Raw genomic sequence first — 72,089 nt, 5'->3', positions numbered from 1 at the left:
CTAAAGTCAGTCATTGGTCATACGTTGTTGAAATAGCACAAGTGTATGACTAAGTCGGTGGGTCATCATAGGCCTTTGTGTCTTGAGAGGTATAAGGAAGCAAACCCAAATGCTTCAACACAAGGCAGACGATTGTTTCAGTAACTGTGAGCTATTTTTGGAACTTTCCTCCACATGCTCCACAGACATTAACTGTAAAGTTGAATCATTTCTCAGGAGGCGCACTGGCAACGCCAAGATCATCCTGCTGTGCTCATTCAGTGACCTAATGGAATGACATCGCGGGCCGAAGGGTGACTCCGTATTTCTTCAGGTTCAAGAAACAAAGAGACCGACAGAGCGAAGTCACTTGGGAGGAGGCATCTTTTGTGCGTGATGATGATGATCATGATGTCGTGTTACTGGAATTTACCACTGGCAGAATGTCTCTGCAAACCACGTGGAGTTCATCATCCTGGTGCCACTTGCCAAGGCAGCAGTGTTATTGAATTTCCCTTTGAATTTATTTTAAAACCATGGAATTTGGAGCTATTGCCACATCAATTTTTTCCATTATCAAATCAATTTAAAAAGTCGCAGTGTCCCATTACCAGGTCCGAGTCATTGTTGACCTCCCACAAAGTGGTACTTGTTGTTTTATCAACCCTAAAGGGATGATGACCTCCAGGCTTACATATATTACTACGGTTCAGTGTTAGCGTCCGAGGTTCAGCGAGCCAGTTGCAAGAGCAACAGAGCCACAGTGGACAATATCATGACATGAAAAATATTAAAAGTCCATATTCACGTCACAGCAAAATGGGGGAGCCCCAGTCCTGAGCCCTCGGCTCCAAAACCCAGCAGGTCGTCATTTTTGTAATGTATCTCGTGGTGGCCTGCCATGCACACATGTAGGTTTTAATTGTGGCAGGGCCAACTGACTCAGCCAAGGGGTTTATTTAGAGTTTTCTCTGGAAAAGGCCACCAGATGCTAACAAAAAAAATACACGGCAAGGTGGGAATAAATTATTCTGTTGACAACCTCTGATTTAGTCTCGTGTTTGACTTAATATTAAAAGGTGCGTTTGTATTAAATTAATCAGAATGTTAAGGTATACTGTATTTCTTAAACAGTTGGTGGTCTGCTTCCACAAATAATTTCCTCCACCTCGGTGCGTCTTTATAAACCGCAGCAAGGGTTCTTTATTTGCCTAAAAAAGCCTCTCTTGAGTCTCGGTGCTCGTTTTCATGGTGGCCTTGCTTCGAGACATTTGGCGAAATTTTACTTTTTGAATACACACGTATGTGGCAGGAAACTGGAGTATGGGGAGAAAACCTACACATACGAAGGGTTAACGCAAATGGCAAACGCACGGCTCAGCAACCCACTTGCTGTTCTACCTCATGCAGGAAACAGGAGGGATGTCATGCACAAGATCTACTGTATTTGTGAACCACCAACTCCGCCCCCTGAGCGAAGCCTATGAATGTGTGTGGTGTTTTTCGCTAAACAAACTGGCCCCAGCCTAATAATGTGGACAGCACCATTGAATGAAGGAGATGCGCGTCATTTATTAATGGAAATGAGCATCAAACGATGCTCGTTTGAAGCAGGGTGACACCCTGACATGACCTGACTCTGACCGTGAGCTGATGATGACTCAACTTTGCAGCTATTAGAGTGTCGGCACTTTACAGCTGGCACGCTTCAGCAGTTCCCCATAAAAGTTCACGAATCCTACCGCAAATATTTATGACGGTGGCACGGAACCCGCGATTCACGTCACGTGGGCCGAAGCTCTTTGTGATTGTCCACTCGTAGCGGCCCCGCTGCGCCGGTGGCGTGCGTCGGGAAGTGTGGGGGAGGGGCGGTGATGCGCTTCCATGATCGGTAACGAGCCGTGTGTCATCCGTGAGTCGCTTTCTTCGAATGACGTCCATTTCAGCTGGAAGCGATGTTTATTGCCCACAGAGGGAAATCTGAATTCTCCACTGACGTGCCTGCCCCTGCCGCGCTCAAACAAGAAATAATGGAGCGAATGAACTTTAAAGGTGTCTCTAAAATTTTATTTTTAACGTCTCAGTTTTAAAACAAGCTCCTGGCAAGTGCGGTGGTGGTTCTTAGCAATTGAAGAAAATGCCACTTTACTTTATCTGTGGTTTTTTCAAATATTTTTATTATTATTATTTTTTCTATCAACGTGACTTACAGAAATAACCAAAATAATTTGATAATCCACCTTACCGTCGAGAGCTGATTTCCTGCAAAGGAGCTCTCACAAAGTGGTATGAATTTTATCCACCATAGAGGGATGATAATGAGCTGAATCTGTCGCTGCGTGGGATTTGTACGCTGTGACTTGACTGTCGGTGAAGCACTCTAACCACGGTGCCAGCTGGCTGGATATAAAAAAAAGTACTCTTTCTAAAACATTTCAGTGAGCGTAAATATTTCAAAGTTATCCACTAAATGTGTTTACATGGCTTTTTCATGGATGTATTCTTCATTGACGTTGAGCGGCCGAGTCGTGTGGTTGTCAACGTGATCGCCGCTTGAACAGTTTGCGAGGATTTGACGGTTTGATTCCTGCTCCTTCCCTAGGATTCGTGTGGGGAGTCCGTGATGCCGTGCCCTCAGCTGGAAGGCAGATGTTATTTTTTAACAAGCTCATGACATCATTCACAGGAGCAGGCCTCTTTGTATTGCCAATGCCACGCCCCGTAATTTACCATGCTTCGAAAAATAGAATACACTCGCTTGATACGATGTAGATTATCCAGGGCTCCAATAAAAACAAAACTGTCATTGGGCTTTAACCTGGATGAATGATAGTGAGTCTCAGTTATGATTGGGGCATTTGGATAAATCTCATTGAGTGTATCTGTATGTTGCAAGTTGACTCGGGTGTTTCTTGAGGAAACCCATGCAAATGAGGGGATAACCCCTTTAAAAACTATATGCGCAGAATGGAACAACGTACTTGCTGTACTGCCTTACTTCTCGAGTTGCCACCTTGCTTCCTTGGTGAGTGTCTCATACTCACAATGAACCTTGCGCGAATTCATGGACCTCATCTCTAACAGAATAACCCACAGGCTTTTCAATGGCAGTGTTAGTAGCAATCTACGCCTACATTTTCTGAAATGAACCTTAGGGCTCCGTGGCTGAGAAAACTGGGGAAAGGTTGCGTCTGCAGATTTGTCTGAACCTCAGCAATATAATCCGCAAAACATTTACCTTTAAAACGCCTTCAGCTTTCCCCCAGTTTCCCATGTTTAAGTCAAATTTCTAAAATAAATAATGAAAAAACGATTAAATTAAAACTCTGCCCTACATGGAAACATTGCATGGTTTTTTTATGTGACCATTCAACATTTTCATTGGTTTGGGTCCCAGTAAAACACTGCGTGCATGCAGGGAGCTATTGCTGGTGGCAAGTTGATGTCTTACTCCTGAATGAACAGCCAAATTGTTTTACTGCAGCCTGGTGCTAAAACAAGGCACTCACAGGTCCAATTGCGTGCGCACAAGCAATTTCTCACTGCGTGACCAATACCCGCTCAATGGATCGCAATCTGATTATTCACCCTGATTTTTCACCCTGCCGTCTTTAATGATGATGGTCTCTCCATTGAAAGGTTTTCGGTGTGGAGGGGGGTGGCGGAGCAGTGGATAGCGCACTTTGCTATGAGTCCGGCGACACGAGTTCGATTCTCAGCCGCAAATAACATCAGTGGCGAGTGACATGTTGACGAGTGCGGGAAAGTATGGTCAAACAACCCCCATGCCTGACAAAGCATGGAGGGGGGGAGGCTTTATCCTGCAAAAATAGCGAAAGAAAGTTTTCATTATATTGTCATTGTATACGAATGCATGTTGAACTTCTTTCGTACCGTACATAGCCAACCGTGCTAATCGGGGGTCCCAATCTCGGAACGCGAAGCAGGTTTGGAGCCTGTTGAGTACTTATTTAACCACAAGGGCTTGCCAGGTGTTGTAGGTGTGTGTTATTCTCTGTAGGTTCGCCAGCTTCCTCTCGCATGCCAAACGCTCACGAATGAAATTAGTCTCACACGACAGTGTATCAGAACCCTGCTAAAACGATGATGATTACATCACTACTAGCCATTCTCCACCCATTGCCGGATGAGACCATGAACACAGCATGCTTCCTTATGCAAGCCTCTTCAGCAAAAACCACAACGTTGTTTTAAAAGGATTTGCAAGGAGCCTACTCAAACTCACTCAACCTCAGCCCTTCTTAGACATAATCCACACTTTGCACCAACCACGCAGTGTGCATTAGCGTCACACCACTTAAGCGGTCTATTTTTTTTTTCTTCAACAGTTTACATCTAATGTGCAATCGGCACCATAAATTAAACTGTAGTGTAAATCTGCATTAGTACCGGAAACGAAAATGAACATAAAGTGCTGCAAATGTCACAATAATAACATCAATAACAATGCACGGTCCTTTTTCCATCCACTGCTGGATGAAAGTCGTCCCACACCATGCCGGTCATGGTTTTTTTGTTTAACCATACTTCACCACGCTGGCCAGTGTGAGTTGGTGAAGCAGGGGCGTAGAGGGACCGGTTCAAATATTGCCGCCGATGTTAAGCACGGCGAAGAGTTCAATTGAGGTTCTCAGTGTTCATAGCGTAGTGCGCTTACCAATGTGTCAACGTGAATGAATATTACCTTAAAATCCCAACGTCACGCCCACCATCCAGGCTCGGTGTAAACATTTTGAGCCCCCCCCCCCAACATGAGCGGATGAAGGGGGTGAACTATGTTATCGCTGCCAACAGCATAGCCAATTTGACCTCTCAGAAGCAGAGCTTCGGGAGGTATTCGGACATTGCCTGCCAATGCCTTTTACAAATTAAACATTTTCCCACGACAAGCGGAGTGAAAACCTGGCTATGCCTTCCGCTATCACAAACCACCGCCAAGTAACATGTCAAAATAAGAAGGCCCTGTGACGCACAGGCAAAGTCCCTATTGGCACATGTGACCGCCGAGCAGCGTGGTAAATGTTCAACCGCCGTGGTGAACACTTAAACGTCCTCATATTAGGAGACACTTAGCGGATGGAATGGCTTGTGAAGGAACGGTTCGTAATTTTTTGAGAGAATGCAGACCCGAATGCTTTTGACCAATGGTGGCTGTGAACGAAAGTTATTGCAAAACATTGCCAGAGAGATCTGGGAAATTATGCTTATTTCAAGGAGAGTAATACATTTCGCCGAGTATTAGTTTTGAGGGAAGGGAGGCATAACGCATACCGCGTTATGAACCCGGTAACCTGAATTGGATTCCCCGGGGCATGACTAACATCAGTGGCGAGTGATATTCAAACCAGTTCTGGGCCTCTCTTTCACCAACCCGCACTGACCTGCATGAGTAGGTATGGTCAAACTAGCCTTATGACTGAATGGTGTGGGGAGGCCTATATCCAACAGTGGATTGGCAAAGGCCGCAAGCTATTAAGTGCCTAAGTGTGAGAGATTTGGACTAGGACACTGACACAATGGAATGATTTTATAAATTATATCACAAGGTCTTTTAACATTCACTTTTGGGCTTTGGTAAATTCCTGAAAAAATAGCATAACAATGTGTTGACCAATTTTAACAATGTAAATTAATGCTTTTAAATATTCCATTGTGAATGTTAAGGTGTTATGGGAACTATAAATATTTATAACTGGTAGAGACAGCTGTCATTTTCCTACACGTCTCGCAATCCTGTACTCCAGGGGACTCAAATTAATCTGCTTTTTTTATGTACTAATAAAATGCTAAAATATTGTATCTTTAGCATTAAAATAATAGTTTGGTGAAAACATGCATTAATAGCAGCACAAATTGGAAAGTTAGAGTTGTTTGTAATTACCCGTGTCGCTATTGTCTTATGAAGTTCTTTGGGCGTTTCAATTCAACTTTTATTTGTTACATCGAAAATCCCTTTTAGCCACTTACCCAGCTAGTTTAGGTGGCAACAGCCCGCAGCCACTAACAACGGAGCTATCGTTAGGGTGGAGAGGCGCCCAGCCAGCAGCCAGCAAGGAGGCTTGAGGTATATATTATTTTAATAGTACAGGGACTCCTCTACTTACCAACGACTCAGGTTCCAGAGGTCTGTTCATAAGTCGATTTGTTCGTAAGTCCAACCTTTACTCCTGTCGATTCCAAACATGTTATATAGCATGTACACTAAACACGGGGAATCGCTTTAAAAGTTTTATAATCTCCTGTAGATGGAAATGCCACTGGTTCTTCATGTTCTGCAGATGTCGACGTCACTGGTTCTTCATGTTCTGCAGATGTAGATGTTACTGGTTCTTTACGTTCTGCAGATGTAGATGCCACTGGTTCTTCATGTTTTGCAGATGTAGATGCCACTGGTTCTTCACGTTCTGCAGATGTAGATGCCACTGGCTCTTCATGTTCTGCAGATGTAGATGCCACTGGTTTTTCATGTTCTGCAGATGTAGATGCCACTGGTTTTTTACGTTCTGCAGATGTAGATGTCACTGGTTCTTCATGTTCTGCAGATGTAGATGCCACTGGTTCTTCACGTTCTGCAGATGTAGTTGCCACTGGTTCTTCATGTTCTGCAGATGTAGATGCCACTGGTTCTTCATGTTCTGCAGATGTAGATGCCACTGGTTCTTCATGTTCTGCAAATGTAGATGCCACTGGTTCTTCATGTTCTGCAGATGTAGATGCCACTGGTTCTTCATGTTTTACAGATGTAGATGCCACTGGTTCTTCATGTTCTGCAAATGTAGATGCCACTGGTTCTTCATGTTCTGCAGATGTAGATGCCACTGGTTCTTTATGTTCTGCAGATGTAGATGCCACTGGTTCTTCATGTTCTGCAGATGTAGATGCCACTGGTTCTTCATGTTCTGCAGATGTAGATGCCACTGGTTCTTCATGTTCTGCAAATGTAGATGCCACTGGTTCTTCATGTTCTGTAGATGTAGATGCCACTGGTTCGTCATGTTCTGCAGATGTAGATGTCACTGGTTCTTCATGTTCTGCAGATGTCACTGGTTCTTCATGTTCTGCAGATGTAGATGCCACTGGTTCTTCATGTTCTGCAGATGTAGATGTCACTAGTTCTTCATGTTCTGTAGATGTAGATGCCACTGGTTTGTCATGTTCTGCAGATGTAGATGTCACTGGTTCTTAATGTTCTGCAGATGTAGATGCCACTGGTTCTTCATGTCCTGCAGATGTAGATGTCACTGGTTCTTCACGTTCTGCAGATGTAGATGCCACTGCTTCTTCACGTTCTGCAGATGTAGATGCCACTGGTTCTTCACGTTCTGCAGATGTAGATGCCACCACCGCCATCTATTGCACAGCGGTTGAACTTACGACTATCAGTCCGAACAGACGACTGAACATAGAGACAGGTTTGTTCGTATTTCCGAAAGTTCGTAAATTCGAATGTTCGTAAATAGAGGAGTCCCTGTAGTACATATATGTAAACCCATTCTACCTGAAAAAAATCTCAACAATGACATTCTATAGGGTTGTGCAATTTGATTGAGTAGCATATGGTCGGAACCAGAGCATCTGGAGAAAACTCATACAAGTCAAGGGGGTAAATCATTAAAGCTGCGCACAGGGTCAGGAAGTCATTACGATAATTCCATATTCTGGCCACCTTGCAGTAAACTTTTTTCTCTCACAAAACCTGATCGGGTGGAGCTGTAGTAAGAGGACCCGGCTCACAATCACAACGTCGCGACTTCAAATCCCGAGGAGAGTTCCGCCCAGCTCGTCTTCCTCCCGAATCAATTAAATAAGCATCACTTCGTGCTAAGTCAGCAGCTGGTGACTGCCACAGCAATGTGGGAGTCCCATCGCTGGCTCAGCTCAGGATCGCCTAGGAAGATAAAGCGTCTCGTCGCACTGCTGACCTTCGGGACACTTTGACTTGGCTTGAGCAGTGGATACCACATTGATTCAGAACTTTCCATTTCGAATGTTGTGTTTGTGATTATATTTGGTTATTATTGCTTTTGCACATGAGAGCGGTTCTATGAGAGAATATTTTCCAAATTGCTCGCTTCTACACCCTGCATTGTATCCAGGTGATGGGCTGAGCAGGAATCCTTCATTGTCTGCGAGCTAATGAAGTGCATGCCACGATGTTTTGTCAAGGATAATAGTAAATTCCCTTCCACCCCATGTTGATAACACAGCCGAGGAATCCTTTATTATTAAGCCAAGACACACATTAGTCACCCACCCACTCTTCTAAGCCTCAGTGGCAGTCTCCAACACAGTGCACTGTTTTGATGCGTGATCATTAGGGCTGTAAGAATTCGTCGGTTCTACGCTTCCCCTTGGTCAACTCAGCCTTAAATAAGTACCTGGTGCGGTGTGTGTAACTGTTGCGACTGCGTCGTACACACTGAAATGAAGAGGATGTAATGAGGTTGGAGATCACAATGACGATGATGATGATGTGAAAAGGTTGTCGGTGGTCATGAAGGGGAGATGACTGTGAACAAGGGGAATGATGTGCGGCTGTAACCACGTGGTGCTTCGTGGTGGGTTTCGTGGTCTCGCGGGGTTGGTCAGGGAGCCCTCCCGCAGGCAATGAGCGAGGGGAAAAAGTTGACCGCAGTGGGGAGCACAGGAGCAGGTAAAACACCAAGATATCACGGGACATTTTCTGCCAGTATCAAAGTGTGAAAAGAAGAATAGGTTTTTACCCTTGCTGACAATTAAACAGGAGACGTTAAAATGTTCAAAGATCAAATAGATACCTTTTGCAAGGAACAAAGTCCGCATTAACCACACACACAGTTAACAAAACGTGCTCTATACTCCCATTGTCATTGGAACTGATTGGCCTACACCTAGGATCTGCATCGGTGATTGTTGGCTCTATTTTCGGTGTGAAAGAATTTCTACATACAGTACATACGACTGGCTGAGAATGGGGGATCTCGGGGAACCGATCGACATCAATTTGTAATCTGTTGCAATCCCCAAAAATGCCATACGAAAGAAGGCGAAGAAGGGGAACCGATGGCTGGAGAGTGAAGCGAGTTGGCGGGCATCGAGAGGCGCGAGCGATGAGGGATGAGTGTTGTTGATGCTCCTCAAGAGTTGCGACCATCACGGGACTGAGGACCGCAAGCATCTCGAGGAAGAAGGGCCGAGACAATTTGTGGAGGGGCAGTAGCGCCCCCCCCCCTCCTCCTCTCCCCCGAGACGCAAGAGCGCAATGGGAAAAAAGTGGAATGGCCCGAGTGGACATTGAGGTGGGGGCCAGTGTCGCAGAGGCCGAAGTGAGGTGGCAAGCGGTGGCAGTGGCACTGGGGCGACTGCGAACTTTGTGGTGGGCAATGCACCGTGCGTGTTTTGAGTACGCTTGTCGCGATTGCCGATTAGTAATCGATAATAATCGAGCAGTCATCGATAGTGATCGATTAATCATCGATAATCGGTTACTGTTTACGGCGGTACGAGGGTGACCTTAGTGAGTTCGGAAAGGAGTGTATGTGTAGCGACTGACTTGGAGACGTAACTTCGTGGAGGCAATTCTTTAATTAAACATCGAGCACACTTTGTACACTCAATACACACCCTACACCATTACACACTCTCTGTATCTCGCTTATACGCAACTCTCCACTGGTTGCTAGCCTACACACAACGCTAGCCGTCTGACACTGACGGCGCCGAACCGAGACAGCCAACTACGTCTAGCAGCGCAATTATCAAGTGGAGATGACAGCGACGAAGGCACGAGACGACAGCGGCGATGGCGACGATCTTCAGCAGCAACGACGACAACGGGGATCCCACTCCAAACAACAGCCCCGAGCTCCCGCTCGGGGTCCCCTTTTATCCTCCCAGCGTGGCCCCGCTCCGCCCTGGCCACGCCCCCTTTCTAGAACCTACTAGCGGCTTCCCGACCTGTCCCTTCTGTAACCTTTACCCTAGATCCCTCTCGGGTCTATCACGTGGCCTGCTGTCAGTCAGGGCTGCTTCAAGCTGCAGATCCCCTTCCCTGCCAGCAGCCAGCGCTATGCTACTTAGTGACCAATTCTATTTCACTACACATGTATGTTGAACTTGTTCGCACCATACGCACACAACCTTGCTAAACGGAGGTGGATGGAAGTTTGTTGAAGGGTATGTCTATAACCCTAACCAAACTCTCACCAAATTTAATAAATATTTGAGATGCTTTTATTGCATGTGTGTGTGTGTGCCATGTCAGTGGTTGAGGTGGGTTCACCATACTTCACCAGCACGGTCAATGTGGGTTACTGAAGGAAGGGGCAGGCCCAGGGCTTGTTCAGGAACCGCTCGCCACTTGTCGTTAGTCGTGGCCTGGACTCGGACTGAGGACACCGCACCCCCGATTAGCGTGGTTGGCTACGTACGGTGAGAAAAGAGTTTTACGTGCTGGACATGCATATGCCGGATTCGTGCTTCACGACAGGAACCGCTGTCAGTTTAACACGTAGTCGTAGGCTTTTGCGACCAATATTATCCATAATACAGGTTTTTGGGTCAGATCGCGAAAATACAAAACGTGTCGTTAAACCCGTCACCAACCGACACAGCCAATTAGTAAGGTTTGTCATGTGGCTATGTCGTGTGGTAGCGGGTTTAACAACACATTTACACGATCTATAAACCCAAAAATCTACTATAGTAACCACTGTGCCCCACTCTGCAACTGTTCATACACAGTGCGTATATACGCAGCGTATATGAAGAGGTACATGTGAGTCACTGGCGATTGAAAGTGTTTTCTTAAAAGGACACACTGCCCCCCCATTAGCACACACTAAGCACCCGTGATGAATCGCGCGCGCACAGCACGGCAACAGAGTCAACAAACAGCGAGGGTCCTTCACGAGTCTCCGCACATTTCCCATCGTTTTGCTGAACGAGTGCGGGCAGGCTCTATCCCCACGCCAAGTGTCGCCGCACCGTAAGTCGAATTCTCAGAATGACAACAACCGCCACAGCAGGAACTAGACCGAGCGGTCTTTGACCAGGAGTCTCGCTCAAGGTAGCCATTCATTAGATCGTGTCCCGTTCCTAGAAGCGAAACAGCCGCTGACCGTGAAGCCTGCGCTCTTACTCACACACTTGAGCCCTGTTATCGCTCTCCTAGACACAACATCAGCCCCTTCGTCAGACGGTTCAAGTTTATCTCGACGCACTCTTGAAACAGTTACGCATCGACACACTGTGACATGATCTGAATTCCTGGGAGCACATTATTCAGCGGGGCGGTGAGTAATGTGCGCTCGCCTGTAATCCAGCACTGTGGAGGCAAAGGTTGGTGGATCGCACAAATGTTGTGGAACTCCCTTCCGTTAGTTATCGAGGTGACATACCATGGTGCCGTACAGCAAGTGGACTAATCGCCACCGGTTTCCATCTGTACGGGAATAGTGTTGCCCCCTCGCACACATGGCTTTTCTCCAGGTGCTCTGGTTTCCTGCCACACATATAAACACAACTCATCATTAATTGGATGAAAATATTTTAACCCTTTCACGTTCCGAGAAGTCTGCCAGTTGCAGGGTGGGTCCCGTTCACCGCTGAATCTCGAAATGCGCAAGAGGCTCAGCGTCAATTTTATTTTGAGAGGCATAGTGCCGCTGTTTTTAAAGACAATGTACTCACCAAAGATAACTGTAGCGACACAACCACACTATTTTAGCTGGTGCCAAATTGTGCCACACGCCGTACCACATGGCCTTGTGAGAGCCTCGGCACTTATAAAGCTATTTTACTTTCTTACGATTCCGTTCCGATGATGTACGTGTACTGATGACGTACACATACATGCACGTACATCATTGGAATGGGGAATTATTAAAAATAAAAAATAAACAACGCAGGACCCTCCTGAAAAAGAGTCCCACGATTGAGTGTGGCTCTCCGGGATCAATAAGTAAAAAACATGATTTGAAGCTTTCGTGACTGCAGGAATCCATACTCTTTGGTTCTTTCGGTAAAGTCACGTAGGTATAAAAATAAAATAAAACAGTCTGCATCAGCAGCAGGCCACGCTTTCCCACCTGATGACGGACGTTTGTGTTGCGCCTGAAACGTCGTGATTTATTTTATTTTTTATACCTACGTGACTTTACCGAAAGAACCAAAGAGTAAGTAAACATGTTTTAATTATTACATGACAACACGTTATTGAGTGTAGCTCTCCGATGTGTTTTAGGGTGTTTTTCAGCGTGCTATCCGACATTTCACTCCGCATGCTGGGAGCTCCTTCAGACACTGAATCGGTTCAACCTGAAAAAACGCTGGAGAGCTATACAGCACAGCTGTAAACATTCTACGCAGTCTTATTCAGTTTGCACAAATTCCCAAGAATCAGGCACACACACTTCATGTTTTATCTCCACGCTTGTTGCACAATGTTGGTAGCGGTGCACACTTGTTGTAGCCTAGCAATTGAGAAGCAAGGTCCAGGGAAACAAGCAACGGGCCAGTGGCCCGGAGATGACTGTACAACAGATGGATTCTTGAAACCATGTCTTTCAGTGTCATCCCCTCTTCGGCACTGACTTTTCTTCCATAGGCATAAAACACAATGGAATGATTGATCAAACATTCTAAACTAGGACCGTCCTTCAGAAAAGTCTTAAGACCCAGTGAGGCTTTCCTGACTAATATTATTTTGCAAGTACAGTCGCAAATATCAAATTGTGAGTAACTCTCATATCGACACAATATACTACTATTGCGTGTCAATATAAGAGGACATCACTCTGCGGTCGTGATTACATGACGTCTCACACTGAGCTATGCCTATGAGTTTATAAGGGTCAACCCAGGCCATCACACCTCCCGGGGCCGCCAAAATTATGACCACTTTTTGGGCAGTCAACGGTGGTGGGTCTAATAGAGACACTCGGTGCCTGACGTGGGAATGTGAAATCTGAACTGCTGGGCTTAGAGTCATCGGGAGAGTTGAGCACGAGAAATGCAGCGAGGCACTTTGATTTTAAAGTAAACCTTGGTGCAAAACTACAATCAGAAATGAATAAGTCTATCAGACACGCTTTCATCTTAATGACACCTTTCTTGCCAGTATTAAAGTATGAAAAATAAGAATATGTGTGTGCATTGTCAGAGCATGTTTGTTAGCATGTTCACCACAAGTGCTGTGTATGTGGTTCATGCGGACTTGATTCCTTGCAAAATGTATCTATTTGGTGTTTGAACATCTTAACATCAGTTTCATCGCCGGAGAGGATAAAACCTATCCTTATTTATTAAAAGCTTTAATCTTATTTGCCTATTATATACCACAAATGGGGGGGTTTGTAATTTTAACAGATGGCCTAGTTTTACAAATGATAAACAAACGCCATTGAACCATGAAGAGCCTAACTGCGTCTGAGGATTCTCAGGCGGTGCCTGCATTGGAATGCCAGTTCTATTTGTGAATGCTGGGACATAGCAGGAAAACGGAGTACCCGGAAAAAACACCACGAATCCAAGGGGTAACACTCAAATCTTCGCAAGGGGCGGGCTTTTTAAGCATCCATTGCTGTACTGCCATCTCCTGGACACCTCGTAACCCTAGCCGACAACACGTGACATTCCCCGACTCCCAGCCTCACTGCCTCGTTTCTGAGAACAGACGTGATCGGCAACATTCAGGATGATTTGGTGGAATGCAAATTGTCGTCGGTATAAACGGCCGTCACTGCTGCGACTGCTGCTGCTGCTGTTGTTGTTATTGCCACTGCCTCTACTGCTGCTGTTGCTAACAGTAGCAGAAGAGAATCACACTTAAGCTCCTCCTGGATTACCGCTGTCAAATATGCAGGACGCATTGCCCAGCGCGTGAGTGTCGCAAGTGTGAAATAAACCTGCCCAGGCAGAACAACGTGAAGCAATTTGGGCTGCCTTTGCCACCATATGTACATGCACAGTTCTTTTGAAAATCCACTGCTGGAGGAAGGCATCATCCAGCAGGGGTCCCCGTGGGAATTATTTGGCCATACTTCACCGCACTCGTCAGTGTGGATAGACAATGCAGCATGAAGCACACTACGGCACGTTGCTGCCCTCTGCTACCCACAAGGTGGCCCCGCAGCAGCCTATAGCACCTGCATGCATGGTCATCGCCCGTGCAAGCACCACGCAGATAAAATCCCGCTTAGTTTCCAGTATCCGATGACAATGGGCACCTTCTGGGTGCTTTGGTCACAAGTATCACCTTACGAGGTTTCTGTAAATACATTCTTATCTCCCCTTAGCTAAACTACCGAGTTCCGGCCTGCTGTGCCTATGCACAGGAGTCCAATTGATTCAAGCTGTTGCCAGGTTCGGCCCCTTTCTTAGAAAGAAAAGGGCCCAAGAACTTTACAAGGCACGCACCCATTTTTTTTTGTTTAATGCTCTATGGTATTGGGCCAGTGATGGGGAAGCTCTGTGCTGCTGCACTTTAACGTCCCTCTTAGGAGAAGGAAGGCCAGATCGCGGATGAATGGAATGTTTCCATAAATCTCTCGCGGAATGCAACGCTGTTGCCATCAGCAGAGCGAGGCTGTGGGCCGTGAGCAGTGCAGTCTATGCGTGAATAGCGGTCTGCAGACATACGATATACGTCTGTCTTCAATTATCACGCATGTCTTGAAGGGGTGATATGCACATCAAGAGCCATTGTTGAACCGGTTCCCTGCCATGGGAACTTGGAATTTACACCACTGGCAGGTCAAGACGTCCAATGCAGGAAACCGTTGCCAAAGGCTTGGCGGAGCAGTGAGACGCATCGGCGGTTTTCTTGCGGTCGCGTTTGCACCGATCGGTGTCCATGTGGGCAAGAAGGATTTGGCAAAATGATGCCGCTCGATGCCATTCCTAATTAGCGCCGTTGGATCGCAGCGCACGGCTGGCTCCTGCTGCGCTGGCACACGCACACGCGTCGCTGCTGCAGCTGCGTCGCGACATCGGTCTGAGGAGGCCACGCAGGGCTCCGGGTGCCACCTGGTTGGGCCAGGTCAAGCTGGACACTGCGATGGACTTGTGTCTCAGACCGGTATATGTGGGGCAAGGACGCTACGGCAAAGGCTGTACGCGGTTTAGTGCGCGAGTGACAGGGCTAAAGTCAACTGATGTCATGCCGCTCGAACTTTCTGACGGTCAATCTTCCTTCCATGGAGCGTTGTCATATTTTGCAATCCTCGCGCTACCTCTAGGAGTTAGATCTCACACATTGACATACTTTATAAGTGTATATGTTCAACAAGTAATATTTTGGGAAAAATGTCACAGGCACTTTGTTTTTCATCTATCCGCGGCACTTAGCGTGTGGTTGCGTATGCCAAGCCATACGGTATGTGTTTACATGCGAGTTGTGTGTTTACCGTACACTATATATATAGGGCAGTCTGTGTGTTTGTTCAAATGTGAAGACTGTGTCGGCTTCAGAGAGAAGCCGATTAGAAATCCCGGGACTGCCCCGTGCCTCGCGCACACAGCACGGGGATTCATGGCCCTTGACAATTGTGCAAGCCTCGTCGCCCGGCGGGTCTCACCCACACACACAGCGCAGGCAGCCTCTCCCACAAGCGGGTGGCACCCACACACACAGCGCAGGCAGCCTCTCCCACAAGCGGGTGGCACCCACACACACAGCGCAGGCAGCCTCTCCCACAAGCGGGTCTCACCCACACACACAGCGCAGGCAGCCTCACCCACAAGCGGGTCTCACCCACACACACAGCGCAGGCAGCCTCACCCACAAGCGAGACTCACCCACACACACAGCGCAGGCAGCCTCTCCCACAAGCGGGTCTCACCCACACACACAGCGCAGGCAGCCTCACCCACAAGCGGGTCTCACCCACACACACAGCGCAGGCAGCCTCTCACACAAGCGGGTCTCACCCACACACACAGCGCAGGCAGCCTCTCCCACAAGCGGGTCGCACCCACACACACAGCGCAGGCAGCCTCTCCCACAAGCGGGTCTCACCCACACACACAGCGCAGGCAGCCTCTCACACAAGCGGGTCTCACCCACACACACAGCGCAGGCAGCCTCTCCCACAAGCGGGTCGCACCCACACACACAGCGCAGGGAGCCTCTCCCACAAGCGGGTCGCACCCACACACACAGCGCAGGCAGCCTCTCCCACAAGCGGGTCTCACCCACACACACAGCGCAGGCAGCCTCTCCCACAAGAGGGTCGCACCCACACACACGGCGCAGGCAGCCTCTCCCACAAGCGGGTCTCACCCACACACACAGCGCAGGCAGCCTCACCCACAAGCGGGTCTCACCCACACACACAGCGCAGGGAACCTCTCCCACAAGCGAGACTCACCCACACACACAGCGCAGGCAGCCTCTCCCACAAGCGGGTCTCACCCACACACACAGCGCAGGCAGCCTCACCCACAAGCGGGTCTCACCCACACACACAGCGCAGGCAGCCTCTCCCACAAGCGGGTCTCACCCACACACACAGCGCAAGGCAGCCTCTCCCACAAGCGGGTCGCACCCACACACACAGCGCAGGCAGCCTCACCCACAAGCGGGTCTCACCCACACACACAGCGCACGCAGCCTCTTCCACAAGCGGGTGGCACCCACACACACAGCGCAGGGAGCCTCACCCAGAAGCGGGTGGCACCCACACACACAGCGCAGGCAGCCTCTCCCACAAGCGGGTCTCACCCACACACACAGCGCAGGCAGCCTCTCCCACAAGCGGGTCTCACCCACACACAGCGCAGGCAGCCTCTCCCACAAGCGGGTCTCACCCACACACACAGCGCAGGCAGCCTCTCCCACAAGCGGGTCTCACCCACACACACAGCGCAGGCAGCCTCTCCCACAAGCGGGTCTCACCCACACACACAGCACAGGCAGCCTCTCCCACAAGCGGGTCTCACCCACACACACAGCGCAGGCAGCCTCTCCCACAAGCGGGTGGCACCCACACACACAGCGCAGGCAGCCTCTCCCACAAGCGGGTCTCACCCACACACACAGCGCAGGCAGCCTCTCCCACAAGCGGGTCTCACCCACACACACAGCACAGGCAGCCTCTCCCACAAGCGGGTCTCACCCACACACACAGCACAGACAGCCTCTCCCACAAGCGGGTCTCACCCACACACACAGCGCAGGCAGCCTCTCCCACAAGCGGGTCTCACCCACACACACAGCGCAGGCAGCCTCTCCCACAAGCGGGTCTCACCCACACACACAGCGCAGGCAGCCTCTCCCACAAGCGGGTCTCACCCACACACACAGCGCAGGCAGCCTCTCCCACAAGCGGGTCTCACCCACACACACAGCACAGGCAGCCTCTCCCACAAGCGGGTCTCACCCACACACACAGCGCAGGCAGCCTCACCCACAAGCGGGTCTCACCCACACACACAGCGCAGGCAGCCTCTCCCACAAGCGGGTGGCACCCACACACACAGCGCAGGCAGCCTCTCCCACAAGCGGGTCTCACCCACACACACAGCGCAGGCAGCCTCTCCCACAAGCGGGTCTCACCCACACACAGCGCAGGCAGCCTCTCCCACAAGCGGGTGGCACCCACACACACAGCGGAGGGAGCCTCTCCCACAAGCGGGTGGCACCCACACACACAGCGCAGGCAGCCTCTCCCACAAGCGGGTCTCACCCACACACACAGCGCAGGCAGCCTCTCCCACAAGCGGGTCGCATCCACACACACAGCGCAGGGAGCCTCTCCCACAAGCGGGTCTCACCCACACACACAGCGCAGGCAGCCTCACCCACAAGCGGGTGGCACCCACACACACAGCGCAGGCAGCCTCTCCCACAAGCGGGTCGCACCCACACACACAGCGCAGGCAGCCTCTCCCACAAGCGGGTCGCACCCACACACACAGCGCAGGGAGCCTCTCCCACAAGCGGGTCGCACCCACACACACAGCGCAGGCAGCCTCTCCCACAAGCGGGTCTCACCCACACACACAGCGCAGGCAGCCTCTCCCACAAGCGGGTCTCACCCACACACACAGCGCAGGGAGCCTCTCCCACAAGCGGGTGGCACCCACACACACAGCACAGGCAGCCTCACCCACAAGCGGGTCGCACCCACACACACAGCACAGGCAGCCTCTCCCACAAGCGGGTCTCACCCACACACACAGCGCAGGGAGCCCTTCCCACAAGCGGGTGGCACCCACACACACAGCGCAGGCAGCCTCTCCCACAAGCGGGTCTCACCCACACACACAGCGCAAGGCAGCCTCTCCCACAAGCGGGTCGCACCCACACACACAGCGCAGGAGCCTCTCCCACAAGCGGGTCGCACCCACACACACAGCGCAGGCAGCCTCTCGCACAAGCGCAACATTGGATCTCAACAGCCGAGGCTCTCCTTACCCACAACATTTACATTCCAGCTTCTTGTGCTGGCCACGTCCAACCCGTGTGTCTGTGTGTGTTTGTGTTTATCCAGTGGCGTAGCGTACGGTACCAGTGACCTGAGTTCAAATATCAACAATACACAGCATTCGATGTAAGATGTAATGGATCTGTCCTGGGCCTCCCCTAGGTCAGCTGGACCTTAAGAACGTACTTGGTGTGGTGTGTCAACGTATATTTAAAAAAACTCAAAGACGGTTAGCCACGGCGATAGCCACACCACCTGTCCGTGTGTTGCGCAAGTCTTAATAGGTGCTCGCTGACAGTATTTACCCCATGGTGTTATAAGGCTAGAGGCTGGGGAGCTCTCTCCTTGTCTTGATCCTTGTGTTTTGAGTTTATTGCGGCAGTAAAAGTGCATCTGCAATTTCGAAGAAGGGTTGGTGGTCCACGCAAAGATCATGCCTGCAAGACACCCATTCGCTCAGGTACAGGAAGGAGGTTCCCGTGTTAAGTTTGAGAGTTATCTGCTCACGTGCAGGAGTTTTGTAATGCTCCCAATAAGAAGCAAATACACTCAATGAGGAATTGATCAAATATCTCAGGCAGGCTGAAGAGGGACTTTTGGACTCTTGCGAAGCTTTCCTGCAGGAAAAACATGATCATTTATCTTTACATGGGGATACCGTCGGTGGTGTAATTTATAACAAACTGGACTTGCAATCCAGAAGTCGCTGCTTTTTGTCTCCCGGCTCGGCAACTGAAATGACGGTGCAAGTCTCCGTAACCATACTCTTAGTTCTTTCGGTGAAGTCACGTAGGTAAAAAATTAAATTAAAATTAATAAAAAATAAAATCACGACGTTTCGGAGGCAACACAAGTCTCCGTCATCAGGTGGGACCGTCACAGCCAGATTTGCTGCATCAAGTGTGGCAGGGATTCCAAGATGCAAGCTCTTAAATACACGTTAAGGGGGGAGGAGAGGGGGGTGGAGCTTATCAGAATGTGGTAGCCAATGATTGGAACGTATCGGGAGGGGGGGGCGGGGCTAACCACCCTGCTCTTTGGGGTAAATTGTGGGCGCCCCTCCGCACCGCCGATTAGCACGGTTGGCTACGTACGGTGCGAAAGAAGTTCAACGTACGAACTCACAGGCCTGGAAGAGTTGCAGCCAAAATTCCCTCTGGAGGAGGACTCTTCCCTCTAGTGGAGGCCCTTCCACCAGCAATGTTGTGAGCAAGCTATTTCAGGGCTGCACCTTTACCAACCTTTCATATTTGTGTCTGTTAAAAAAAAACACGTACTCTCATATTCTTGATTATTTCGGTAAAGTCACGTAGAAGGGAAATAATAAAATAATACCAATATACAATTATTTTATTATTTCCCTTCTACGTCACTTTACCGAGAGAACCAAGAATATGAATCCCTGCAGTCACGAAAGCTTTAAATCGAAATTTACATACTATCATGTTTAGTTGCTGTGTGTTACATTCCATCTGCTTCGCACACACACTGAGCTAAAAGCTTAACCCTATAAATACGTCTTTAACCTGTTGGGTGTCACCGGCAAAGCGCAGATGTCTCCTGACAAAACAAAACAAGAACCCCAATCGCTCAATAAATCAACGTCCTTTATTTAAACCATGCGAGAGCCCAATGGGGATTGACGATCACTCTTCGGATAAGTGACCTTGAAATGTGACGCCTTGCTATGAAGTGGATGCAAGTTACAAATAATGCTGCTCACAATTACACAATTACAGACATTACAAGACAAACGGTACATTTTGAATATATTTGGTCTGGGTTCAGGTCAAGTGTCGTTTTTGTCACTGATGAATACTATCAAAGGAGGCAACATTCAATTCATTTTGTTTAGAAACCCAATGCAACGCCGTTTAAAATTAACACGAATAATCCACTTATCACCGTTATTCACTGTCACCGTGTTATTGATGACTTGTGCTCTGGCTCACGAGTCTGCTATTTAGTTTGGCTGAAACACCTTCCATGCGCGCTTCGCTCTCCGTACGAGCTCATTGGAAAAGCCATACCCAGATATAGACACCGCCAAAGGTGACATCCATCGGTTGCTTTGTTAACATCGGCGACGACTTAAGAAGCTGTAGATTAACGATGTCACCGTACACCGTCGGAGGCAGGACGCACCAAAGGCTTTGCTACAAATGCAGCGCAGAACGCGCCCCTTGCTTGTACACGCAGCGCGCCCTCTCGGCCCGTCCGCGTTGCTGGCTCATGCCAAATGGCTCCGGCAGGAACACTCGCAAGGAATGGACGCTGTGAGTTAAGACACTGCCCTCCCTAACGAATAACAGCCACCTCCAGCCTCAAAACACCACGACTCCACCTCCACTCAACATGCCCTCCTCTCCCCCTCCCCACACCCACTCCCCTACATCTCCCCAACGCCTCCCCCCCCCATTGGAAGAGCAACATCCAAGAAAAAATAACCAATTCCCTCCCCCTCCACTGATTCACGGCTGTGACATCACCCGCGCCGCAACGTTTATAAGTTGCCGGTGGCCGCACGCTCAAGACATTCGCTCGCCGCAGCAACAGCAGCAGCAGCTTCATCGCGAGAGGAAACGACAGCAGCTGTGCCACGTGAGTGGGAGAGCGATGGTTGTTCACGCGCGCGCGTGTTGCGGGCGTGCGTGGCAGCGCGGGCACGAGGCACGCGCCGCACGAGTCGTCGAGATGTCTCTGTGTGTCACCCTACGTGACACGCTCACAGCGCAACGACATTTGTGCATATGACGTTGAATGATAACGCCGAAACCTATGCATTGTTTGCGTATATGCTGCAGTACATATTGTTAAATAGGTGTTTGCGAACTGAACATGCCTCCAAAAGTATATATCGAGTTTATTCGTGGATATTTGTCTTATATTTGTGTTGTTGCAGTGGTTGGTACGTATCACTACAAATCTCGTTTAGCTGGGTTCAATTCCTGGCCATGGCCGCTGTTGATAATTAATGTATGAATCTGGCCAAAGCCTTCACCTGGGCTAACTCAGCCTAAGCTGATTATTCCTACTGCAATGCTGTGGTGATGAACTTCAGCAATGGGGAAAAAAAGGTGGCGAGGTGTGCGTGGTTCTGGCTACACCACCTCTCGGCGTGTGTCACACAGACCTTCACAGTTGCTCTTGAACAGAAGTAGTACAACACTGTAGGGAATATGCACAAATAATGTTCTCAAATAATGTTCTCTTTGTATAGGCGAGGGGGCTAAGCACAATGCACAAGTCACGTCACCTTGTACATTCATGAGTTGAGCTGGTTTTGACGTGCGTGATACATTAGATGTGGCATGCGCTTGTGTGCGAGTTGAGTTCGTGTGTGAATGATTCTGTCACGTGAATAACATGGACCCCCCCAAAAAAGTTTCGAAGGTTAAAACGCTCAGATTTTCTCTTTTGGAAGAGTGGAAAACAATAATAATGATAAGTTAAAAGTATTTCTGAAACAAAACTGCACAACTATAGAAAACGTTCGAACTTACTGGGGGGGGGGGGGGAAATATTTGGTCTGTAATTGGAATTACAAATGTCACCAATATATTTCAGTAGCACGTGTATTTTGACTAGAAAGGTCTGAATAAGGGGTCTCATTCTAAAAATAAAAACGTAATTCTGTATGTACAGTTAATGGGCAGTCAAATAAATATCCTGCAGGATGGCGCTGCAGTTAAGAGCACGCAATGGACTCGCAATCACAAGGTGGTGAGTTCAAATCCCAGGGTAGGGCTCGACTCAGCCCAGGATGTATATGGGATGATAAAATAGATACCACTTTGTAGGAAGTCAACAGCGGTCATCCCATGGAGACACTGCTCCCCACCACGGGAATGTGGAATTTCCACAACTGTCTCAGGGCCATCAATCGAGGTGGGTGCTGCCTAAGTGTTCATTTAAAAAGAAACACTCAAGGCTTGTTGATATTTTTTTTACTTTGAAAAAAGTAAAAACATATTTCAAGGATAACTAAAATTACAGGAAACATGTAAAACAAAACACACAATGAAATGCATCAACATCGTGTTATGCATACCTGCCGACTTTACAAAAAAATGTAGAACGGGTTGGTGGATAACATAGAGGTGAGACGCATGATGATATTATGTGAGACACCAACTCAAAAGGCAAATTATTTGTATTTGCATGAGACAGGGCAGTAAGTAGGTTCATGACAAGTCTATCCGTATATGACATTTCAAATGTCATGCTCTCATATTGTGCGTGTGTAGGCTTTGTCCAATCACTCAGTTTCCGAGTTCACACAAACAGTATTCACAAATAAGTTGTACAAACATTCCAAGCAGCATCCGCTCTTGAAAATTATCACTGAGACGAATTGAGGCTTTCCTGGATAGAGCTGTAATGCGAAAACAATGGCAATACGTGCAACGGGTTAGTTTGACCCTTAGAATGCGAGCGATCCGCTCATTAAACAAATAAATAACACATGTTATTCAACACATACCCCGTAGATTATTTATGGATGTAATATTTCAAAATGAAGCGAGAAGCATGGGATATCTGTTTGGTGATATTGGCTCTATGTTTCAAATCTCAATCTGGCATTATTTTAATTTTAGTTTGTTGGACATTGCCCCCAGCGACGTAAAAGAAAATCAAGTTAATACTTTAGTTTTTTTGGAATGCGTCAAACGCGTGCGGAAAGTTGGGCGCCCAGTGTAGCACTTTGCAGGCAAGCACCGTAGAAGGAAAATAATGGCAATACTGTATTAAAAAAATAAATCAGAGGTCTGGGCCTAATGCTGTTTGACACACGCACACACACATAAGTGCGAAGAAGAAAAAAATCCGCCATATGGCCATACAAGGCGACGGGGCAAATACTGTTACGTGAGACTGACACCCACACCATTCGCAGCCACCTTTGTCTCCCCAGTGCTGATACTCACATGCTGATCGAGGTACTAATCAAAGGCCGAGTCAACCTAGAGGGAGGGTCTGGGCGCATTCATATTCCCTGGCATTATGGCAAGAGTTTGAACTCAGATTTGCAGACTTGTAGTGCAGCCTCTGAATAATTAAGACACCACTGTCGACACACGCAAAGACAACGATCACGCGTATACCCTTAACATACTGTAGTAGGGGCTGTTCGTGAGAACGTAGGATGACCGGCATGGCACACGAGGTGGGTGACCAGCACCGCGCCCGGCCGCCTTTGTCTCCCGAGTGAGGACGTTTTGTTGAGACGCACACAAAGACAAATATCCCTGTGTAGCCTTAACAAACTTTTGGGGTCTAAGTGATCTTAGCCAGTGGCACCTATGAAGGCGGGACACGAGGGGGGTGGGTGGCCAGCACCACGCTCACGCGCACACACACTCACACACGCACACACACTCACACATATGCACACACACACGCACACACACTCACACGCGCACACACACTTACACACATGCACACACACACGCACACTCACTCACACACGCACACACACTCGCACACACTCACACACATGCACGCACACACTCACATACACTCACACACGCACACACACTCACACACGCACACACGGACACACACTCACACACGCACACACACACTCACACACGCACACACACGCACACACACTCACACACACTCTCACACACGCACACACACACTCACACACACACACTCACACACGCACACACACTCACACACACACTCACACACGCACACACACTCACACTCACACACGCACTCACGCACATACTCACACACACTCACACACACGCACACACTCACACATGCACACACACAACAACCGCCATTCGCCACTAAGTGGCGGTGACGTCACCACGACGCTTGTGCCAGGCCATGTGCACCTTGAGGCCACGTGAAGTGTCGAACGCCCGCTGGCAGGAGGTCACGGGGCAGACCCAGGTGCCACGGGTCGACTGACCGAGATGACCGAGATGACTGGCTGATGCACCACCTGTGCCCCCTACTGTGCCAACTTGCTGTGCTTTAGCCACCCGGCGCTCCGCTCGTTGTTGTGAGCGTCGCTCCTCCGCCCTCCGTTGTTGTTGGAGGGCGACTGCCTCCAACTGCCCAGTAGCGTCCTTCACGAGCCTCCTCCACTGAGGCCGATCTTGACACCGCTGGTACCAGTCATCGGCAAGTCCACTCAGCTCCACGTCCTCCTGTACCACATCACTCCATCTCTTCTCTAGCCCGTGCCGCGCCCGTTTAGCCCCCTCGATCCGGCCGAACAAAAGCTGTTTAGGCATGCGGTGGCTGGGCATGCGGGCTACATGACCCAGCCAACGCAGCCTTGCCTGCCGGAGGAGCTCACTGATGGGACTTTGCCCAGATCTTTCAAGGACTTGTGAGCTCCTCACACAATCCAGCCTGGTTAAACCCAGGATGGATCGTAGGCAGGCCAGCCTAAATGTTTCCAACCGGCGAAGATGCTCCACTAGGGGGGTCCACGTTTCGCAAGCATAGAGAAGGGAGGGAATGACCGTGGCCGAGAAGACCTGAAGCTTCGTGCGGAGCGACAGACCAGGTAGCTTCCACACAGCGTTACGCAACCGATGAAAAGATATTGCCGCTCGACTGATTCGGAGTGAGACCTCTGCTGATAAACTGGAGCCGGTCATGAGCACACTGCCCAGGTATGGGAAACTCTCTACTCTCTCCACAACTGCCCCATCACCGATTGGGAGTTGTGGGGGCGGAGTGCCCGATGGTACAAAATACCCAGGCAGGTGCTTAGTTTTGGTGGGGCTGATGGTAAGGCCCCACCTCTTAGTGGCACGCTCCAGTCTCAGCAGCAGCGTCTCCAACTCCTCTTCTGAATGAGCAGCTATTACCAAATCATCGGCATACATAACGTGGTTGACCAATAGGGAGCCATCCCTTGATCGCACCCGGGCGTCGATCAGCCTCCCATTGTATCTGTACCAAATGGTAATTCCCCCGGTACAGCTATTGAAGGCTTCACGAACTACGCAGTCGAAATAGATGTTAAATAATGTGGGAGCCAGAGGACATCCCTGTCGCACCCCAAGGTGTACAGGGAAAGGCTCCGACTCCCGGCCACGTAGTTTTACCCGGGCCCGCTCACCATCATGAAGGTCCTTAATGATCGTGAGCAGAGGGTCAGGGACTCCGAAAGCACGAAGAACAACCCAGAGCCCAGTCCTACTGATGGTATCATAGGCCTTGACCAGGTCAATAAAGCAGAGATGTAGGTCTTTTTGGAATTCCCTACACCTCTGCTGTAGCAGACGGACAGAAAATATGGCATCTGTGCAGGACCGCCCTTTCCTGAAACCACATTGGGGCTCCGCAAGCCTCTCCTCAGCATGCCTAGCAAGGCGATGTTGAATAATCCTTGCCAGGACCTTACCCGGCACACTGAGGAGTGAGATGCCCCTGTAGTTGTTACAGTCGGTACGGTCCCCCTTCTTAAAGAGGGGGACCACCAGGGCATCCTTCCAGTCCTGCGGAACCCGTCCAGTGGTCCAGACTGTTGTTATGATGTCATATAGGGCAGTCTGTGCACAAACGCACACACACACACACGCATACACACTCACACACACTCACACACGCACACACACACACGTACACACACTCACACGCGCACACACACTTACACACATGCACACACACACGCACACTCACTCACACACGCACACACACACGCACACACTCACACACATGCACGCACACACTCACACACACTCACACACACTCTCACACACGCACACACACACTCACACACACTCTCACACACGCACACACACACTCACACACACTCACACACGCACACACACTCACACACACACTCACACACGCACACACACTCACACACGCACTCACGCACATACTCACACACACTCACACACACGCACACACTCACACATGCACACACACACACGCATACACACTCACACACACTCACACACGCACACACACACACGTACACACACTCACACACGCACACCCTTTGCCGTCAGTGTCACAAAGAAACAACTTGCCCACCATCGGCATGGCGTGTGAACGGTGCCCAAAAAGCGTCCCCTTACAGGCGCGCGGCTGTTTAATGCGTAAAAATAAAAAGTCAAAAGTCAACACGCGCGAACACACGCGCACGGGCACGCGGAAAACAATGCGCACATGCATGAAACTCAAGTGCAAAAAAAGGGAGAGTTGAAGCCACTCCGTCTCCTTTCGAGTCTGTCGGATGAGCCGCGTGAAAGGAGTCGGCGCAAACGCTCCGGCTGCTGGCAATGCAAAGGGCACACGTTGCTTAACTTAGCGGTGATTAATTGCGTATTATTCTGTCTCTCGCTCTCCTCGGCTCCCCGCTCGCCCTCGTGGAAAACTCGTGACTTTTGAAGACAGTTGTCGGTATCTCGTGCCAAGTGCAAGGCGGCGCCCGGAGTCCGTTTGGCACGAGATTTGTATTTTTTTTCCGGTTTAAAACAACCCACTGCTATGTATACAATTGTTCCAGAATATTGACATATGTACTTTATTATGTAATACAATATATATTATTACCTACACATTAATAATTGCATCCGACCAGGTGGCGGTGTGGTTAAAGGGCTCACAGTTGGAGAATCGCCAGTTCAACCCCCAACAGGGGAGGGGGAGGGGGGGGTTAGAATCAGCCCAGCATTGCAAAGGCAGCAGTGGTCATCCAGTGGAGAGACAGTGAGCCCTCCATGGGAATGTGCAATTTCCACCTCTGTCTTGGTGCCACCAATGGATATGAGAAGTGTTTGCCCCATTGTTGTTTTTTTATTTGAGCAAAGAGACTTAAACGCACGTGCATATGTACACCACGTGAATACGCACGGTGCTGTACGCACACACAGGCACACACACACATGAACGTTTTCGCTTTACAATTGCAAGAGAAACCACCCGACCAACCTTCCCTTTCTCACAAGCTGGCCGGTCCTGCTTAAGATCAATAAACGTTTGTGTACGTCAATCACGGTCAGGGATATGAAAGGGATTTATGCACGCGAAGTGAGAAAGAAAAAAGGCCTCACCTCATTGGCAGATCTGGCACAAATAAACAAAAGCTTGGCGAGTACTCATCAAAGAGTCCATGTGTGTGATCGAATGCATCAAAGCTGCCAATGACTTTCAAATCCAAGCCCTTTGGCTCCTCTCCAGGGTCTCTTCCCTAGACCTTTGTCTCACCGCCCTCACCCGTTTCCTTCTCACTCCTGACCCGTTGCCTGTGCAGTCATTTGAAAAGCATTCCTCGCCCAAGTGGCAGTCGTTCGGTCGTAAAGTGTGGCTATTGATTTATTGTTATGATTATGATTATTCATGCAGGTCTCTTCCTGCCCGGCCAAGTTGCGGCGGGAGTGGTGGTGGTAGTAGTGGCGTTGTGGGGAGCGGTAGTGTAGCGGTTAGCGCGCTGCGCTATGAACCTGTGACGATTATCTGAACCGGTCCTGGGCCTCCCCTAGGTCGACTCAGCCTGAAATGAGTACCTGGTGCTGTGTGTAAACATCGCCACTGGGGATACAAAGGCGGTCGGGCGTGGTGCTGGCCACCCACCCCCTCGTGTTCCGTTCCGGCCTTCATAGGTGCTCGCTAACAGCACTTGCCCCTACAGTCTGTTAAGGCTACACGGGGGATCTTTGTCTTTGTTATTCAGACGCTCAACAATCAGTGAGAGGGAAGGTCGCAAGTTGAAATCCCGGTTGGGAGGTTGATGAAGCCAATCATCCCTCCAGGGCTGGTAAAATGAGTACTACCTTGCGGGAAGTAATTAGCGGTTGTCTCTTAGACAGGAATGTGGAATTACCTGGCTTGGCGCCACTAATGGAGAAGAGCACTGCCCCATTGCTGTTGGAGCAGCCAGACGCCTTGACATGGTTGTAAGCCAACACCAGCCACAATGAAAATATTTCCTCCCATATAGTTATGATAAGTTTTCGAAATCTGTTTTTCAAATTCTCACTATATTACAAGACCTCAGATTCATCACGTTGTTTTCAACATCTTGAATCTTTTTTTTTCAAATTTCTTCCTCGACTCTTGAGAAAAACATTCATTGCTCAAAACACACTCTCACTGCATGTTTTTCAATGTCGAAGAAAGTGTTTTTGAAGGACGACAGTGCGGAGGTACCATATTTTCAGCTTACACTTAGGTATGAATAAAATATACTCTATTTAACCATGGTAAACCCTTGAGATTTGCATTCCAAGGCTTCGTGGCAAAACGGCAGCAGTACTGGTTCCATATAATTTTTAGCTAAATCCGTAAACATAGCATGTTGTTACTGCACACCGGAGTAAGTGACATCCAGAGATCAATGACTGAGGGGAAGACTTCCAGCCAGATGGTGGTGGTAGTTGAGAGACATTGAGGGCCCACCTTACAGGTAGAGTGTCGACTTTACGGCAGTTTCAAATTGTAGCAGAAGGTAGAAAATCAAGGCAAGGTGCAGTGACATCCTCTACAATGGCCAGGATGACCTCTTAGCCCCATTGACCTTGCACCTACCGTACATCACCAGCAACAGCTTTATTGTTCTTAGTGCCACAGTCATGGTGCTACGAAGGGTGATCAAAAAGTGTGTCACCCTCAGTCTACAGAAGTCGGCCTAAGCCAGGCTGCAGACTTCACGATCACCCCGTTTCTTGTCCAAACGCAAACCTGAACCGTCCGATGTCCCTCCTTCCCTGCGCCGTTTCTCCGTTCAGCCCAACCACGCAGAGCGACGAACCCCGGGTGGTGCCCCTGCCCACGCGCGCGAGAAGCAGAACCGACAGCGCAGCGAGCGGTGCCGACCAGCCGGTCAGCATGCAGAGCGCCCTGGCGAGGAGCGTTATGGCGGCAGTGACGATGTCTCTGCTGGCCCTGAGCGGCGCGCCCGGAGCGTCGGCCTTCCTGTCCACAAACGACACGCAGCTGAGCGCGCTGCTCTCGCGACATCTGGAGCCGGATGAGCCGGCGGGTCCGGAGGCAGAGGCGGGCCAGCGCCGCGTCCGCCGCGCCATCGACGATGCGGACAAGGCGTCCATCCTGGAGCTCCACAACAAGTTGAGAGGGCAGGTCAACCCACCTTCCTCCAACATGGAGTACATGGTGCGTGCTCAGAGAGTGTGGGGGGGTGATGCGTGGTTGGGTGAGTGAGTGGAGGAATTAGTGGGCGGGTGGATTGTGAGCAGTGAATAACACGCACAATTGAAAACAGTCCAACATCAACCCATACCACAAAGCGTCTTGGGACATTGTATGTTTTTTTTTGGAGTAAACACATTATTACAGTTTTTCTATTAACATAGCAGGCGCCGGGCTGGAGCAATGATACATTGGGGCGGAGGAGTGGTTAGTATTGGACCTACAGATGAATTGCTCCTTATACATTCAAATTATATTTTTAATTATTAGCGTGGTGCGCTATGAACCTGAAACCTGAGTTCAATTCTCAGCCATGGCTACCATCATTGGCAAGTAATATCAGAACCGGTCATCCACCTCCTTCACCAGCCTGCACTAACCATCGTGGTGATGCATGATATAAAACATACCCATGACTGACACGCAATAGAGAGGCCTTCATCCAATTGTGGATTGACAATGGCCAGTACATATTTATGTACTTATTGCAAACGTTACAGTATTATATATTTAAAAAAATGCAATATTCGGCAGATTTCGACAGCGGCTTCGTGTAATTACTTGTAAACGGTTTGACATGGGGCAGGGTGACACAGAGAGGCCATGCACACGTGTGAAATCGTAGTGTGGAGGGGGTAGAACTGCAAATTAATTTACCTTCTGTGGGGAGTTTTGATGAATTTGGCATGCGTGCTGAGGGTTTGCTGCGCGCAATGCTTCACACAGCGGTGAGAGCAGCACAGCTTGCCGTGCCTCAATGCTGGAATTCATAAATCCTGCAGGATTCTCACTTTGGCATATGTAGGTCACCAAAATGTGTGCTTTACAATAAAAGCAACTGTTTGTCATGGGCACCGCAGGAAAAATGTGCACTTCACAATAATAGCAACTGCTTGTCACAATGTGCAACAGCTCTATCCTCACACCAAAGGTGTGACTTTCATGAGGGATGTGAAAAGCACGTAGCTTCATTTCGTGTTTGTAGGGGGTAGCCTAAACTTTTTGCTGGCCTTGGAATTCCATAATCGCTTCTTGGCCATTGCGTTTGGTGTGAATCTTATGTTTATGCCCGTGGCCCGCGAATAGAATATAAGAACAAAAATAATTTCAGTGTATCTCTCCTTTACGGTTGTACGTGAAATTGTTTTATTTCTTCTGCACTGGTGACCGTGATCCAGTGATGGAAATTCCTCATTTCAATAACATGGGTCAGTCTTTACAGAGGACCACTACTGTTGACTTCCCACAATTGCCCCTGGCAGTGTGAAGGCCTAAGTCAACTCTTAACTGGGAATTTTACTCACAACCGCCTGATTCTGAGTTGAATGCTCGAACCACTGTGCCACCTGATTGGATATAAATGATAATATTTTTTTCCAAATTTGTATTTATTCTGAATAGCAATGGACAAGCTTAGTGGCTTGAGGCAGCTGTCCTTTATATAACCATAGCTCAGTCTCAAACATCTCTCTCTCTCTCTCACATCCACAAGAGGAGGGTGTTTGCTCTGAGCGCACGAGCAGCCAGATTTCCCCGCGTCTCTGCGCAGGTCTTTTTCTTTTTGTTGTTTTGACAGCTGGAGGTCGGGGCAAGTATGCGTCTCCATCCACTGCACTCTGTCGTGAGGAAGCTAATAGCACAGCCTCTGTGGCCTTGCCCTGGGCAGAGAAAGGAGCTTTGAAGGAACCAGAGAGAGGAAAGGGCAACGAGGGAAGATAGATTAAGGGCCAGGCTAGCGTCTGAGAGCTGAAGGCTGGTCTGGTGAAATATGTGTCACGCGGGATGCAGCCGTCAGTACCTTGCGGTTCCACTAACATCCGCTTGGCCAACACAAGGTCCAGCAAATTTGTGTTCGTTTTGAGCGAAATGTGCATGGCAGTTGCACGACCTAGCCAGATGCAGTTCTGAGTTATCCCCACATTTGTATGGGTTTCCCCCCCAACACAATTGCGGATTCTACTCAAGTGCCAAATACATTGCATTAAAGTAAACACTAAAAAAAATACTCAAAAAAACTTACCAAAACAAGACCCTCCTCGATAAACATTGTGCTCTCTCTACGCAAACTTTGCCCGCATGTCCTTTGTTTTTGGTTTTGAAGAAGTTGTTGCATCTTTAATGTTTATAGGACAACTTTTAGCTCCTCAAAAGTTATCCACAGTGGTTTTGGGCGCACACCCAGATTCGTCGTGGTAATCTGTACAGCAAGTTATTGCGGACACACGTGCTCGTTGCGCTCTCAAGGCGAGCCAGTGAGTCACCCCCATACCCCCCCCCCCCCCGGGCATTCAGTGTATCTCCCTCTCTCTGTCTCCCCTCGAAGGCAAGACGCATTTGCGCAAAGATAAAAGTGCTTTACGCAAAACTGTTAAAGTTGCCAAGTTACGCGTGGCAAGCTGGAATCCTGGGTAACGTTTGTGGGGGAGGTGGAGCGTGCAAATGTGTCCGCCGCTACGTCAGGAGTGTCCCTCTGAAGAGGGCAATATTCTTGGAGTTAGCCAAGCAGCATGACTGTTTTTTATCTGGATGGTTGCTGCTGAAGAAGGAAAGCCAGTGATGTATCTTAAATGTTCAAAAAGAACGTCATTGCAAAGTCAATCAAGGTTGATCAATTAGATGCAGGTGTTCCCCAATACGAAAATGTCGACGTGCCTTTCTGCTCAAACGAGCAGTGACTGGAGCTCAACTCTGTTGGTGGCCCTGAATCAGAGGAGGAAATTCCACATTCCTATGGCAGTGACCAGTGTATCCATAGGACAACCTGTTAATTTTGCATAGAATGGAAGTGGATTGACCCTTAGCTACGATAAGTCAAGCTAATGCCTGACTAGGATTTGAATTTGTGAACTTCTGATTGCCACCTGTGCTGATTATATTCCATCATGCTGTACTTTATGCAGTGAAGCCTCACTGAGACTTACATTGCCAGGGTCATGCATTGCGTTACTTTATTCAATCACTTTTGAGTATTTCATACAGGGGGGAGGAAGATTGAGCCCCAAGCGAAAGAGTCATGCATGTGAGGAGGCATCGCTTAGAATGACATGTTGGCCAGCAATCTTCTGTGCTTCAGTAATACTCGCAAATACTGTGATCCTTGTCTGGTTTGTGCCTGCAACCTTTTTGGTTACCTTTGATAGATTTGGCCATTTTTCCAAAGTGGATTATGTCCCCAATTGCAATTCAACTCTACACTACAGGTTGGTTCCTGTTCGATTATTTTTCCGAGAGATGTAGTGCCCCCTGTTACGGACTGAAGAGACAGATGGATGGACCGGCAGAGCCAATGACGCATACTGCATCAATCAGTTTGTTTGGAAGTGTTAACAAGCATAAGCAGACCTACTTTTGTCCATATTCTTGGTTCTTTCGGTAAAGTCACATAGAAGGGAAATAATAAATAAAATAAATAAAACAATAAAATTCTCACGACGTTTCGATTGCAACACAAGCAATCATCATCAGGTGTGAAAACTACAGCAAGAAACGTCGTGATAATTTTATTGTTTAATTTATTATTATTATTTTATTATTTCCCTTCTACGTAACTTTACCGAAAGAACCAAGAATATGAATCCCTGCAGTCACGAAAGCTTTAAATTGAAATCTACTTTTGTCCGTTATCCCCCTCCCCCCCACACTTATATAATCAACGACGCTCCCTTCTCGTCGTCCCCACGTGTGTGGGGCAGTGAGCCCAATTTCCTTTTGATCTGTGGATCCAGGAGTATTGAGGCCAGACCTCAGTCCGCGGAGGGAGTAGCTCCCCCCCCCCCTCCTCTCCCACCTCTTGTTTTGGTCCGTGCCTTATACTGGGTTCTTGTTTTGTCGCAAACAAAAAAAAACGAGTATAAAAAAAACAAGCGTAGGCAGACGACAGCTGTAAGAGCGGCTGGCTGCCCCCTTTGTCGTTCGGAGCAGCGCTGGCGTGGTTTGTGTTGTGTGTGTCGTCTCGCCGCTCACGTGCGCGCGTTTGCTCGGTCGGCGCTGCGGGGCAGACGTGGGACGAGGAGCTGGCGCGCTCGGCCACGTCCTGGGCGGCGCAGTGCAACTGGGACCACGGGCCCAGCCACCTCCTGCCGTCCATCGGGCAGAACCTGGCCGTGCACTGGGGCCGGTGAGACTCGCACGGGACACACGGGGGGGGAGGGGGGGAGGGGACCACGGGGCGAACGGACGACTGACAGAGGTGCCCAACTCCTATGTCGATATGCAACCCATATAATAACGACGACAATAACCGGCACTAAGTGGCGATGATGTCACCACGGTGCTCGTGTCCGGCTAGATGCACTCTTACGATACTTGACGTGTCGAAGGCTTGCTGGCAGGAGGTCACGTGACAGACCCAGGTGCCATGGGTTGAATGACTGAGATGACCTGCAGATGCACGACCTGTGCTCGCCACAATGCCAAACTCTCCACGTTGTAGCCGCCCGGCGCTCCACTTGTTGTGAGCATCACTCCTCCACTGTCGCTGGAGGGTGACTGCCTCCTACTGCCCAGTAGCGTCCTTCATGAGCCTCCTCCAGAGCGGCCGATCTTGACACCGTTGGTACTATAACAGTAAAGACATACACAGAATGTTGCCGTGGTGTATTGGTTACCACACTGGACTTGAAATCCAGAGGTCGTTGGTTAGATCTTCTGACGAAGCAATTGAAACAATTAGAATATTTATTAACTTTCCCTCTCCCCCCTCCCCACCACTATCTAGTCAGGGGAATAAATGGGTGCACTGAAGTTGCGTGTAGTGGGGTAAAGTGTGGGTACCCCCACCTCTTCCAAGATGTCCGGTAGCCTTTCCCCCAGCAGCGTACCTTTATATTTGACTTTTAACGTACAAAAAACGCAAGAGCTTCTGAAAGCTTTTTGGAGGCCCGGGGCAAAAATTCCAGATGAGGCCCTTCGTGAGCTGAGGCCCCTTTAAGACTTGAGGCTTGGGGTAAATTGCCCCACCTGTCCCACCTCTTCCCTCCCACCCCACCTGCTTCCTCTGTGGCTCAGCATAACATTTGTGCCAGCCGTGTTGTGGCAAGAAGTGATGACCGATTTTGATGCCATTTTGTTATGCATTTTTTTGGTGTACGGTATCCTTGAAAGTGCAATTAACTTTGTCTGGTCATGTCCCCCGGGGCTTTAATCCCTCAGAGAAACTCTTTGTCTTGCTCCTCAAACCGCCCGTTCACAACGATTGTATATTTATTGGCACTTGAAGACTTCTGTTGCTGAAAGTGCTTCTTTAAACTGTTGAAACATGTGGAAAGGATCATGAACCATCATGCCCTGGGGTGGATTATTTCAAATATTTTTATTTTCTCTCCGAATTTTCTCCAGATTTCTCTTGTGTTTTTTTTTCTTCAGATTTCTTTATTTTGTAGATGACACACACACACCGGATTTCAAACACCTGTGGGGGGGGGGGGTGAAAAAAGCCGTAGGTCATCTGTTGCTCATGAGTTTTGTCATCCTTCAAAATAATGTAGGTACTGTACGTACTCTTAAGCCGTCCTCCGTCTGCTGGAGCACCACTCCTTGTTAGGTCACAACATCTTCAATCACCCCTCCCATCGATACAAATCCCCCCAAACAAACACCACGGCGGTGACGTGGAGGAGGCCCGAACCAGGTTAAGAAGCAGAAGCAACAGCTGTGGCCCTGGTGCCGTGCATCACGACCACGAGTTGAACCGAGTTCACAGGCGATTGTAGTGTAGTGCATGAAACGCTGTGCCACCGCTACACAGATACCATACAGTACACACATTGTACACATTCACACAGCGCCTCCACATCGGTACACGCACAGCAAATATGCATTGCACCGGGTTGTTTACATTGGGTGATCCTGCTCGCTGTCATGCACGTGTAATCTCACACACATTAACCGGTAAGGACAGTCCACTTCAAGCAGAATTAAACATTGGCTCACGTCCAAAGCCACACATACTTTCGGTGTGAAAGAAACTCACAGTGCTATAATGTGGAGTGACATAATCACCACGTCTCTGTGCGCGAGTGTTCGTGCGTAGCTGTGCGTGTGTGCATGCATGTGTGTGGGCATTGCTGAATAAGAATTTGCATTCACTAAAGCGCAATTGTATATATATACATTTTAAAATGTTTGCAAGGTAAAGTTTCAAGTTAAGAGTGCATGGTGGAGTAGAAGCGGGAAGGATGCATTGATTCATATTTATTCTTAAACGCACAGTACCTGCACTGAATGGCATGTGTAAGGGCTTTGTTTCACGGTGCAGTAACAGTTCCATGCAACGGAGCTGCGTGTGACACCGCTTCCTGTAACCCACGTGCAAGGAACGATGCTGCACAGCAGCACCGTGCAACAGCCAATCACAAGCGGAGGACCGAGTCACATGGTCCCAGGGTCAAGGCTTTGTATTGGCTAATGATAACTGCATGTAAAATAGACCAGCGGTCTCCAACCTTTTTGGCACCAGGGACCGGTTTCGTGGAAGACAATGTTTTCACTGACTGGGGGGGAGGGGGGGGGTCATCATTGGGTCTTTCCCCCTTTTCAAAGAAGCTCTCCAGCGACGTTTGTTTTTTGCTCATTTTGGCTCGGGGTTAGAGCTTGTGGGCTTACCAAAATTGTGACTGAGACAAGTGCGCAGTACGGGAAAGAGACGCGGACGAAAGTGGTAAATAAAATAATGGGGGCGGTCCACACCGGTCCGTGGCCCGGGGGCCCCTGAAATAGACTACCTTAAACACAGATTTTGTTTAAATTTACATCAAACTCGGTACAGCATTTGAGAATTTATGGAATTAACAGTTTGCTGATTCTAGGTAGAGCTCTATAGTGCAAATAGTAATAATATTGTTTGAAAAAATAACAATAGGTTCTACCCTTTCTGGCAATGAAACAGGTGTTAAGATGTTCAAACACCAAATATAAACCTTTTGCAAGGAATCATGTCTACATTGACCACACGTACTTGTGGTGACCATGCAAACACACATGCTCTGATAAAAATAATATATGCATTGTCTTTGAAATTGATTGGCCTACACCAGAGACAGCTTTCTTTAGGGCCTGGTTTCAACCAGTGTTAGACCAGACAAGCCAAAAGGCGAACAACACAAAGACAACGCACTATCAGAGTATTTATTAAAGGTCCTATTTTGTAGATGCTCACCCCGAGTCCAGTAATAACATAACCTAGAATCAAACCATTTTAAAGATTGAAGAGGAGGAAGTTCTAGATTTCACCCTTGAAGAAGTAGACAGCCATTTTCTCCTGAACCAGATCGTATAAGTGTGGCCATCATCGCCAAAGGTGTTGGAAGAAAACTTGCAGACTTGTTCACTGAACGCTTGCATGCAAAATGAACAATGCAATCAGGCAATGGTGCCTCAACCATTGTCCTGCTCAATACGGCTGATAAAAAAAAATACTTTTGAAGAAATACAGAAAACCATTAGCCTCATATTGCACATAGATATAAAGTGTTCACGAAGATCACTCTGAACAGAATAATGGAGAGTACAGTGTCAAAGCCGACGAACGAGTGAGCACCGACAAAAGATGTTTATGCCACCGAGCACACAATGCAATAATGTCAATCGGGATTTTGGGAAAGACAAGTAAATATCAAACACGTCATTATGCTGAGCCTGCGTAGACGTGCAAACGACAGTGGGCTCTGTGGAAATGTGATGCGGTCATCTTAGCGCTCACAAATCACGGCACACATGTAAATGCGTGGATTCCAAAAACAGCAAACCATTTCAAGCGCGGATCTTGCCAGAGTTCGTCGCGAAGTTTTTCTCAAAATTGTATTGAACACATGAAGGAATAGAGCATGAAGGGAGATATTAACTGCGGGATATCATTGAATCAGAATTAATTGATCCTGGAGAAATCCGACGAACTGTGAAGCTTTTTTTTCACAGATGTACAGTAGGCGCGGGTCAGAAAGTTACAACAGCAAACAATGCAAATAAAAAACGATAGGAGTGCAAAGATAAGAAAGGTGTTGAAGAAGTTAATAAAGAAGGCTGCAAGGTTGGACTTCGTTGTGAGCAGCACAATTATCATACCAAGTTTGCTATTAAAAACAAACAAGATATTTGTTGGAGGGACACCAACGAGAAATACATCATGTGCTGTACACCCATGGCAATGATTGAAGGTGGATTGGAATCGAAATGATGCAAGACAGAAATTAGGTCAGAGTGTTATTTGGAAAACTGACCATAATCATGAAAAGCAATGAACCATTGTGCCAAAAGAAATTTTCAATCGATGCTCATTATCTGCGCAGACATGTTGATTCGTTTTTTGCCAATGTCCATTCGCAAAAACACATGAAGCTGGAAAGTGGACAAATAAGCATAGAGAGTTGCATGTTTGGAATGACACTGAGAGATGGAAGGAGGAACACATGGCATAACGATCACAAATTCTGGACATCATCACGTTGTCTGCTTATAAAAGTAAGTGGGCTTTGCCAGGACAAATCCCTGGAAGGCATCATGGACGATGTCTGAGACTGATGGCAGAGTATGGATGTTAAATATTTTTCGCACCGTGCTAATCGCAGCTGCGGGGGAAGGACAACAAACTAAACACAAAAAAGCAGTTCGAAAGAGACAAGTTTTCAATTTAGATTTTAAAAAAGTGGCAACTAATAGCGATGATACACTTCCTAGGCCAACCACATTGGCTGAGGAGTGATAAGCTGAGGTCTTGTACAGATGGATCGTTCTAAGACCGTCATGGCTGCGAGAGGAATTGAGGAGGCCATCATCCAGAAGTGAATTGACCATGGCTATTGAGATGATCTTGCGATCAAGTTCCATGCAACCTTGCTATGTGGATCGTCATTGGTACAACCCACGATGTGTGCTGCATGCAGTTGCAAGCAACCTTTCTTGCACCGAATGCATCATGCAGGAAGTGATGTCACTGGCAAAATGTTGCATGTGGCCATTTTTATGTTGTGCTGCATGGTCTAACAAGGCCTTAAAATCAATGTTTATTGATTAGTATTGTCCGTAATAGCTTCACGTTGCCACTGCAGCCACGAGCGACGCTACTTTAACAAGACACTGAATCATGGCAATGTATTCAATTATCGGGATGGGTGACTCGTTTTACCTGCAACATAGAGTATACATAAAATCAGTGGACAGTTTTGTCTCATTCAAAATACTCGCAGTAATTTTGACATTGATCATCGTTTTATCAAATTAATATATACAGCTGCCAACAAATTGAACCATTGCGATAATCTCTCTTAAAATATAAAAGGTCAAAGTCAATTCCAGCTGAAATGAACATTGAGGCGGTGCTCATCTATTTGAAGCCCTGAGCAAGTGGTGGAAATTCAACATTCCTATGGCAGGGGCAAGTCAATACATAGAACAACCTTTTGTTGTCTTCCCCAAAGAGAAGTGCTCATTTGATCGACTCTAGAGGAATGATGCTCTAAAGTAAATCGAACCAACCAGCATGTGAACTCGCAACCTTCTTACCGGGAGCTGCTCGCTCTTATCGCTGACCCACCCAGTCGGCACACAGTAATGCAACCTTAGTGCGTCCGCCACATCGACTCCTTCACAACACGAGACAGTTTGCCGCTGAGGGACTCTGCATACCAGCCAGAGACCACACGAATGGGACCACGGCAGTGAAAACGTTCAGAACCTCTGATTAATTTGATTTTCCGTGGGCGCGTGAGAAAGCCAATGCCTTGGCTGCAACTCTGTCCGGCCCTACATCCATCTGTCCCCAAGTGACAGCGGTGGGCTCTCGTTGCTGTGTCACAAATCCGTCGAATCAAAGCGCGCCACCTCTGTTCGCACCACCGCGCAATCTTTCGCTCCTCCTGCACGTGGCGCAAGGTGACAAAATAATTGGCGGCTCTTCATAAAATTTTTTATCTCCCTCCCCGCGCTAAAACCAAGCGTGTGGTGGGTTGAAGCCCATGCCTATTTGCAGCCCTGAGCAGTTGGGCAGCATTTTGCACAGACGCATGGCGGGATCTAGTATATCCATAGCACATCCACACCCAACCGCGGTTGACTTCCCACAAAATGGTACTTTCTTTTAATTTCTGGAGAGAGTTAACCCCTAATTAGAAACTCATTTGCATAGCTCATAACGCTGGCAGGGTATTGGGGATAATTGCTTTGAACCAGTCGGGGCTGATGGATCGTGTAGACAGAATGTAAGTGAAATGCCCATCAGCTGGTCCATCAGGTGTCCAGAGCAGGCAGCACAGAAAGTAGGCTCACATCGTTTAGGGCAGGGGTGTAAGCATCTAATTCCTGTTTTTTGTATTAAACCACATGAGTGTCTAGTGCTGGCCAGAGACGATTGCTGGCTTCCTGTTGTGCTCTTACACGCGGAATTGTGCGCCTTTAAATTAATCTCACATTGAGCACGGGACCATGGGGAGGAGTAAAAAAGTGGGGTGCGTTGCTGAAAGCAAAGTGAACTGGAGAATTTCAGTGTTCCAGAGATACAGCTGACTCGCATCAAGAAATATCTCATCTCAAAGTCATTATCTCACTTATTAATGAGCTTTGGGTCGCTATCCACTCGTTAAAGGTCCAAGATGTACTCGGGCAATATTTTTTATGACAATTCTTGCCAGACATTTACACTTGGCAATGTTTTATTGTAAAAAAAAAAATCGCACCTCCGATTGGTGCAAAAGAAGTTCAACGTACATACATTAAAAGTGTAGTTGCCCAATCCTGGACAAATATGATGTCTGCAACTGAGATGGCAATGTCCAATCAGGTCACGTAACGACCCAAGGTTGTGTGCTTTGTAGGACAATGGTCAAGGCAAAGGCGCAGCCCTGCAATGCCTCGCTCACGTCACTGCTGGCAGAAGTACCTCTAACTAACTAGCTCTAGAGAGGCCCTCGACTCGAGTATCTTGGCCTCATCTTCCACACTGTAGACCAACAATTATTCAACAAATACACTCTTCAACAAACTCTGTTTTTAATATCGCGAACAGAATTCCATTTTGCCATTGCTCTACAAAAGCATGCCGTTGCCGTACCAAGCCGCCATAGTTCCTCAGAGTAAATTAATTTTCCGGTAACAAATAGGCAGAGTGCATCATGGCCCTTGTGTGGCCCAATTCTTTGTTTCCGGAGTGGTATCTCAGTTAAACCCTTTGGCTGACTTTCTACAAAGCGGTCGTCGTTTTGTTCACCCCGGAGCGATGACGGGCTAAGTCGAGCACCAGGACGTGATCTTGCAGCATCGTGGCAGGCGAGCGGAGCGCGCAGCTGCGGTCAGCGCTGCCGCAGTCCGTCACGTGCAGTTATTGAGCTACAGCTCAATTCAACTCCACGCGGTTGGTTTACATAGACGGCTTGCACACCGCCCTCCCCACCGCCACCACCTCTGCTAGTGATTTGGTTGTGTGTGCGTCTGCAGGATGGATCGAGGAGGACTGAATGTGTTGTGTTGGCACAGATCAAACAAATGTCACCAGTCTCCTTCCTTAAACACCGCAGTTATAACAAAGGAGACACAGTAGGCTAACGCAATTGGGACAATGGCTCTTCTTCAGAGCGGACAGAGAGAGCAATCAGACCATTCAAACTGAATTATGGTTTTGAGAGCACATTTTTACAACGCGCGCGGTGTCTGGAAAAACGTGAGGGAGCACCGATGATGCATTGATTGGCGCACTGTCCTGTGAGCCTGGCGACCCGAGTTTGATTCCTGTCTGTGGCTAACATCAGCGGCGAGTGACGTCTATTACTATTTTTTATTTTACCAGGTAAGGCCCACTGAGCTATATCGCCATTTTTCAGGAGCGACCTGGCCACAAATGATAGCTCAACGAAGTGGCTTATCACGTGGAATTGTATAGTAGAAATGCAACGCATGTTTAAAAAAACAAAACACGGGGAGAACATGCAAACTCCAAATATATTTGCGTCAGGGTCGGGGTTGAAGCCACGACTTCCTGTCTAACACCGCAGCGCCCTGCATCTGTCCTGAGCACCTCCTCTTCACCCACCGGTAGTGATCAGCCTGGTGAAGAGTGGTCAAACAAGCCCCATCACCAAAAGGCATCGGGAGGCCTTCATCAAGCAGTGGACTAACAAAGGGCTGCATCTTAAAGTATTGCATTGAATAAACCAGTAAACTGGAGATGTGTTAATTGCTGTTTTTTTAAAGTATTTTATTTCATTCACACTATCTTTTCAAACAGACATACGTTATATAGTGGCACGTCTTCAGAGCAAGAATTAGATGTACCTATTACATTATGTTTGTTATAAGGCAGTGCTAATGATGAATGTGGTACATGACTGCGAAAGCGGTCCAGTTAACATTTTATGAAAGATATTCACAAAGTTGGCACGAGCTATTTCTATTAATATCGCGTATTTGGTAACAACACGAATGATTTTAAATTGTAGCAAAAAAAGACACGTTGATTTACGTAAAAAAACCAGAATCGCGCGCAGGCTTCTGAAGCCATCCCCGCCACTGCGGATTGAATTTGTACGCCGACGGAAGTCGATCGGCAGAGGTCACGTGCGGTGGGGTCACGTGTGAGTAATCCCACCTCTTCCGAGATGTCCGGGCAGCATGGAGGAGTAGGCCGAACACCGCCCGGAGGAATTCTCTAGGGCTCCCTCTCGTGGAGGAGGCCTTTCCACCAGCAGTGGCACGAGCAATCTGCTGGATGTCTGTGCAAAAGAGCTGCATACCTCATCGGATTTCCCCAGGATAAATAAAGATTGTGATTCTGAATTACAGTTCGCACTCAAATGTTCGTAAAAATACCTGTATTTATGTAATCAATACTTCAACCTGTTTTTCTTAGCGGTTGGTGGCGGTGGTGAGGGGTGATGTAAAATGGTCACTTGTGGAATCTATCAAGGTGCTAATAATGTTGGATGATTTCCTAAGTGGTGCGGCGTATTCACTCGCGACTCTCCGCTGTTCGTTTGTTAATGTGGCCTCACTTCTTCTTCTTCTTCTTCTCGCAGCCACCGGCCACCGTCGTTCCACGTGCAGGCTTGGTACGACGAGGCCAAGGACTATCAGTACCCCTACGAGCAGGAGTGCAATCCCTGGTGCCCCTTCCGCTGCAACGGGGCGGTCTGCACGCACTACACGCAGGTCAGTGCACCGCGCTCCCTCCTGCCTCCTCATTGACTCGTCCGTTCGTTCATCGTCCTGAGCCATCTCACACGATTCTGCGAAGTAATACGCTACCTGGCACTTACACGTGAATTGATTTAATTGCTCCATCTCCTCTGTAGATGTGCTCTCAAAAGCGGTTCAAGCTTTTGGCTGCAACTCCATTTTTCTCGAACCATCGGCCATCATCCCTTCTAGCCTTAACATGTCCTGTCCTATCCCACTTACTTTAATTAACGAGTGAGAAATATGTCATACTTTTGTGTATATTCTCTAATGCACGTGTTCCTATTTCTGTCTCTCATTGTAAGTCTAACTGTGCATCTCTTTCGGGCACTTTTCAGGTTTTGTTCTATATGTTCCGTGAATGACCGTGTTTCTGAACCATACGTGAGATCAGGTAGCACGTTTTGAACGGTCATTTAGCCAAAAACACAAAGCAATACTGATCATCCATAATACAGCTTGTTTGGGCTAGATCGCGGAAATATAAATGCGTCGTTAAACCCGCCACCACCCGACACAGCCAATTAGTAAGGTTTGTCACGTAAACAGAACGTGCCAATTCGTTACTAGTACAGTACACCGGTGGTCAGCATAGCAACAATTACATGCAAACTAATTATGCATACGCCGTTTGGGACATGACTATTCAAAGGCCCGATTCATATGCCGCCAAATGCACCTCCTCTTCATCCAATGTCATGGAGAGAAATCAAAAGCGCTGATGTCTCGATGACCAAGGATGGGGAATATCGCCAAGGTGCTGTGGCTTGTCACAGTGCGACTGTAGGTGTGCACCCTGATCTGAACAGTTTGTATTGTTGCAGTTTGAGTTATGTCCAAATATTTCAGCCGAGTGCCGTTGTTGTTGTTCGTCAAATGAACGTGAAATAATCAGGACGCTGTTTCTCTGCTCAAACAAGCATGCGGCAGCACCCACCGCCATCGGGCAGCCCAGAGGCACGAGCAGAAATTCAAACGTCCTATGGTGGGGGTCAGCCTCTCCATGGGACAACTGTAGTCGACCATAAATTAAAAGTAAAATTATAAACCCCAGAGAACGGCGGGCTGGAGGGATGATAGATAAACCATACCACTTCCATACTTGCTGCTCTGGTATCTACCCAGAGTGTCACCGACAAAGCAAACCATGCAAAGCCACTATCTGACTTGTGTAATTAGTGCGCATGACTGCTCTTAATAACGCACGGGAACAACAGCATCACGAATGCCATTGCGGGCATCCCTGCCCATCGTGGTTAGAATTTTTTCGCGGTTTCACGTGAATCGTCCGGAAAGCCGTGGTGCTGCGGCTTTGATGCCCGGCCAGCCAGATCGCCCTGCCAGATCTCTCCCGGCGCATGATTGAGAACGTGGTTGGATTTTGTATATCTGTGCGTAATTCAAACCAGCTCGCCATATTCTCGAGCCCAGAATTTTGCCTCAAGGAGGGACTTTCAGCGGGACAAGAGCTCTGGTGTGGACATGAACTCTCGCGCCAATACTTTGAATAGTTTGTTTATAAAAGCGGTTGCCACAAGATTAATTACCCTTTTACACCCGCATTCAATTTAATATTTTCCCCCCCTGCAGTGTTGTGTATAATGGGCTCTTGTATTTCAAAGGTTCATGTGTAAGTGCTGCCTGTGAACCTTACATTTCTGGTTCTCCAATAACACCCTCATAATCCTTAACGACCAGTGGTCGCAGCTCTTTATGCGTATTTTGGGCTGAGTCAACCGTGAGGTGATACACACATCGGGACAGTCTTGATCTAACCCAGAAGAAAAGGAAGGAATCACTGCCCTCTGTGGCAATCTCCCCTCCTGCTTTCCATTTTTAAATCTCATCGCCAGAAATGTAATCGGTACTTGCTTGTGGAGTATATATGTACAAGCAGATTCCAGGAAGCTTTCGAAACTTTTAAAGCTTCAAAAAACAATGTTCCAAGAATTCCTATAGGCATGTGATTACGAGATATTTTTAGTCCTTTAAATTATTATTTTCATAGTTTTTTTTTTCAAACAAGGGCTCACTGCAGGGAGGCCAGCGGGTTTCCTGTCGAACGCTGCCAGGTTTGATTCCAGCTTTCTGCGTCTCCTGCGAAAATTGCCGACGCAGCGTTTCCCTCAACAGCGCAATAGCGGCCTCCAAGGCCCGCTGCTGTCGGCTTGGACGTTGGCCAAACGTAAACACAGGTGTCTCGTATAAATGGTGTCTGCACAATAACGGGCGCAATATACCAGATGCATTGCCACCTCATGTGATGGCACGATTATTCAAGACCCCCCCCCCCTCTTATAAAAATGAATTTTTTTTATTGTTTTGCTCAATTGAGCTTTGAGGTAGTGTCCATCTCCTCTTTTTAGCCCGAAGACAGTGGTAGACATTCCAATGGCAGGGGACGTTTCCATCGCACAGCCAACTCTTGATTTTCCTACAAATCGGTAGTCATTTTATTTACCACGTGGGGTTGATGGGTTGAGTCAACCCCCAACCAGCAATTTTAACTCTTAACCTTTCAAATGTGAGCCACCCAGAATGGATAGAGTTTAAAAATGCCCTAAGTAAACGGTGGTTGTCCTATGGAGCGATTAGCTCCCGTCATAGGAATGATGAATTTCCATCAGAGGACCGGGACTTCCAGCGGTGATGAGAACCATGCGACTGTTCGTTTGAGTAGCTAGACACTTTGACCTCAGCTTTAGAGCCAGTCCGGAGAGACGCTTGGCAGCGGTGGCAAATAAAATGCCACCAAGCTGCTTAAAACAACAACAGCAGCATTTATAAAAACGTTTGCTGAAACCAAAAACACAACATGTTGCATAAAAAAACAAAGCAAAACAATGTGCGTTTAAAAAACTTAAATGGAGCATGATGGTTCCAGCATGTTGTTTGAATTAGTCTGGATAAAAACATGGAGCGGCGGGGGTTATCGGTATTTTTTTTCTTTGAATCATCTACCATCTGCTGACTCAAAATACATTTACTGATGAGTGGAAAAAAAGCTGCTAAATATGTGTAGTGACTGCCTCAGAGACATTAAGAGTAGGAGGCACTCTATTTAATAACGGCCTTAACAGTCAGGACAGCTGACCGACTGCCTGACTGACGACGCCGAGAATGGTGAAGACGCAGACAGCGACGAAGACTCCAGCAGCACGACGAGGGGATACCACTCCAAACGACAGCCCCGAGCCTTTGCTCGGGGCCCCCTTTTATCCTCCCAGCGTGGCCTCGCTCCACCCCGGCCACGCCCCCTTTCTAGAACCTACTTGCGGCTTCCCTCACATGCCCCCTCTATCACCTTTCCCCTAAATCCCTGTCTCTGGTCTATCACGTGACCTGCTGTCAGTCAGGGCTGCTGCAACTGCAGATCCCCTTCTCTGCCAGCAACAAGCGCTTTAATGCTAAGTGACCGATTTTATGTCACTACATATGGAAGATGCTCAAACTGATATTTCCAACGTGCACGCTGCGATGCGGAATCGGTTGATAGGTGCGATTTAATGAAGTGTGCTGGGTCCCGTGTTAAGTCGAGTATTGATCTTCCCTTTAAAAAGTTTTGTCTGGTTTCTGTTTTTCCAAAGGTAGGCCACATGTCTTGATGCAGCTGAAGCAATTGATGCAGCTGCAACAGCCAGATTCGCTTTTAAAATGTGACGATTTTTTTTTTACAAACATCCCCACCAGGCAAAATCTGCAACCCCAAACACGAATTTGTGCGCTAGCGGGCTGGTTTAAGTCTCAGGTTCACGTTTCATCCACAAAAATACTGTCCTTGCCGTTCATATATTCCATAAACATGAGGTCATGTGGATGCCTGTATGGCCTCGGAAGGATTGACAGTACTGTATAACTGTGTCGGAGCCTGACAGCCGACGTCTGAATCTCATGCTCTCACTCCGAAAGTTGTCACGCTTCACCATCTAAACATGGTCACCGATGACCGCAACTTTCATTGATGCTGTCTGTCTCTATGACTGGCTTATTTTTAAGATGAGGGAGGAGTTTGGGTTGAACCGTCTCAACTTCACATGGGATTGGGCTCGCTACGGTTTAAAGTGAGCTTTGGCTGCGCCTTTTAGCGAGTGAAAATTTTAAATCGGTGCCTGTGTAAATATGGTTTTGTGCTTTTTGGGCTCTGTACGCACTGTTCCGAAAGTTTCCGAATGGGAAGTTTCAGTGCGCATTTCACAAGGTAACATTTTGAAGGCGACTTTAACTGACAGCAAATAAAAAGCACGCTTGAATTACAATATTAGAAACAATTAAAATGTCAGGAACAATTACAACAGCGTAACCGGCAAAAGCCACAAAGGTGAACAATAAGTGTAAAGCAAAATACAGCGAATCCACAATTTGTAATACGAGTGGATATTTCTCTGGCCGTGTGCACGCATCGGTGACACAAGTGGACACTTGTGCGATTGCGTAATTGCAATTGGGGCAGAGCGTAGCGACAGTCTGGCCGTGTGCGCTCGGCGTTGCACAGGCGGCCGCGCGTGCGAACTGGAATGGGTTCTTGGAAGAGCCCCCTAATTCGGTTTCCGTTCTGTGCCAGGGAGAGAGCAAACCACGTCTGGAAGTTCACGCGAAAAACACAATCCCGCTAGAATCAGCAGTGCTCCACAGCCCGGTGCATGTGCGTGCGCGCGTGCGCGCGTGGGCGCGTGCGTGTTTTCACTCTCCGCTCGTTCATTCATTCGTTCATTCATTTTTTTTTGGCATCTGGGGAATTTGAGAGCGAAGTTTCGCAGCGTTAAGCTCACCGAACAACACAACGTGCCCGCGGGGCCTCAGACAGCATTCAGAGTCAGGCTAACATTTGACCAGGCAAAGAAAACTGGGTCAGCAGCAGACGGGTTTGCAAAGAAAACACATGCCCTGTGCTTTTTCTCCCTTCAAATCTTTTATTTGTCTTTTTGCCACATTAACCCTTGAGCTGGAAGCCCACACAACGCACTCTCGTGCAGGCCACGCGTGTTAAAGGCGTACCAATGCACGTGCACATTTACCACGTGGGGTGCACGTGTATGAATGTACGTACGTGTATGTATAATTTAATTATACGTTTAGTATTATATATGTTTACATGTATGTTGAACTTCTTTCGCACCGTACATCGCTAATCGCAATTGCGGAGGAAGGACAACAAAACTCAACACAAAAAGCAGTTTTCTCGCATCCGTGCATTTAATACAATGCCGTGGATTGTAATGTGGGGGCTTAAACATTGTGGATCGTCGTATTCGCAATGTTATATGCGCATATACAAAAAACCGTGGATAATTAATCGCAGATAATAGGAAGAATTTCTTCTACCGTATTTGTGTGTAGACCTTCATTCTATCGGCTTCGGCGTCACATTATCCACTCGTGTACTCCTCGCACAGTTTAGTTCTCAAAATCCGAGTTTACATTTTGGATTCTCCTCCATTCAAAACCTCCAAATATAAACTTGCATTGGCCTAGGTTCAAAAACAACAACAACAACAACAACAAAAAGTAAAAGTAAATATTTTCCAAAATATTAGAGGGTCATAAATTTGAGGGTCCAATTTCCAAAATGTTGCTTTTTATTTTATTTTTATTTCAGCTATAGGCACAGACTCGATTATATCCGTGCCAGATTTCAGCTCTCTTCCAGAAAAGCATTCGAATTTGCGTCAGTCACTACATCGTCTGTGCGTATGAGACGTGCGGTTATGAATGAATGCATATGAAATATCTACGTATGTATTGTTGTCTTGAGGAATTCGTGCGTGTTGAATGTATCACTGAATATTCATATCTGCATGCGCATGAATGCATGCATTATTGTGCCTCCATATTCCACGTCTCTTGGTAAGCTACAAAAAGCAAACCAATGCACTTATGCATGCAATTTGTGTACAATACCGATGTTTACATTATAAAGTCTACACGCGTGCATAGTATGCAATGTTTCGTGGTGTGTTTGGTGCGTGCAATGTACATTTAATGTTTCAGACAAATAAACTCAAGGGTAATGAAAATACAGCTCTCATTTAAGAGTCGTCAAGTTTCCTGTAATTAAAAGCGACTGCACGTTTTTTTCTTCTTGATTTCCTCCGAGCGTCGGGCTATTGGTGTTGGGAACAGAGGGTGGTGATTTTAAGATTTCTGTGGTTTTTAGTTCCGAGTTACAAAGGCGGAGGGAGGGATGGGGGAGGGCTCAGAGAAAAGGTTCTGCGCGTTTTCAGACAAATGTCTGCTGTTTGAATCAATTACCGGGTCTGTGCGTTTAAACGCCGTCAGTTCGTCTTCACCAGGCAAGCTTCGTCTGCCGCCACTGCAGCCCCGCTGGTGTTGAGTCCTTTTTGCTGGAGCTAAACAAATTAGGCCAATGCATAAGCATGTAAAAATATACCCATAGATCTGAGATTTGTATAAAATAAGTATGACGTGTGTTGTATGTGCAGTGTTTGTATGTGTGCTTGGCATGTGTGTGTACACATTTCAATCGCTATGCCACGGCTCCTCACAAATATAAACAAAGGCAAAAATCCCTGCATAGCCTGAACAGGTTTGCTGAGGAAAGTGCTGTTAGCGAGCACCTACTAAGGCTGGCATAGCGCACAAGTGGGGCAGTGTGGCCAGCATCGCGTTCGGTGCTTATGTTTACACGTGGCAGCAGGTGCTCATCACTCACCACTGATGTTCGTGGTGGCCAGGAATCGAACCAAAATCACACACACACACACACAGCGGTGGGAACGTCATCACGGCACGTGTGCCAGGCTCATGTGAAATAACGAAATGCTCGCTGGCAATGGGACACGGGGTAGAACCAGGCATTGTGGCTTTTTGAGATGGGCTTTTAATCCCTTACAAAGTACTTTGCACACTACAAAGACAAAGATCCCCTGTATAGCCATAACAGACTGTCGAAGAAAGTGCTGTTAGCGAGCGCCTATTGAGACCGGTATGGCACTCGAGGGGGTGTGTGGCCCATGGACCGGTTCAGATAATCGTCACTGGTGTTGGCCGTGAGCGGGAATTGAACTCGGGTCGCCGGGTTCGTAGCGCAGCGCGCTAACCACTGTGCCACCGCTCTCCAAAATTGCACAATACATACACATACGCAGCGATATGCATACTCGCAAAACATAGACAAAGATCCCCCATATAGCCTTAACAGACTGTTGGGGCAAGTGTTATTAGCGAGCCCCTATGAAAGCTGGCATGGCGCACAAGGGGGTGGTTGTCCAGCACTACGCCCGGCCGCCTTTGTCTCCTTAGTAGCAATGTTTACACATCGCACCAGGTACTCATTTGAGGCCGAGTTAACCTCGGGGAAGCCAAGGACCGGCTCAGATAATCGTCACTGGTGTTGGCCGTGAGCGGGAATTGAACTCGGGTCGCCGGGTTCGTAGCGCAGCGCGCTAACCACGACACTACCGCTTCCAGAAAAAATTGCACAATATACATACATACGCAGGGATATGTATACACACACACCCGTTCATGTTTGTATATCTCCATGAAACTGAGAAGCACTGCTGGATATTTTCTTTGGAGAGAGAGAGAGAGCTCCTGACCATTCCCGACCCCTGTGCAGCTCGTCTGGGCGACGACCAACAGAGTGGGTTGTGCCATCAACACCTGCTACAACATGGACGTGTGGGGCCAGATCTGGGAGAAAGCAGTCTACCTGGTCTGCAATTACTCACCCAAGTGCGTGGCCTCTCGCTCCCACATCGCACGCACAACAGATCCAGGGAGAAATGGGAACAATTATTATTGCACCGGAAGTTTGTTCGGTATAACCAAAGTGATACTTGTTAATTCGGTTATAAATGCAGAGAGGCAGGCTTGACAAGGACAGGAGTGAATTAAATAAGTTGCTTTCTTGACCTAGAAAAGAAAACCCCTCACTGAATACTCATTTCAGAGGGTTCGATGTTTGGCATCTCTGGTGAAACCGTAATACCCCGAAAGAAACCTACGCATGTGAGGAAACAACACTCAATCAATCTCCTGGCTACGTCCGTACAAAGATGTTTATGACCTACGTGCAGTGCTTCTCTGCACGTGCCACTAAGGAGTGTTTCGCACAATGTTCCCTTACGCTTTAGTATAGAACTTACAACGTAAGTAGAAATGTCAACGTGTGTAAAGCGGTACATTGTTGTCATTGGCGTTAATGTTATTCTTTTCCTAATATTGCTTCGGCAGCGCGTGCAAAATAACGCCGCCGCCTTGCTCAGCGTTGGTGAAATCCCGCGTCTTCTTTAAACGATAAGCCTCGGCTTGAACCTCCTACGCGCGTGCGTGCGCGTCGTTTCTCCGCAGGGGAAACTGGATTGGGCTCTCTCCGTACAAGTCCGGCCGAGCCTGCTCCGAGTGCCCCCCCAGCTACGGCGGCAGCTGCCTGGAGAACCTCTGCTACAGAGGCAAGTTTACAATTGGCACGGTTGGCTTACGCGCGGTGCGGTAGAAGTTCAACGTACACACATATACACATATACATACGTAAAGTCCTGGCCTTCCTCATCCTTGGCCCCAGCAGCGGGCCTCCCCCTGACCCGACCCCGGCATAGACTCGGGATAATTATGTCTATAACACGCCTTAACATCAGATATTTCAAAGCATTGTACAAGACGCAGCAGAAACTCGACGCGACAATTGCGAATACTACTGAGACGTCCTGTGTGGCAGATGTAGTGTATCTTATCTTATCTTAAATCTATTATCTATTAAATCTATTATCTATTATCCCTTTCGTATTCCGATGACGTGCGTGTATGCCATCAGTTTTTCTTGCGGTTCCGGAATCGTACATGTACGTCATCGGAATGGAACCGGAAGAAAAAATGTAATAACTTTAACGGTACCGAGGCTCCCACAAGGCCATGCGTGAGGACGTGTGTCACAGTTGTGCACCAGCTATCGTAGAGTGCGGCTGTCGTGTCGCTACGGTTCTCTGCGGTGAGTACAATGTCTTTAAAAACAACGGCACTATGCCTCTCTAAATAAAATTAACGGGAACCACTTGTGTGTCCTGAGATTCAGCGGTGAACCAGACCCACCCTGAAACTTTCAGATGTCTCAGAATGGAAAAGGGTTAAGTGATGATACTCATGATAGCCAAACAGGGCTGCTGAAAGGTTTTTGGAGGTCTGGGGCAAAATACCAGATGAGACCTGCTCTGAGCCTTCCCCAGCCCTTTCTGAGCTTGGGCCCTCTCAGATTTGAGGCCTGAAGCAAACTGCCCCACCTGCCCCACCCTCCTACTCCCCACCCCCACCCCCCCCCCCCCAATACATGTTATGGTCCTATAGTCAACGTTGCTGTGGTGCGAGTGAGCCAAGGCGGGCCAGCCGAGTGGAGATCGCTGTTCAGAAGCTACCCCGCAGTAAAAGCTTGGGCCCCTTTAGCCACAAGGCTCAATTGACAAGTGCGACTGTTTGTGCTGGATTTAAGCGATGTCTACGTTGGACACAAGTGCGCATAAAACACTGTGCACCTCCTGTCACTTTTTTTCTCTCATATTCACATAAGTAATGAAGTTAGACTTCGGCGTGGTCTCTATGTGTTTTTGTTTTACCTTACCGCGTTGAGTCAGGCAAAATGGTCGTAGCTGTACAGTTATTAAATTGCGAAATAATTATGCAAGTGTCAAAACATTGACGGCCGAAACGATTATAGACGTTGGCAAATGTTGGTGGGAGAGTTCGGCTTACCTAATGGTTTTTGGGCTGTCAGATACAGTGAACAAGCTGTGCCACAAAAATAAGATTTATATTACAGCAAATATAAAGTAAAAATAATAACTTGTGATTATATTTACTCCATGCCGTCACGAATGCGCAGGTCATGGAGGAGTGACTATCCTCCCACACCATCGCCACCGCACACACTTCACAGAGCTGTGGATAATGAATCAGTGCAATAGATGTACTCAGTTCCTTTATGCATAATGCAGACTCAGGTGAAGGTACACTGACGGGCGTTCTCTCCAGCAAAAGTAACGCAAATTGTTCAAACAGATCAACTGAACATTATTGAAACGAATAAAAAAGCAACACACCAAGACGATGACAAAACATTCCAAGTATGGTTCGCTCAAGCGATGGCCCGTCTTTCATTAAAAATAAAGTGCAACTTAAAATTTAGGGAAAAACTAGTTTTTTGTCAAGTAAAAACGATTGCCCTTGAGCTCCACACCAAATGAGACATTTTGCCGAGTCTAATTTACAATGTCAGCAGCAAGGCAGCCTCCACCAATATTTGGTGAAAGCTATCCCAGCTCAGTCAGTTTGAAATAACAGCGATGTGGCCGCTTATCCGCCAACTACTTTTGGACAACTGCCCATTCGTCAACGCGTGAGCGCGCCGGAAAGCCCGTGCCCCGCTTCGCGATAACCCGCAACGACGAGCAACAGCGAGCGCATGCTCACGGCGCCCGACCGCCCACCCGCCCGCTCACCGCTCTGTGCCGGCCGCGCGCTCGCGTTTCTGTTCACAGACGGCAGCTACTCCCCGGAGGAACCCGAGGAGGAGGAGACGAACCGCGTGGACTACGTGCAGAGGCCCGAGCGGCGGCGGCGGCCACGCCCCCGGCCCACGCGCCCGCCCAGCCGCGGCCGCACGGTCACGAGCCACGACAAGATGTGTGAGTCGCCCAGGGCCCCACGCCAGGAGCAACGTCCCGGCACACGGCCGCCTCAATGTCCACAACGACCCGGGTTGATTGGACGTCAGGCCTCTGGGGCGCCGTGGTGGCGAGATGTTAACTGCCTCGCCTGGTATGCAGGAGCTCGTGGGTTCGATTCCGACCCTGATGCCTTCTGTATACTTGGACTTTGCGTGACTCTCTCCTCATGGTCGTGTGGATTTTTATCCGTGTCCTCCGGTTTTTTCCTCCACATTTAGAAACACGCGTTTAGAGTATTTGGCTGCTATAAATTTCCCCATGATAAGCCACTTTGTTGAGCTATCATTTGTGGCCAGGTCGTTTCTGAAAAAGAGCTACATAGCTTAGTGGGCATTACCTGGTAAAAAAAAAAATTTGTTTATAGTTTGATCATTAGCTGAGCACATGTAGCAGCATCATTGGACCGTGTTATAATATTTCCTGGTGTAAGGACATTAAATATGATACCAGCGTTGTTAAATAGCTTTGATTGTAACCGTGAGTTAACAAGACCAATCATCCTTCTGGGACTGATCATGTGAGGAGCATTTTGTGGGAAGTCGCAAATGTGGCCCCAGGATGGGAATCTGGAATTTCCACTGCTGCTCAGGGACCAGCCCTGGAAACTATCATCTGTGCTCAGTGGGGCCTTGAAGCAGCAGACACATTGGCTTTGTCTTTTGGTGGCAATAAACAGTTTCACGTTGCGACTGATTGAAAGCTAACGCCGATGTTGAGTTGGAACGGGCGGAGGGGTAAAGGTGAAGCTGCTCATTGACACCGCACGACCCCTGTGTCTCGTGCAGCCCAGCTTGTGAGCTGCGACGCCAAGTTCCGCGACAAGTGCAAGGGCAGCACGTGCAACCGGTGAGTGCCACCGCTGGCAGGGCGAGCGTCGCGTACGCGCAGAGCTCCTCGCGGCCCCTCCTGCTTCGTGGGGTCGCCCTGACTCGTACGTTTGACCGTGCATCACAACCAACGGCCAAAGTGCTCCGTCGCTGCCGCACACCGCAAGCCACTGGGTGGGCTTGAGCTGGTAAAATAAAATAGTTGAGTGTTATGTGGAGATTTTTTTTGCGATTTGCATAACTTTCCTATAACTCGTACTCCTATCGTGTTTTTGTATTGTTTGTTTGTTGTAACATTCTGACTCGCACCGACTGTATAGTTCATCAGATTCCTCCGGTATAAATAATTTTATTTCATTCTGATTCAACCGCATCAGAACATCAACAGGCCAATGCGCACATCTCTTTCATCAATTTTTGTTAATTAAAGACAAGCCACAGTGCTGCGACTGTGGTCATGCAATCCAAACCGTGGACCACACGGTAAGCCACTGAGGTCTGCACTCCTTCAACGGAGGAGGAGTCAAACTCCAACAACTCCCTCCTAAAGCCCTCTCTCGTGGTGAGCAATTCTTGACATTGGCATTCAACTCCTGAACATATTGCCAAAGACAAGCGAGACATACATTCATGAATATAACAGTTAATAAAAGAAAAATCAACTGCCAATAATGCACCTCGTTTAGCACGGTTGGCTGCGTACAGTGCGAAAAAACTTCAACATACATACACATATACAGGAGGAGCCGCGTCAGATGTTCGAGGCTTTTCTCCAGCAGGTCTCGACTGCGGGGTTGTAGTCCGCACAAGCGCCATCACAGCCTTCTTGACACAAGCTCTTTTAACCGAAGAAGATTTTGAACGTCAAACACGTCGAAAAGTATTCTCATGAATAAGGGTGGATCCGAAAGGATATTTAAAAGCACGTTCAAAAAGGCCATAATCAGCACACATATAAAGGCACTTTGGAACACTGATGTGAAAGATCCTGGGATACCAAGCTGTGGATGGTACAGATGGAAATAGTTATTCGTGTTGTGAATGCCCCCCCCCCACCCGCCCCCCTCCCCTCGTGTTTATCGAATGGGCACCGAGTGACCTTGAAAGGCGTTCACCAGAAACTGTGAGGATTTTTGCCTTTCTGTCACCAGGTACGAATGCCCTCCAAGCTGCCTGCAAGGCAGCGGCAAGGTGTTTGGGACCCTGTTTTACGAGGTGGTAAGTAGTGCGCGTGGTGCACATTTCCAGCCGCTGGCAGCGAAAGTCAACGTTGCCTCCAGCTGAGCTGCTCCAATGCCCTCAGTGCTTTTTTGGTTTTAACAAGAGGCACGTGCATTACGTGGTATGAGTGTTTATATCATTTGGAGTTCGATTTGTTAGCCGTGGCTGACACCGTTGTCAAGCAGGTGCCTAATTAAAACTAAAAATCTACACGGCTTGGGCTCAGAACCATAAAAAAATAACACAACAAAGCATTTGAGATTGTAGTTTTGCATCAAACACCGATGAACGTGAGGATTGCCGCTCAAGACAGAACAGTTTGGTTGAGAAGCATGAAGCATATGAGTGTCTGTACATTTAAGTGTATTTGTTTAACCAGATGATAACTCAAGAGACCAGGATATTATAATTTTCAAGAGTGACTTATGTTTATATATGTTGAACTTCTTTCACACCATATGTAGGCAACCGTGCTAATTAGAGGTTCAGGAATCAGAAGTACATTGTTACACAATGCTGTGTAACAATGCATATTTATCAAACAATAGTACGTGAGCTCGGCCACGTAATGATCTGGCAGAAACTAAACACAACTATCAGTTCTAAACAAATGAGTTTTCAATATAGATTTAAAATTTCATAGCTCCAGTGGCTTATCGGAAGAGTGTTCTAAACGTCCGCAGAATTGCACCTGAAAACACGCGATGCAGTGACCATCTTTATTAAGGTGTTAGCCTACTAGTCGAGGGCACTGATTGCTGTGCCTAATCCAAGTAGAGAATTTTGCCAGTAATTTTTGAATTTGGCAAATTTAGACCTTGCCACTGGCACACTATGGCCTACTCTTACAAATTACGTCAGGGGATCTGTAACGTCTACCGTGGAGCAGATGGCGCCTAGTGTGATTATGGTAATTGCACACTGCAATATTAATCAAGGCGGCCGCTGGGTACGAACCGTGAACATCTGCAGCAAGCGGTGAGCGCACTACTGTTCCAGGCTCGCTGAAGTGGGGAGACAATTTTTTGTGGGACTGCACTCGTATCCCACCGCAGTGATGGAAATTCCACATACCTATGGCAGGGGGAGAGTTTATCTTAAGCACAACCACCATTGACTTCCCCACAAGATGGCCCCCGGCCAGACATGTACAGTACAGTACTTATACAGTATGTATAGGATAGACACAGAAAACCACCATCTCCAGAGGCAAAGAAGAACTGTCTTGTCATTGGAGTTAAAGAGGCCGATTGAAGAGACACTTTTTAGAAATTCTGTGCCGTCTAGTTTAGGATTAGTTTCCTCCAAAACAATGACAGGCTTTTGCAATCCATTACGTTTTCATCATTAAATGTCTCTTCATGCCTTGGCTATACCATATATATACATTATTTAGGCAATGATGAGAGGTGGCGATCCTCCAACACAAACACCAGCCTAGCGGGGAGGCTGCTCCATTTATTGCATGGCCCCCGACTCTTTAACACGTGGCGAGCACAAAGGAAAGTTCACAAAGTTGGAAGCGAGTCGACTGCTGTCGATGGCATTTGGACGGGCTGAGATGACGACACAGTTTTCCTATAACGTTTGGAGATGAAATCATGTGTTTGGCAGCACCACGATCTCACTATTTATATCTCGGGCACAGTTTTCCTTTCATTGCTACAGCCACCGCCCTCCGTAATGCATTAATAGAAGTCCGCTGCAGAAACGGACTCTCGGGCTGACCAGGAAAGCACTGTTGAGCAATTGATTTCATTTACAGTGGGATAGTATTAAATTCTGGACTATGATAACATCGCGCTTGTTTACTCGACGATCTGGCTGGGTGATGTTGTGGTTAGAGGCCTCGTCTCACAGTCGGAGGGTTGTAATTCAAATCCCGGTCGAAAGTTGACTCAGCCCATTATGCCCCCTCCAGGGTCAACTAAATGAGTACCACTTGACATCTGGCAGTGGCGAGATGTTAATTTCCTCGCCTGGTATGCAAGAGGTCGTGAGGTTCTATCCCTACTCTGACACCTGTTTATTTGGAGTCTGCATGTTCTCCCCGTGGTCGCATGGATTTTTCTATGGGTCCTCTGGTTTCTCTCTCTCCACATTTAGAATCAACATGCGTTCAGAGTATTTGGCTGTGATCAATTTCCACGTAATAAGCCATTTTGTTGAGCTTATCATGTGGCCAGGTCGCTTCTGAAAAACAACTATATAGCTCAGTGGGCTCTACCTGGTAAAATAAAAATAGCTGAAGTGGCAGCTTGTTTATTTACTTGAGTGATTTTCTTACCTTTCCTATACTTTGCACTCCTATAGTTTGTTTTGGTAGTGTTGTTGTTGTTGTTGTAACTTTGTGACCCGCCCCTACTGGACATCTGGGAAAAAGAGCTTCATAGCTCATTGGATTCCTCCAAAATAAGCAAAGATGCTGATGCTGGTTCTGTGTGCGATGCCGACACCTCAGTGAGCGATTTGCTCTGTGCTTGAAATGGCCCTCGCAGAGCTCAAGCATCTGTCGAGCGGCGCTGCACTATGGAATCCTGGACGATGAGGGCGGCTGGGTGGACATCACACGCCAGGGCCGCAAGCCCTTCTTCATCAAGTCCCAGCGTAACGGCGTGCAGGCGCTCAGGTGGGGGTGAGGGTGAGCTTGAGGGTGAGCGTGAGGGTGAGCATGAGGGTGAGCATGAGGGTGAGTTTGAGTGTTGGGCCTGCAGAGGGTATGTGACCAGATGTCTCAAAAGGAACTCATGTTGGCAGTGTCATAGCATCGATTAGCATGGTTGGCTACGTATGGTGCAAAAGAAGTTCAACAAAAATACATCACGTTAACAACCTCTGAGAACTTGGGTTCGAATCTACGTCTCAGCCACATGAGTTTAAATCGGATTAATATATATATATTATCTGCACAGATACGTGCACATCCAGGATTGGACTATTCTTCCATTTATGTACTGACCGCTGACTGACTCTTCGACTGTTAGACTGATCTCACAAGTCGCGGCGATGCGAGATTCTTACGTACAGAGTTTGTCTCAGCCGGATGATCAACGACTGCATTGCAAAAAACATCACGGTCACTCATTCATTTGACTGTTGACTTAATTCGGCATGGCCCATCTCTGAAAGCTAAAGTCTACCGATGTACCAGAAGGCTGACACGTGGGGCGCACTCATTGCAATCGTGAAGGAGCGCTGTCTTGTGGGAGAGGCCTAGCTGAAGAGGCTTTAGAAGTGGCTCCATGGCGTCATCTGCCAGGAATTTCCCCCAGGCCCCGACTGTTTGTGGGTCATTCTGGAAGCAGCATTTCTTTACCCCCCTGCTTCAATGGCAAGAATGCTGTTATTCTTGCTAAATATTCAATGCATATCATGAACAAATAATAAGTATAATACAATCTGGACTCCTATTTTACGTGTAAATGCAACCGTATGGTACATTACAATGTTGTTAACTTGTATTTTTGTATTAGTGACAGCTTAGTTTATTTTAGCAAAGGGACCTGAGACCGGATTCACAAAGTGGGTCTTGCAAAAGCAAAACGTGACTTTAAAATGCGTTTTTTTTTTCTCTTTCCAGCAAACACAAGGCTTCCAACGCATTCTCCTATTCAGCAGTCTCCGGTAAGACCGTAGCTCGGTTGATCGTACATCATTCCAATGTGAGCAGATGTGACGTGGTAGCAAAATGACCCCTAACAAGGTCAAATAGGTCGACATATGTGCATGGTTCATATGAAGGGTGATGGAAAGATGTGTGGCCTGACAAAGAAAGCAAAGGCTGGCCCTGTTATTTTTTCTGTGCCCAAGCACAATGCACTTGGTTCACAGCTGTTCCAAGGATTTAATCCCCGTCCAGAAGAACTATTTGTCTTGCCCTTCATACCACTCTTTCAAAACACACATTGCGTCGCTGTCAATGGGATACATCTTTCCCTGCACGTGATTCTCTAACTGTGGAGGCATTGCCACAGTCTGTAGGAGCCAGCTCTGGCAAATACGGGTTTATCTCCAGATTACTCTGGTTTTCTCATAATTTTCTGGTTTTCTCCATATCCTTTTGCATATTTAATGAGTCTACAGTTGTCAGTCGGTACAGCAACAAGAAGATTTCAGACACTTGTAAAAAAATGACAGAGTTAATCAACTGCTACTACGGTTGTTAATCTTTAAAATTAATGAACTTCCAGCTGAACTTTTTCGATTTAAAGCTTTCGTGACTGCAGGGATTCATCTTCTTGGTTCTTTCGGTAAAGTCACGTAGAAGGGAAGTAATAAAATAATAAAAATAAAACATAATAAAATAATTCTCACAGATGGTTGCCACCATGTTGTGGCCGAAACGTCGTGAGAATTATTTTATTATGTTTTATTTTTATTATTTTATTACTTCCCTTCTACGTGACTTTACCGAAAGAACCAAGAAGATGAATTCCAGCTGAACGTTCACCCATTATCGTAGCACCACTCCGTCTATCTGAAGCCACGGACTTTTCCATCGCCCTTCGTATTATATTATATTTGTCAATCGCATGACTTCCAGGACAATATAGCAACCATCATAATGTGCATTGTATTTTATTGGTTGTAATTCCTTATATATACCGTGATGTTTTACACAGGTGATAGGTCAGCAATTCACAGCTGTTGCGTGGTTGTTCTCATCACTCTCGTGTTGCGTGCAGTAAAATCCGTAGATTGTTCGACCACCGTGGCTCAACTCTGCCCTTACAAGAAATCCTCCCCACACTGCCCACGGTAAGCCTATTCCCATCACCACATCGACAGCCATGTTCTATCCACTGCATGATGAAGGCCTCCCCACACTGTTGCCATCCCTCATGAGCCCTTGATGACACCTCCTGCACATGAGGTGGTCTCAGGGCTGCGTCTCTGCAGTGGTCGTCCTCTTTGACTCAATTCCCTCCTTTGTCTGCCTGCCATTGTGTCACCAGTCTCGTCCATCAGTCACCAACGATACCAGCAACGTGCTCTGCCCAAACCGGCGTTTTCTAACGGTCGCCATCATTTCGATTTGAAGCTTTCGTGACTGCAGGGATTCATCTTCTTGGTTCTTTCGGTAAACTCACGTAGAAGGGAAATAATAAAAATAAAACATAATTAAATAATTCTCACAACGTTTCGGCCACAACGCAAGCAGCCGTCCTCAGGTGAAGAACAGGCATGTCGGAAAGACAGCGTCTGAATTCAGACGCTGTCTTCACCTGAGGACGGCTGCTTGCGTTGTGGCCGAAACGTCGTGAGAATTATTTTATTCTGTTTTATTTTTATTATTTCCCTTCTACGTGACTTTACCAAAAGAACCAAGAAGATGGTCGCCATCATGTTTCTGATGTGTGTTTCCCCTCTGTTCCAATTGTTCTTCTTCTTCTTCCTATCTCTCATTGTAAATGCCATCATGCTTTATTCTGTTATTTGCAGCTTCTGTTATGTTTTTGTCAGTGTAAATGTGTAGTGAGTCACTCAGAGACACTCATCGTAGGAGGCACTATATTTATTATAGCCTTCACAGGTAAAAGGAATAACTACACTATGAATCTAGATTAGACGTTGTAATCTACACTATGGTCAGGACAGCTAACAGGCTGCCTGACCAACAACGCCGAGGAGGTGAAGACGGTGACGAAGACTCCAGCAGCACGACGGTTCCACTCCAACAACAGCCCCGATCCCTCGCTCGGGGTTCCCCTTTTATTCATCCAGCGTGGCTTAGCTTCGCCTTCGGCCACGCCCCCCTTCTAGAAGCCACTAGAAGGTTCCCGTGCTTTACCACACGTACCCCCCCTCTGTCCCCCTTGCCTCACGTCCTTCTCTCTGGCTCATCACATCCTGCTGGCAGACAGGGCTGCTACAACTCACGATCCCCTTCCCTGCCGGCAACCAGCGCTACGTGCCACAGTGGCACATTCCATGTCACTTCAAATGTATCAAATCCATGGTCTCAACCTGACATCTGGGAAAAATGCTTTTTTAGCTCATTGGATTCCTCCAGTATAAATCCATATTCTAATTCTGGTTTTCAAGTAATGTGCACAGATTGGAAGATTTCCTCTGTAGGCATGTTAAGGGTGCTGCTTTTCGTTATCGAAATAAAGTTTTGCGAAACACTCCGCACTCAATCTATAACGACACTAATGGCTGCTGCTCGTGTCTGCTGGCCGGGTCACTCTGGGCAAAGAGCTGTGGGGCTCATCGAGCCTCACTCGGGAACACACACTTCTGTTTCTGATTCTTCCAATTCTCTCGCTCGCCTTTTTAATTTACCATGCCCATCGTTGCATGTAAAAAGACACTTCGTTTGTCAGTGACAGCACATACCTGAGTCATTTTTCGTTGTGCCATCAAGAGAGCTCATTTGGACAGGAACCACGAACGTATGGCATTCATGGTGAACTATGTACGACCTATATAACCTTTGACCTAGGTCAAGAAAACCACAGACATGTTTTAACAATGCCACTTCCTACATTGGGCTGTATTTTGTCCAATGTAGGAAGTGGCTGGGTGCTGGAGGACCAAATCCATTTAGCCCTCAGGTCTCGCATGCTGTGCAGTTTAGTTAATGATTGTGGTTCAGAAAAACAATCACCACATTCATGGGGCAGCCTGGTACAAAGACAAAAATCTCCATCTATAGCTGGGGTGGGGAACGTCCAGCCCGTGGGCCGTATGAGGCCCGCGAAATCATTTGGTCTGGCCCTGCCAAGGCAACCGCAGGCGGGACTCGAAATTCAATCAATCTAGGAGCAAACCTGGAAAAGCAGTTGCGAGTAGCAGCAACATCATCAATACCAGCTAACATCACACGCCTCACCAAAGAGAAGCAGTTCCAGCCATCAAATTAGGGGTGAGTTAATAAAATGTTTGACCAAATATAACAGGCGCATTTTTAAGTTGATAATTTTGTATGGCCCGCGAATGATGTTATAAATATCCAAATGGCCCTTTGCAGAAAAAAGTTTCCCCACCCCTGATCTATAGCCTTGACAAACTGTTGGAGCAAGTGCTGTTAGAGAGCGCCTATGATGAAGGCTGGCACGGCACGCGAGAGGGTGACCGTTGCGTGCAACCCCTCTGCCTGGCAGGATGTACTGCCGGCCCGGCTGCGTGAACGCGGAGAGCGACGTCTACGGCTCCAAGGTCTACGCTGACGTGAGTCGCGCGCGGACACCCGGGGCACGCGACGTCGGCCTGGGGGGTTTCAACTGCTCTGGGCCAACGAATAAAAACTCCCGAGTTCCCATTCTGCGGGAAGTTCGTATGGACGGGGTTCCGTGGACTGTGAATATGGATTTTAATATGGGTTTCAGCCACCTGTGATTTAACTGAATTCTTGATTAACCATGCAAAAAAGATTTAACTACACATATTTGGACCATCGTATTTGACAGACAACTATTCTTGAGTTACTGTACAGTTTACTGATAGACAGCCAGTTTTGTTTAACCATGTTTAGCTTCTTTTTTCACACACTGGTTTCCTGCTATAAGTTTTACCCACCAAGCAATATAGCAGGAGGCTGTTTCTTCCTGACCTGCTTTTGTGCTTTTACCATCTACATGGCAGAGGCTCGGCCTCTTTACCGAAAAAACCTAAGAATATGAATCTTTGCAGTCACGAAAGCTTCAAATCTAGAATTAATTCTTGAGTTGCTGTGTTTGGTCTCAACCATTTAGCTCAGTTGTCCACGCTCCATGAAAAGTAAAATGTTTTATTTCTCTGTTCATTTAATCAGCCGCCGGAGTTGCGGTGTGGTTCGAGTGCTCAGCTCACAGTGGGAGGTTTGTGAGTTCAGCCCCTGGTGAGGAGTCAAACCAATAACCTCTCCCAGTTAGATCAAACGAATACCACTGTGCACTCAGGGGCACACGTGCCTCGAGGGTGATAATAACACTGTGTAACACGATTTTTGTTCCTGGGTAGTAAGTTGTTATTTTCTAATTGTTTATGCCTCAAAAGTATAGAAAATGGCTATTATTCCCCATAAACTTTGCTTTTGTGACCAGGACTTTATGTGAAGGAATGACACAAATGCACAGCACGTTTTCTCAATGAAAATAGCTACATTTCAAAATATCACTGTCCTGGTCACAAAAGCAAAGTTTGTGGTGAATAATAACCATTTTCTGAACTTTTGAGGCAGAAGCAATAATGGATGTCCACCACTGGCTACGGGCCGCGAATGAAGATGAGCACTGGCCCGGCACTTATTTGAGCAAAGAGGAAAACGTTGACTCGACCGACCGTTGACTTAACTCAACAAACACGTTTACGGGAGGACTCTCTCACTTGGCGAAATGTGGCTGCTGGCTGAGCGTTGTGTGCCCCGTGCAGCCTGGCTTAATGAGGCCCCTTGCGATTTCTCCACTTTTCCGTGACTCGCCGAAAGAAAGCACGCCTCTGCGACGTACCGCCATCGCAAGGCTGCCCTGCCCAAGGCAGCGACGATGCCTCCCCCCTCGTTACAGTAATTAGCGTAACTCGAGCGCCAAGGGAGGCTGCGGCGATACTGAGAAGAAGGCCCGTGGGTCATGCAGCTCGGATGAAAGTACAAACGCACGGAAGTGATTCTGAGGGCTATCGGCACGGACGGTCCTGTTTCTCAGCTGGAATGAGGAGCCTGTTTTGTGCGTGTGGGGGTCTGAGCCCTTATTTTCCGAGTCCAAGAGCCTTATCGCGCGAGTATTTGTTTACGTTCAATTAAGGGATTGTTAAAATGGGGTGAGTTTTTAATACACCGCTGCTCTTTGTTGGGAAACATCTCTCCGCGAGTCTGCCCGGGGTAGAGTTAGAGTCTGCCCGGGGTAGAGTTACGCGTAATGCTGAAGGCCGGGCGAGGGCAAAAGCCTTTCATGACTGTGCAGCAGCAGCAAGCAGCGAGCCTTTTGGTACAAGCCTCAGCTTTCTGTTGTGTCACTTTCACCACTGCATGAAGGCCATGTGATTGCTCGGTTTGCCTTGTTGTGGCCAGGTATGGTATTCTTAGGTTTTTTCGTTAAAGTCACGTAGGTAAAAAATTAAAAATTAAAATTAATAAAAGTATGTTATGTAGACTAGCCGTAGTCTCAAGCCGCACCTTACCATAATAATAAAAAGGGGGCCTGTCCTGGCCCATCCCCCCCCCCCTCAACCAGTATATATACGGGGTAGTATCTCTTGGAATCTCTCATTTACTTGATACAGCAAGCGTGCTGTGACGGTTCCACCTGAAGACGGAAGCTTGTGTTGCCTCCGAAACGTCGTGATTTTTATTTTATTTTACTTTTATTCATTTTAATTTTTTACCTACGTGACTTTACCGAAAAAAACCTAAGAATATGAATCCTTGCAGTCACGAAAGCTTCAAATCTAGGCCAGGTATGGCTTTAACCTGGGAGGAACAATTAGGTGATCTGGTGGCTCAGCGGCATAAGAATATGGGTATAACGATGCCTAAAACTAATCGATTAAAACCGAGTATAACACATATGACACATATATATCGAATCGTGCGTACGAACTTCATGGCTGGATTTGGATTCCCAGGCACAGTTGATTCAACGAGTGGTTATTAGAACCAGTTCTGGTCCCAGCCGCTTGCCTATACCAATCCAGTTACCAGCGGAGTGAAATATGGTCAAATAACCCCATTGGTTGCCACAGCGTGGGATTTGATGCATGCTGTTAAATATATTGCATGTAACGTAATATCGGTCACAGTACCACTGCAGCCACTACAAATATTGTTTTAATTTCATCTCCTTTCCCCACACCTCCGATTAGCACGGTTGGCTATGTACTGTGCGAAAGAAGTTCAACATACATACACGTAACCCAAATTGTCACAATTCGTAGAATCATGAAGGCGATTTTTTTTAGACCCAGCTACGAACCATATCAGAGTAACAACGAGCTGGCACAGCTGCGATATTGTGCTCAATTTCTGGATTTGTGGAATCCATGATTAAGCCGAGCTCTTGAGTGAGTGTTGCAACACGAATTAAAATATATATGCATCTTCACAGAATTCAAGCATTTGCCGAGCGGCCATCCACGCCGGGGTCATCACCAACTCGCAGGGCGGCTATGTGGACGTGATGCCCGTCGATAAGAAGAATCACTACGGCAGCACCCACCAGAACGGCATCCTCTCCAAGAGGTGGGTGGGCACGTGGGCGGGTGACACCAGTGGTGTGGACATTTTAGTTCAGACCACGATAAAATCCAGGAAGCAATTTCTCATCGAATGTGTTTTGTCGGATCGCTGATAGACTGGAGCAGGCAGGTAACTGGTAGCCGCAGCCGTAACGAAGAGATGTTCTGGATGTGGTAGACTGGGTGCAAAAATATTTTCCAATGTCACCAACCAGGACAGACCCCAGGTGAAATTAAGCCCCGGTCAAATCACCCCAATTTGCTCGATTTCGTGGGATCTTAGAAGTTACACATGGTGGTATGTACATACGTTGAACTTCATTGGCACCCGTACGTAGCTAACCATGCTAATCAGAGGTTCCGGGGAAAGGTCAACCAAACACAAAAAGCAGTTATAATGAAATGAAATTGAAATTGTGGTTCAGCTTGGATGGGTGACAGCCTAGGCTTGCCAAGTGTTGTAAAGCAAGGGGCTGCAAGGTGGCCAGGAGATGGCAGTGTGGAGGTTTTCCACTCGTATGACCGTTGGGAAAAATACTCGAGACTCGGTGAGGCGTTCCTGGGTAAATAAGGGCACTATTGTATCCTTACTAACATGAATATGGTAAAGTTATGATATGCTTAGATCGCCTGACTCACAAGCAGAAAATCTAATTCAAGTTGGCATTCGACTGTTCATCGTACCCCTGGGGGTCAATAAAATGATTACCACTTTTTGAATATTCAGCAGTGGCTGAGACACCACTCTGCGAAAGGAATGTGGAATTTCCACCACTGGTTCAGCAAAGCCGAGGGCGTTGAGCAGTGCCCAAACCTCATTGGAGCAGGAATGCACGTTGACTTTTTGACTTTTGACTTTGTTTATGAATATGAAATCCAAAACGGCGCTACATTTAAAAAAAATTTAAGAGTAGAGTTCCTCAGCGCTGCATACGGCTCAATTGCAGGAAAGCCTTGTCAGCTTTTTCATGTGAAATGTGGCAATTGTGTGCAACGTTCAAGGAAAAGTTGATGAATGCACTTTATTCGTAAAGTTAAACAGAAGACCTACCATGCTTTACAGGCATTACAGTAATCCATTCATTTGACCATTTAAAAAGTAGCTTAACTTGAAACTCGTTTGTATTAAAGAGCAGTTTTGTTTCAGGGAATATGACCCATCCTTTGGGAGTGGCAAATGCGGCAGTGACATTGCAAACTAGAGTCTAACATCACACAGAAGAGTGTGAATATTATACAGTGGCTAGCATAGCCCAGTGGCTAGCATGCTCTGCTTACAACCAAGCCAGTTTGAATGAAGTCTACTAAGGCTTTATTCCCACAGCCGGTTGTTATTTTCAATTTGGAATTAACGTACCATGTCGTTTCATTTGCTCTAAAGCAGATGCTCAGGAAAGTAAGACACTTGCCCACACAGCCAGTCGGAACGTACCAAGTTTATCTCCTGGTCCCGGATCAGTGCAGCACTTCAAATCGAACAAAAAGTAGTTTCACGTTATAAATGTCACTTCATGGCAGTGTAAACGTCACTATATGGGAAGTCAGCAGTGGTTTTCCTATGAAGGCACTCATCCCCGCCATGGGGACATGGAATTTACACCAATGGTTTCGGACTGTAAATCGAGACGGGCTCACCACTCTACACCTGTTTGCGTGGGAAACAATTTTTGACTCTTTGGCTACATCACTGCGCTCCTCCGAGGTCGTTTTTGAAAAGGGAACTGAATCTGACTGCCTGCCACCTCCTCGATACACGAACGGTGGCAGTGTGAACGGGGCAGCCTTCGAGTTGCCACGGCACTGCAGGCAGACGAGGCTCGACTAGAGGCTGCTCGAGGCCTATTCCGCCACGCTAGCCCGACACCTTCAAATAGGTGGGAGGATCCCACACTTGACCCCACCACACGCGACCTGCCCATGTGTACCGCCGGGTTGGACAGAGTTGGCAGCGGATTTAACATTCTCTTGCAACATCCTTTCAAATGCAATTCTAGCGGGGCTGGCGACCTCTGTCTTGGAAGTGCAGCACGGTGACCAGTGCACCATGGCAGCATTCCCAATGCACAAAGAATGGTCAATAATCACAGACAGTGACTTGCAGTCTCAGCCAAGCAATGCCTTGATTGGGCACATTCGGCTGTGCAGACACCACCCAGCCTCCCCCACCGCACGCGCAGTGTTTACACCAAGTTGCCCGGTGCTGCATATGTCCTCGATTGTCGTGCTGGAGTCCTGCAACGGGACGCTAAGTAAAGCACGCGTCCCTCTGTGCGGTAAACTGTGATGTATGCAGCCCACAAAGTTTATCTACAACATCCTCTGAAGAGCACAGCAAGATCAATATTCCGAACCAAAAGCTCTTAAACGTGGCCCAAACACCAGAGATGTGTTTACTCTTTCACAGCAGGAGAGGTTGATGAAGGAAAGCCCCCGGTCTAGGGGCCTAGGCTGGGCGGGGCGTGACTCTCTTGCAATGCAATAACTGTGCGGAAATGTTGTGTTCAGAAATCGTGGTTAGCCGTCACGAGAGCTCGAATGCGTGTGTGATGCCAAACGAAGACAGCGCCATATTATTATTTTAATGACCATTGGGGGGCACTCATCTCTACTCATGGCCCTCAGCCAGTGGTGGATACTCCACATTTAAATGGCAAAGGCTGTTCCCCACATAGGTCGATTTCTGTGGACTTTCCACAATGTGATACTCACCAGGAGTGATGATGGGTGGAGCTGTGGCGCAGTGGGTAGCCCTTTGTACGATGAGCCCAGCAACCGGAGTTTGATTCCCGGGCATGGGCTAACATCAGCGGCGAGTGGTATCCGAATCGGTCTTGTTCCCTCTCAGCCCCTCCTTCACCAACCTGCACTGACCAGAGTGGTGAAGTATGGTCAAACAACCCCCATGGTCGACATGGGAGGGCGAGCAATGATAGGCTGAGTTGGCCACCTTCTGGAATTGAACTTGCAATCTTAAGATTGCAAGTCAGACACTCTAACCACTGCACCAATCAGTTGGATATGAACATGAATAGACAAGCATAAAATAAGTAGTTTTGCCAAAAACATCTAAAATCAAATTCAATAAATTCATCAATAAGTTTGCAAAAAATTAAAGAGTATGCAGATTGATCATTAAGTACATTAGCAAGTGAATAACTAACCCAGAAAGTGAATCTACAACAAGTTTATGACAATAGTTTACGATTGCAACGTGGACGCATGTTTATTAAACACCATAAATCCATTTTCCTGCATAGCCTGAAATTGTCTCGAAAATAAGTGTCAAATTGTTTGCACTTTATAATGTTTTGGGTTTGAGGGATTATTATTATTAAGATGTTGTACTACCAAGCCACACAACCATAACTCATTGCTGACCTAAAGAGCGATCGTTCCGTGGGGAATGGAAATAAATTCTGTACATGAAATCGACTCATTTCCACGTGTCCTTCCATTCCAGGACACGGAACCCTGCGGGAGGCAAGGCATTCCGTGTATTTGTGGTCGGATGAGAGCTCAGGGGGAGGTGCAATTCCAAATCATCGACTGCCTCCAGACCGCTGAGGGTACGACAAAGAGAGCGCCTAAAGTTTCCTGTGACCCGGGGCCTCGACGTCAAGCCAGACAACAGCGGACCGCTGTCACACACCTGCACAGACATCCAGCCTCCTGCCACACATTTACCCAGCCACGCAACAATATAGCTACCCAGCCATACAGCTGCAAAAACTATCTAGCTACACAACAGCAATCATTCAGCCACACGGACACAGCCACACAGATAACAAACCGTGTAGATACACAACCACGTCGTCACACACACAGCAACTTAGCCATAAATATATCAAACTGCATAGCTATACAACCACATACCGACTCATTTAACCAAACAGACACAACCATACAGTTACCGAATCACATAGCTGCACAAACACCCAGTCGTACAGCCACACGCACAACCACTCAGCCACATGGCTACCAAGCCACATGGCTCTACAGTCACACAGTCAAGCACTCATTCATCTGTGGTCCAGCACATGAACAGCGTTGTTGACAAAATACCCTTAACATTCATGAACTCGTTTAATAGAATGCTCTTCTCTTCTCACCACGAACCCTGTGGTCTTGCTGCAATATGGTTTACCTTCAAGCTACACAGGGACATCTGAGTGAGTGTCAAACTTCATTTGTTTGTATTTAAACGCTTTTAATATTGCCACCGGGCTATCCGGCCATAACATTTAATCATGCTATTAAATTCTATGGCCGAATAGCCCTGGTGGTGACGCCTAGCTGCCGCGTATTTTTGAAGCCCTGCGTGTTGATTCTCATGCAAGGTTTGTGTTGACCGCTCTCGTATGAACCCCACGTCGACAGCCGAGTCGTTTACTGACGCTCGTGGCTGAACGGGTTGGTTGCACTGCGGTGGCAAGCGACATTTGATTTACCTTTATGTGCACGGTAATCGCTGTGGCACACCCCTTGCCCAACACTTCCCGTCTATTGTCCGAGGCCCACCGTCGGTGTTCAGATTAAACCACGATAGCCGCAGCGCGTGTGCTGCCCGTGCCGCTTTGCGCTGCTACACGAGGCTCTGGTGTGACCCCCCCCCACGACCCCGCACTTCGGCGCGCCATGGACTGGGTCGAAATGTTAGGGATGGACAGAGTTGGAAGAGCCTGGATCGGAGCGAGCCTGTTGCGTGCAGCATTCTCAAGCAGTTGTTTTTTAATGTAAACATTAGGTTTAAATGTTCCCGAAGCACCATCTGCTTGTAAAACAGACTGCAGAGTCCATACGTGTTGTCCTTTTTTTGTTGATACCATGGCTTGCTTTGCCTTGTTCAAAGGTATTTTTATAAAGACACCCTGTAAAATGATAATACATTATCATGGATCGAGTACCTTTTAGAAACATTTTGTAAAATTATATTTAAAGTGCCCACGTTGGATGACTGTACAGTGGTTGTGTTTTAAATGACGATGTTGGTAGCATGAGCTTAACAAGCGACGTGTTTTATACTTTGTATTTTATACTTTATGCACGTGTGTGAATCATATTTATGCTGAAACAGAATGTACATGACTATATCACTTACAGCTGTGCTGGGTTAAGCTCTTTAATGCAATATTTCTGCTATTGTGATGAATTCTCAAGACGTATTTGACTTGGCTTTCGCTTAGTTTTTTAGCGTAGAACTTTTGTCGAGTGTACAGTTACATCGTCAGACCACATTTCTCCACCCGAATGTTTTTTGTTTGTTTCTGTTGTGAGTTTGTAATATATAAACCGTGGACCGCCACGACATTTGATTTACTGGTAAGCATCTGTCTCAAGTAAACCATTGGAATTAACAAACCGTGCATGTATATTAATGATATTTTTGAAAAATAAAGGAATACAAATTTTAGAATTGAAAAAGAAATGGAAAGTGTTTTTGTTGTTGTATCACTGATCCCATCAATGGCAACTTTAGGCTGCTAAAGATCACGTCAGTGTTGGGATTATTAATAAGCAATAAGCAACTCGTGAAACAACTCTGGCTGTCGCCTGATGATGCTGGTTGTAATTACTGGCGAAACGTCACGGAACTCGAATTGGCATGTTTTGTTTAAGTGACAAACCTCACTAATTGGTTGTGTCAGGTGGTGGCGGGTTTAACGACACATTCATATTTGCGTGATCTCACCCAAAAACCTCTATTTTAGATATTGGTCGTGAAAGCCTACTAGGTGTTCAACATTAATAATCAAGTCTGTAAAACAGTGGCCAATTCGCATTCTAAGAGACCATCAATCACCCTCGTGATGAATGCATTCAGATTGAAATTGATGTGTGTCATCACAGCTTATTTCATCTTGATATGCTGTAGTTTATTTTTAAGTGATGATATTGCTTCTGGCTATATAAACCGTATTTATTTTAAATGTAATATCACCTTCACTCCAGGGGGTATCAAAACATTGTACACTAAAATAAAATGCAAAAACAATACAATTATGTTGAAGTAAGAGCAATGAGAAATAATGTTTAAGTAAAAGCCATGAGAAAATCGTGAGTCTTCCACTCCCTCCTAAACACACTGAGGCTCGCAGGGTGCCGGATCACTGCCGGCAAGGCATTCCAGATCCTTGGGGCAACACTCGAGAAGGTCAGACCCCCCCCCCCCCCAGCGTCGAGCGCAAGAGCCGAGGCTGGGAGAGTGGTAGGACCTGCCCTGAAGAGCGTGGCGTGTAAACCCCAGTCGTGTGAGAGATCAGTTGGGCCCGCAAGTACATTGGTCCAAGACCATACAGAGCTTTATAGACCAGAATATAGAATATATAATGTATACAGCCCTGTGCTTATCGGTGAAATAATCATCATCTGCAATTATCAATCCACTGCTGGATGAAGCCGCCACCTTGCACGTTCCTGCGATGCAACGATCCATCCAGGACCACCACGCGAGCCGATCTCGTCGCTCCATCTCCTCCGCGGACGACCTCGTGGATGCGTTCCATGTGCCT

The 72,089-nt window shown here is 47.6% G+C and overlaps 1 protein-coding gene across 1 annotated transcript; it reads left to right on the top strand.

Annotated features, from left to right (window-relative positions):
• The first annotated feature begins 20,945 nt into the window (after positions 1-20,945).
• LOC144723350 (cysteine-rich secretory protein LCCL domain-containing 2-like) lies at positions 20,946-71,005 on the top strand. The gene is made up of 15 exons (XM_078602083.1): positions 20,946-21,008; positions 29,120-29,504; positions 33,539-33,657; positions 42,539-42,671; positions 50,278-50,393; positions 51,012-51,112; positions 53,189-53,335; positions 54,163-54,223; positions 55,356-55,422; positions 57,924-58,054; positions 59,006-59,049; positions 60,111-60,183; positions 62,532-62,598; positions 65,451-65,584; positions 69,041-71,005. The coding sequence occupies exons 2-15, from the start codon at positions 29,220-29,222 to the stop codon at positions 69,090-69,092; spliced, it is 1,530 nt and encodes a 509-aa protein (XP_078458209.1). The 5' UTR covers positions 20,946-21,008; positions 29,120-29,219; the 3' UTR covers positions 69,093-71,005.
• The last annotated feature ends 1,084 nt before the right edge of the window (positions 71,006-72,089 follow it).

This window comes from Lampetra planeri, chromosome 17, assembly GCF_965212315.1.
Source record: "Lampetra planeri chromosome 17, kcLamPlan1.2.h2, whole genome shotgun sequence".
NCBI lineage: Eukaryota > Metazoa > Chordata > Hyperoartia > Petromyzontiformes > Petromyzontidae > Lampetra > Lampetra planeri.
The sequence above is the reverse complement of the archived record's forward strand: the minus strand, read 5'-3'. Positions and strand labels throughout refer to the sequence as shown.

What these genes read in the sequence shown, in the direction of transcription:
- LOC144723350 (XM_078602083.1), top strand. Translation starts at nt 29,220, where the DNA reads ATGCAGAGCGCCCTGGCGAGGAGCGTTATGGCGGCAGTGACGATGTCT. An exon ending in TCTGCACGCACTACACGCAG is followed by an intron (nt 42,672 to 50,277) that starts GTCAGTGCACCG and finishes ACCCCTGTGCAG; the next exon opens with CTCGTCTGGGCGACGACCAA. An exon ending in CACGAGCCACGACAAGATGT is followed by an intron (nt 53,336 to 54,162) that starts GTGAGTCGCCCA and finishes TGTCTCGTGCAG; the next exon opens with CCCAGCTTGTGAGCTGCGAC.